Raw genomic sequence first — 72,089 nt, 5'->3', positions numbered from 1 at the left:
TTCGGCCCATCTCCTCTAGCCCAAGTTCACTTCAACAGTCTAGTTTTCATACATGAGATCATCTCATTTTTACCCATAACAAGTACCATTTTAGTACTTTATGAAAAGGAGAACATTTTCCTCAATTTCTTAAAAATGTTCTTTCCTAACTTTAGGTAGGGAAATGAAAAATACATGTTTTCCATGAAAATAAAAGAAAATAAAAACAATGTTTTTAAGAAATTTATAAAAACAAACAATGAAAATGTGAAAATGAAGTTACTTCAATTTAAGTTTCAATGACTCCAAATTCCCTCAATGAACATTAAAATGGAAACATTGAACAATCATCCACACTAAATATCCATTAATCATAGTCCATAACGGTTCGATCTATCTGATTTTGATGTTAGGAGCTATCTACAGCGGTTGCCTCCATTTGGACAGTTTTTTTTATCTGACTTGCATGTGCCCAATTCCAAGTGTGTAAATATGAACCATCGCACTCCCCTAGGGTACAACTTTTTTTTTTTTCTTTATTTTATATGAGAAGAAATACTATAAATTCTCCCATAAGAGGGCCTACTGTGTGAGTGTCACAGACCTCCATTGGCCTTTGACCGGTAGGTTTGTAAAGTCTCACAATTTCTTTAGTCATTCACTCTTGGCGGATGCATGAAGCCCACATACAGTATACACTTTCCACGCACCTCTCTGCCTTATCAATAATCAAACGGCTCTAATCAGTGGGCCACACTTAACAGTTATGTGGGGTGCCGAAGAAATTACTCAGGTGCAAATCAACTAAACCAAGCATACTTTCGATGAAAATCAATGAATAAAAAAATGGGTGCTAATGGAGCACCATTACAATATATCAGACTCATATATACAAATGAATCACTGTTACAAACCAACCTATTTCCTATGTAACTCAACCCATTTTTTCCAAAAGGAGACCGTTCGGACTGGCCCATGCTCCATGCAGCACGGTATTTCAAAATAGCTTGGGCGAAGGCAAGCCCATGTTGTTAGCCCAATCCGGTTTTGATATATATAACTATTCATCTGGTCGAGTCTCTGTGACTCGAGCAAGCCAAGATTCGACTCAAGGCCCGACAAGTCCTCAAGGCCCGACAAGTCTTTCAACCATGATCAAACACTTTCATTGTGCCAAGCTAAAACCAAATCTTGAATTCCAGCTTTCAAATCTTCCCAGTAAAACTCCTCAAAATCCGCTACATCATTACCTGATGCTTTGATTTCCACGAATAAAACTCCCGGCACCACCTCTGATAGGTTGACTGATAAAACTAATTGATTTTTTAACAGCACGACACACCCGACTTTTCTTCTTTCGACCTTATAACCTAATTTCCCTCCAATCTTCTCAAACTTTTCTAAAATATCTTTAGCATGCTTAGTAGACGTGAATCGCTTCTCCCTCTTCTTTCCCCTCTCAAAGAGCCCTGATAGATCTAAACCCGAAGACAATGATATCAAATCAAAAGCAGTCATGACAGGCGCGCCATCCTCAAGATTGAATTGGCCGTCCTTTTGCAGCATGCAGAAGTTAGGTCGATTATCGTGAAGTAACAAGTCAGGATTCATGTAATTCGCTTTGTAAGATTTCTTGAACCAGGCAACTCGCATCAAGGCGTCGATCGACATCCTAGTCTGCGGGTGTGGATCTAAGAGCCGTGAGATCACCCGTCGCACCGGTTTAGAAAACCATGTCGGGAATTTAAATTCCCTCCCATAGATCTTTTGGTACATTACTGCAATGTTAGAATCTTCAAAGGGGAGGTAGCCAGCAAGCAGTAGAAAGAGAATGATTCCACATGACCACGCATCTGCTTTGGTTCCATCATAGCCCTTCCTCCTAACAACCTCAGGCGCGGTGTAGGCCGGCGTGCCACACGCCGTGTGGAAGAGCCCGTCCTTCAATTGCTCAGGAAGTGCCGATAGGCCGAAATCAGTCACCTTCAAATTCCCATACTCATCTAGTAGTAGATTCTGGGGCTTAACATCTCGGTGGGCCACACCATTAGAGTGACAAAAATGAAGGGCTGAGACAAGCTGTTGGAAGTATCGTCGTGCGATCGGCTCTGATAGTGGGCCATGCTGCATGATCTGGGAGAATAAATCTCCCCCACTTGCATGCTCCATGACCAAGTATATCTTGGACTTGGTAGCCATGACTTCATGAAGCTTGATGATGTTGGGGTGGCTGAGACGGTGCATGGCAGACACTTCACGAACGATGCGTGGTTCCATGGTAGTGTTCTTGATCTTGCACTTGTCGATGACCTTTACAGCGACAGTCGCGCCATTGATGAGAGATCCGGCATGGTAGACCTTCGCGAACGTGCCACGGCCCAGAACATGGCCGAGCTCGTACTTGCCGAGCACAACCTTGGGTCCAGACTCCATGTGGGTGCGGTCTCGATCAGCTGCGCAACCTCAGATAGCCTATGCTCTTCTACTTCTTTCTTTTGCCTTTTGCTGTTAGCTCGTGTGGCCTTTTTATAGTATGATGTACGGTCAAAGAAACTGTTGTAAGCCGCCAAAGAGTCTTCAAAAGGGTTGGGATTTAAAATTTTCCCATGTGCTATACTGCACGTATATTCATATTATGGGTTGTATACAATGGTCTTTTTAGTGGACCATCTTTTTTTTATTATATATTCATCTTTGAGGTGGGGGCCACCTTATGGAGGGCTCAGATATCCCGATTTTCTAGGTTGGTACATGTACCACGTGTGAATACTATGTATACACAAGTGCAGTCACACTTGTTTAAAAATTGACTGGTTCAGGTTTACATCTATGCATCTGAGGTCAGGTGAATGTGATCATGTGGTGGGCCATGTATGCGCGCAGAATCTGAACCGTTGGTAGATTTTTATGAACTGGGGCATGATGCATGAGATGGAAAATGTACTGTCCGGAACAGGAAGTTGCTTTGGTTGTACTGTATATGGGCCCACAGATTCCCATGAAAAATCCAATCCGTCGTAAGTTTCTCAACCTTAAAATAGGAAATGAGTCCAAAAATCTAGCAGATACAAAACTCAGGTGGGCCACACTCATGAAACAGTCAAACAGAGACGTCCACCATTGAAATCTGCATGGAGCCAATCATGATGTTTGCATGCCATCCAAACTGTTCATAGGGTTATTATCACTCAGATAAATGGTAGGCACAAATATCATACAATAGAACACTTCTGTGGCCCCCAAAGATTTTTTAATGGTGTTCATTCAATCCCAGCTGTTTAATGTTTTGTGGTACAACCTAGTTTTCTATATATCTGATATTTTTATTACTGCCATATTTAAATTTTCAGAAATTTACGGACGGATTGGATCTGTCACGGGAATCTATGTGGGCTCCACATAGATTCGGACCACAGTAACTTCCTGTACCCGGCTGCACAGGAAATTCGCGTCCGGGTGAGTAGGAAAGAGCTATTCTACACATGTGGGTATTCACACGGGTGAAGCAGGCGGACTTTTAAAGATTGCAATTAGATATTCTCGTTGCACGTGGGCAAGCAAACCTTTTTATGACGTACGTACGGGGATAATTTGAGAATGGAGGTGACTCTTAAAACGGACACATGGCATGATGTAAGGCAATCCAGGCCGCCCAAATCTCCCGGCGTGTGGAGCATAACCTAATAAGTGAACTGAAAAGTAATATTAACCGTCTGATCCTTCCCTTCAAATTTGGACCACTCAATATTTTTTTTTAAACTATCCATTTTATAGTCATCAATTGGATTGTTAAGATTGCTTGATCAGTGTAATTTTAGAGTCATCCTTTCATCCACAGTGAGACCTACAATTTGGATGGTCTGGAATAGATGTACATCAGTGCCCCTTGTAATGAGCATAACTCCCAGCCATCTATATCAATGCATCATAGTCTTTACCATTCTTTATCTTTAGCTTGACACAAAAGGACAAAGACCAGGGACTCAAAATTCAAAATGACGACTACTGCGCTGGCCTATTGCTGATTTTTATTTATGTCCCCACCCGTATCAACCCTGCCATATATAAAGCTGGACACAGATCAAGCTGACAGGAAAGCTTGGCTCCAATTGGTTTCAAAAACTCAGCTTGGATTGGTTCGAATATAAGCCTTAGATTCAAGCTCGTTTAAAGAAATAAACTAAATTCAAACAAGGGCAGCATCGCCTCAACTCAGCTCGAAGCTCGGCTTGATTCAGCCCGATTTGATTCGGCTTGATTCGGCTTGTAGACTGCATACATATTATTTTCCGTGGTGTGATCCACTTGAGCTTTGGATATGATTTGATTTTGGGATAAGTCCTAAAATGATATGTAAAAACGAATGTACGGCGTGAATAATACATATACATGATGATGAGGATAATACATAATACATATACATGTATGTACACTATTTCTTGTGGTTTGGTCTGCTTGAGCTTTGGATATAATTCAATTTTGGATAATGTCCCGCAATGATATGTAAAAACATATAAACAACTTGGATGATACATATACATGATGGTGGGTTCACAAAATTTACTTAGTACGCTAAAGCAGGATTTAAATCGGCTGGTGACAGCACCTGCCACGTAACTAGTGTTAAAGGTTTATGAACCACACCATGATATATGTGTTTTTATCCAGTCATATATCAAAAATTTCAAATCATTTTATAGCATTAGACCAAAAATAAGGAAGATTCAAACCTCTATAGACCACAAGATAGGATCCAAACTTGTTGGAAGACAGAAGTTTCATATCAATACCGTTTTCTTATTGTGGGGCCCACCTATGTGATGCACATCAATGCCGCCCATCCATTTTCTAGCTCATTTTGTACCATAGGCCTAAAAATGAAGTAGATCCAAATACCATGTGGGTCATACCAAATGAAACATTTGATCATTAAATGACCACCATTGAAATCATTGTATTGTCAATATTAGCTTGATCCAAAACTTTTGTGGCCCACATAGTATTACATGGTCAATCACCTTTATCCACATCTGTATGTGTAAATTTATCAGCAGTTTAGATGGTGAATAAACATTATGGTAGACCCTAGGAAATTTATAATGGTGGTCGTTCAATTATCCCTATTCCTATTGTATGGCCCACCTGAGATTTGGAATTGCTTCATTTTTTTAGCCCATCTCCTAAAATGATTTGGAAAAACAGATGAGCGGTGTGGATATACAATACATATATTTAGGTGGGCCTCACAAAAAAAATCAAGATGAAACTATTCCTTCAAGCGAACTTGGGTTCAGTTTGATCAGTGTTGGAAAAGCTGTGTGGACCCCACCTTGATGTATATGTTTTATCCATTTCATCCATTCACGTTACTGCATCATCTTTTGGAATGATCCAAAAAATGAGATAGGTCCAAATCTACGCTGGACCATACTAGTGAACATAGTAGTGATTTAACAAAAAATAAAAATAAAAAGAGCTCACACCTATTCCAACTTAGCTTAGTTTGGCTCGACTCGGCTTGGATATTTAGACCAAACCAAACTAAGATCAAGCTTGTATAATTTTAACCAAACCAAACTCAGACATTAGCAAGAGGTTCAAAGCTCGGCTCTTCTAAAGCTCAAACCTGAATGTCACCTAAACAAGCTAAACCAAGCTTGGGTCAAACTCAGTTTGGCATAGCTGGCATGCAGCTTTAACCATTTATATTAGAATTTCAAAAGTCATTTTCATATGTATTGCCTGAATAATCAATGAAGAGCCGATCTAGATGTACCATAGAGTGAGAATACTTTGAATGGGGTCAGGCCTACGGTGCTTTTTAATGGCACAGAATCTATACAAATCTGAATCCTTTACTTACTATAAACAAATTTAAAATTAAAAAGAAAAAGAAAAAGAATTTTCATACCTTTTGATTCGTCCATGTCATCATTGATATTGTTAACATTGTTTTATTAAAAATTAGTGTAGGATGATATAACTCAATTCGATTGTAACAAAAAAGAATATTTTGTTGGTGGCAAGCTGATGATCTGGATTCAATATATAAACATTTCCATCCCATAAATCCATTTAAAATTTCTCTTAATTGAGCTGATGGATGCATGGGCCCACCCAAAAGTTCAGGTACCACCTAACAAGCCTTTAAAATAATAATAATAATTGCGGAAGTTGTTTACAAAGAAACGCGGATTGGAATAAACACGAGCGTTTTGATGGCCGATGGAATGGAAGAAGAATAGAAAATTGTATACGGTCCATGTTTGTCTTAATCCATGTACGCTTTCTTGTAACATGTTTTGAATTAGTAGTCACATAGGACCGTTCTGCCCTTTGATCATTTCAATGGTGATTTTATTTTATTTTTTCATCTACATCTCAAAACAAGGTTCTTTTCGTGGCACCTGTTAAAAGGCAGACTCACGTGACAATTCTTTCATGATCAAGGAGTTTTTAGTAATTACAGGTGCTGTTTTTTAGGTGAGTGAATGACTGTTTTAGATTTTGCTAAGCACACGGGTGTTTGCAATAATGCTAATGCACACGCCACCACATGTGCCAACTTGGCATATTAGTATGAGATCTAATCAATTCATTAGACGCGTACCACTATTTAGATGCTTCAGTGGTAGAATTAGGCTGGACCAATAGTTAGATGGGCCACAGTTTACAAAATAATATTGCCTGGCTGAATTTTTATCTGTTCAAAATTTTCTAACATTGTGGCCCACTTAGGGATTGGATCATGAATTTATTTTTGGGAGATAAGATAAAAATTTTCAGGACCATCAAATGGATGGTTTGGATATTGCACTTGTAAGCCAAGCTAGCACATGTGGTGGCGTATGCATTAGCATTGTTGCACCAGCGTGTGTGCTTAGGGAAGCTGTGTTTTGAATCTTTGACTAGGGACATTTGATTCCAGAAAATGGCGCTTTTGTTGTCGTTTCTGGTTTTGATAGCAACCCCACCGAAATGGTGGATGGACCTAAATGTGCTACCTGTTACATGTATGGAGTGGGCCATACAAAAGAGAGAGGAATATGGCTACTTCATTTATTCATGGTGATTCGATTATAACATGTAAAGCTGCCATGAAAATTACGGGTATAGTTGCCCTGTTTGGAGTGCAGGATTAAATAGCATAGAATTGGATTGGACTATATATGAGTATTTGTATGGAAATAAAGTTGGTATTCTGACCATCCAATCTTATCCAATCTTATGCTTGGGATCAAATTCTTCTGTTGAAAAAAACACTCATTAAGTAAAACTGTTTGGTGGACCATGGAATTGTATCAACATCCTAGATTATACAACTGATGTAAGTTACTCGTATGCATATGTATCTCGAATATCATAAGTAAATGGCATATATGGATGGGCGGTGTGGATAAAAACACATTAATCAATATGAGGGTCATGTATGTATTGGATTTCAAAATTTATTAGATATCTAACCATGTCTCCTACAGGGATGAGATGATATAACACATGGATTAATCTAATTCTTCCATCATTTTCATACACTGGATGAAATTTATATTGGATTAAATGCAATTGTATACCACCTAATCCCAGTTCTAAACAGGCTAGTATTCCCAAATGACTGCAAGGAGATGGGGACTCTGATTTGGTACTGATCCTCCAATACCAACTTGGGTGATGGAAGTGCTCTACGAGCCCACCATGATGTATGTGTTCTATCTACGTTGGCTATCCATTTTTCTAGATCATTTTAGGGCTCATTTTATAGCATGAACTTAAAAATGAATTAGATCCCAAGCTTAAGTAGACCACCAAGTGAGGGTTGAATGGCTAAGAAGTTTTGGACTAAGCTTATATTTTGTTTTCCTTTTGTTTAGGTTTATGGGACTTTATGAGCAATTAGGATGGCAAATAAACATTGCTTTCAATGATGGGTGTCATTATCTCACTGCTTTCTATCATGTGGTTCACTTGAATGTTGAATCGACCTCATTTTTTGGATCAAACTCTTAAGTGATTCAAAAAAATTAGATAAGCAATATGGATAAAACACATACATTATGTTAGGGCCCATGGAGTCTTTTTAAATCCGTTGTGGGTAATGGAAGGGTCACTAATGATTCTGAGTCTTAAGGAATTGCCTGCAACATAGCTATGAGATTATTTTTTAGTGGGATGAAGTGGCCCAAGCTTTGTGGGGGCTTACTATGGTATATAGGTATAAACATGATATTAGCATTAATAATAATAGTCTTATCATGTTTTTTCAACCTATGAGGTCTTAGGATATTTTATGAATTAAGGCTATAAAAAATGAATTAAAGTCGATGAGTAATGATTGAGTATGAAATCTTGTTGAATTATCCAAAAGTCAAGTTAAATGCGAATCCAAGGACAACGCTGGAAAATAGATAATTAAGAAAGGAAAACATAATCTTGACCGTCAATTTAGTGGCCAGAGACTAGAGAACTAAAAACAACAGAAATGGAATTTTCTTGTTTTGATTGGTTGCTGGGGCCCATTTATCAACGATTCATAACCCACACTAAGTAGCCACCACAATCTAAAAATTTCACTGTTTAGGCAAATCCCAACCGTGCCATCAATGGATCCCTGAAAGGATGAATCACTTCCTGCAAGTCGCAGTGATTGGACAGCTCTGAACATCTAATTGTGGCGAGTTTTTTTGGTTAAATGCGGGCCATTGGTCTGACAATTTCTTTTGGATGCAACTGATCCGACGGCTACCATTGCCCAATCATCTTGTCATCTGGGATATGGCCCATCCACGTGGTTGCTCAACCGCCCTGATTAACGTGATTGTAGTTGCTACGTGTACTCCGATGGGAAAATTGCATGGAACTTCACCATGCAGCGGACCTGGATATTAACTTCCCTCTCTGAAGAATCCTCGGCCATCTCTCTCACGTGGGCACGTGGCCGCATCCACCACACATTGAGGATGTTTGCTAGCAAGGCGCTAACCTAATCTGATGGACCATTCTACCGCACCATGTGATGATCTAGACCGCTGATACAAATATTCTCGCCATAGATGATTAATGTGGAAAGGATTCCGCTAACCAGAGATCTCATCATCCATTAAAATGGCTGAAAAGCAACGGTCATGATGAGCATTTTCTAACATACATGCCTTGGCATGAACGCTGATGTTCTCCGGTCGAAGAGATTTTTTTTTTTTTTTTTATTTATTAAATTTATTTATTTATGTTCACTATATAATGTAGAATATTCTAGATGAACGGTCTGGATCATGACTTGGTGGGGCAAATTTGGGCTAGACTGCAGAGAGAGTGCCATCCCTAGCAAAACGAACAACGGCATTGACTCATCGCTGACTCGAGTACCACTCATTACAGAGGGATCATATGATCCTCGACCAGAGGATATGAACCGTAACTCGGGTTTCTCTGTTCTAACAAGTGGTGCCCATCCATCTGCGGGGTCCACCGTAGATGGAGACATCGCTAGCCCTTCACTTTTTGTCCTTAAAAATGCAGCAATGGTCAGCATCCAACATAAAGAAAAAGACCTAAGATTGGCTTCTTATCCATAGATCTTTTTGGGCATGGTCTATCCAAGACGTACCCAAGCAAACCAATGGTCTGGATCACTGAACTAAAATTACCAAAAACTACTTTGCAATAGATTGTCACATTGAGACTAGTTTGTGAAAGATGAGAAGAAAACGTATCTTTGAAATTTCAAACCGTACAGAATGCGTTGTGAAGGTAGAATGTTGGTGGTCCTCTTTATTGACTGGACCAAAAATGCAAGGACCTTTAATGAACGGTTGTGAGACCCTCTAAAATATGACAAAAATCCAATTAAGATTACGGATGGAAATATGTGGTCAATCAAAGAAATGCTTTAAAATCTACAACTCCTAAATTTTAGTTAGGTTAAAGTGAAGTATATGAAATGCAATTTTGATGACAATAGAATTAGAAGGGAGAAATTAGTTAGAATTGCTTACCAAGAAATAACTAAATGACTATTTTTGATATCTTAATGGAGTGGAGGGATTGTTAAGGATCGATGTTACTAATAAAATTTATGTTGAGTGGAAAAGGCGGATATATAACTTGGGAGTTTTTGTTTTTTGTTTTTTCTTTTGATAGTTGGATACCCATCTTACTTGAGGTAAAGTTTATATTAAGAAATTTGACCAAAGTAACCTCTTGGTATGGGCAAACATAATAAAAATTGGGACTTAAAAAAAAACATGTTTTAGTTAGTCTCTGACATATTTTTTTTAAATTTTGGGATGAAATTGCCCCTTATTGGATCTTAGTGTCCGTACGGACTTTCTTCTTCTTTCTTTGTTGTTTTCCTATGGCTCTTCTTCTTCCTTTTCAAGTATGTCTTTTAGGGACCCACCACTACTCCCTCTGGCTGCATTTTCCAGCACACGGTCACCGCCATCAATAGCTCCAGAGTATGGGCACCACCGACAACTTCTACATCCTAAAAACGAGTGTTGGTTTTGTTGCGATGACCACATTACTTAAAGATGGAAGCCACTAATAAGTGGAAGACATTTTGAATGAATTTTATATTTTATATTTTTGCATAATGGCATTGTCTTAGAGATCGATGGAAGCTACTATTAGTTGTGGATATAGAGAGGGATGGCCATGATTGTTGTCGTGGGGAAAAGTGATTGTTGGAAGGGGTTTGAGGTGAATATGGATGGCTGTGATTATCATGTAGAAGACAATGAAGGATATAAAATTTGGATTTTATAATTATTACCTTGGAAGACAATGAACATATAATTTGTTAAGGGTCGATGTTGTTATGTGTTAAGGGTCTGGGTTGTGATTGTTATGTGTTAAGGGTAAAAGTTGTCATGTGTTAAAGGTCTATGTCGTGGTTATCATAGGTATTAAGGGTCGATGTTGTGAGGGTCTTGGTTGTGGTTATCATGTGTTAAGGGTTAAAGTTATCATATGTTAAGGGTCGAGGTTGTCATGTACTGAGGGTTGAGGTTGTCATGTGTTAAGGGTGTGGGTCGAGGTTGTCATGTACTAAGGGTTGAGGTTGTCATGTGTTAAGGGTTTGGGTCGTGGTTGTATGCAATTCATAATTGCAAATACAAACAAATATAATGGTTTAGTTTCTTTACTCTACTTCCAACAGACACACACTCCTTGAGTGTACCGGTATTCATTATCGAATGTTTACAACATGTTCACCTCTGGCCTTTAAAGCCCTACACAAGGACCTAGATCCTACACAAGCACTTAGCATATACCTCCATCGGAGGCTCCCGTAAGAGACTGTTTCGACAAGAAACAAATGGGTTTGATTTAGAAAACTATCTTATTCAATCATAACAGAGAAAAACTAGAAAGAGAACAATCATCATAACAGAGAAAAACTAGAAAGAGAACAATCAACATGTTTATTTATGGGTGCACTCATCATGTTTATTCATAGGTGCATGGGCAGGCTCTTTCTAGTTTTTCTCTGTTATGATTGAATAAGATAGTTTTCCAAATCAAACTCATTTGTTTCTTGTCGAAACAAAATGGTGACTTTGCTAGAGATTGAACCCAGAATCTCTGGTTTTGCAGACCAGTGCCTTATCCATTGGGCCTGCCCATGCAACACCCTCTTACTACTTATGCGGGTCCGCGCAACAGCACATTGTTGCATGGCCTGGCACAAAAGTAGCAAACCTGTTGGATTAAGCTATCAACACCTTCTGCACACAACCTAATAAGACCCTTTCTAGGGACCTGCGCAACCAATGCCCTTTGCGCGGGTCAACACAAAACCCATAAAATACATTTCTTTTGGGACTTCCTTCATATTTCTTCTTCTTATCTTTCCTTCCTGGTTGATTCTTCATCTCTAATTTTGTGCCTTAACAGACACTTTAGTTGGTTTTTTATCGGCTAACCAACAACCTTGGTCCTAGTTCAAGGACCTATGTTTACTCTCACCAGAGGCGCTCACGGAGACTAATAAGTACGCACTTGTGTCCGGTGAATTCGGTCCGACATAAGAGCCAAATTTCTACACAAGAACTTATTCGAGTTTGAGTCACAAACTCTTACCTTCAATCCTACACAAGGAAAGAGAATATAGACTCATTAATTAATAACTCGCTTATCGAATCGAGTCTCATTGATACATCGTTCTTGAGTTGCTTCTTCAAAGCTCTTCTGTACTTGAATATGCTACTCAATTTCTCCCTTGAAATTTGATACCGATGCTTCAGTTCATATGGTCGTTTGCCTTGCATATGATATGTCAATGAGGTGACAAAGGCAATGGTGGTTGGGTGAATCTCCTACAACACATGAGAATGTTGTAATTTTTAGGGGATTCATTTAGATGATTCTTCTAGAGAGTTTAAACAAGGATTTAACTATAGGCATAGTGTCTAATCTTTAGAAATGTGAGAGTTCATCTACATCTTTGAATAAAAGCATGAAATACTCATTACAATAAAGAATCACAAGAAGATTATCATGAAACTTTTTGAATCGAAGTCTAGAATGTGTGATATAAGTGAGAAAAAACCTAATCTCTATTTGCACTAAAAATCTATTAAAATACTTAAGGCTCATATACCCTTTATAAAGGAACTAAGTTTAAATGGTAAAAAATAGGCAAAAAATAGCTCTGTCAATGGTATTGAGAAATTCAAATTTCCAGTTGAAATGTTCCTAGACAGTTTACATACTTTTACCCAACGTCATCCGGTGGTCTTTTATATTATCGAGGGGACCCTTTAATGCCATCGAATGGATCATCGATGCCATAAAAAAATCAGATAAAAAAATTATAGCTTGCTGGATATATGTTAGATGACTACTCGATGTCATCGAGTGGTTTTTGATGCCATTAAAGACCCCTCGAGGACCACTCGATGTGATCGAAAATCACTTGAAAACTACTGTTTTGGATATTTAATTTTACAGCAGCTTCACACCTCTTATATCCTTACTAAACATGTTCAAATAAGGCTCCTAAGGGTAATGGATGATCAATTAAGGGTTTTCTTATTAAGGCATGATTATCTAGAGGTTTAGGTTATTTTGGATCAAGAGTTAGGTCACCAAGACACCTCATTTATTTATTCTTCACTACCATGATGCTCCATTCTTTATATGTCTTCGGTCTTCAGTTTCCAAGGGCTTAACCGACTCCATGACACACTGACGCACGTGATTGACAAACAATATGCAAAAATAAGTGCACCAACAAGGTTGTCATGTGTTAAGGGTCTAAGCTGTCATGTATTAAGGGTTGTGGGGCCCACCATGGGATATGAGCCAAATCCAGTACTCCGTCCATTGGATTTAGAATTTAATTTAATGTCATGGGCCAATGAATGAGTTACATTAAAAAATTATATGGCCCCTAAGAAGTTTTCAATGGTAGGTTTTCAATCTTACTACTTTTTATGGTGTGGTCCACTTGATCCTTTGATATGCCTCATTTTTGAGCTCATGCCCTAAAGTGATCTTTCAAAATGGATGGATGGCATGGATAAAATACATACATCATAGTGGGCCCCACAGGACCATCCATCTCAAGTTCTTGCTGCCGTATCCGCATCACATCCCATCACTTCTTTTCTAATTTAAAGGAGTGCACTCGCTTCCCATGTGGAATCAATGTACATGTAGTGTAAGATTTGAGCCACTCATTAGGTGATCCCTACTGGTTAGGTTCCATTTCCCAAGAATCAGACCTGATAAGATCATCAGGTAGGTTACATGTGCACAAAACAAATGAAGAGGTCAAGATAAGTTGACCAACTGTTTAAATTCCATGTACGCCTATAACCTATTTAATGATCGTATCTGCTTGATTTTCTAGACATCGCATCTACCCAATGGATATAGCCTAATGAATATTGGAAAATATGTAATATAGTACACAACAGACGATAGAAGAAAAAGATAATGAGACAATCAGATCTATCGAATTTAATCTCGATTTATATAGTCAATTTTTCAAGACGGATTTGCTGAATGAAAAAGATTTGTACAATTAATGACTTTATATAGAAAATGGAGATCATGGAGTTCAGGGTATCCAACATAAAAAACTATTGCCACATGTATCACAAAGCACCCAAGCAACCCTTAAAAGAGATCTGAACCTTATTTGGGAAAGCAAAAACTCATTCTCTTATTATTAATATTTGCTTTTTTATGAAAAGTTTTTTATAATTAATAGATTTATTTAATTATTAAAAATAAATATTTATTATTTTTTTATAAAAACATAATAATCAACTCCAATATTGCATAATTGTTCATTGTTTTCATGGCCGAAGTCAATACGCTTTGAATGCATGTACCACCATAATAATTGAATGGTCTAAACATCCACATGGAGTCACCTAAATACATGTACCGATTAGATGTCTAACACGTGCGCTGACAGGGAGGGTAGAGTTCCTGTGTAGTAACTCCGCCATGCACAGACAAGTGGCACCACTTAAGACATGTGGCATCGCCTAACTCATCAACTTCTTCACGAGTATCTTTGGATGAAAGCAGGATTTTCCTGCTTGTGGAAAGCAAAGGATCCGGATTCATCTCCAGATGAGTCTAGGTCCTCTGTTATTTGGTAAATAGGGATTCCCTGATTGCCTAATCCTCATTGGTCCATGTCACCACTCACTTAAAAAATAAAAATAATAAAAATAAAAGAAAAAATCGGACTCCAAACTATTATAAAAAAACCAAAGGAAAAAAAAAGAAAAAGAAAAAGAAAACGAGAAGAAAAAAGCCAACGATTCGGACTCTACTCGTTGCATCTGCGTCCCTCCTCTCCACACTTCTTCACATCTCTCTCTCTCCCTCCCAATCTCACTCATTGCTTCTTCCTCAATCCTCTCCACACTTCTTCACATCTCTCTCTCTCTCTCATTGCTTCTTCCTCAATTCTCTCCACACTTCTTCACATTTCTCTCTCTCTCTCTCTCTCTCTCTCTCTCTCTCTCACTGCATTTGGCTAAACAACGAAAGCTCTCTCTCTCTCTCTCAAAGGAATTAGGAAGGAAGTACTTTTGTAGTAAGTAAAATGCTCTTCTTCTTCTTATTTGCATGTATGCCAAAATCCAAGTATTAAACTGGTCCGATTATAAGCCCGTTTGTTTCTTCATTGTAAATGTAAATGGTAGTATAAAATTAATTTTCATCGGTGTTTGATAGAGAAGGAAATTACCATTTTAATTACCCCAAAATCGGATATAATGCTACTAATTGGACAAGAATTGTATTTTATTAAATATGTAGGGCCCACCATAATTTACGTGTTTGATCCATGATGTCCATTCGTTTTACTAATTTATTTTAAGGCATTAGACAAAAAATAAAGCATATCCAAAGTTCAAATGGACCACACCACAGAAACAAGTGAAGCAATGACGTCTACAATTGAAAGCTGAAACTTGGATTAGAGCTCACAAGGATGTGCATCTGTCATCCACCTGTTTATAAGGTCACACAAAGATGGATGAAGGGTAAACACATATATCAGTTTGATTTAAAACTTCTATGGCCCTAAGAAGGTTTCAACGGTCTATGTTTAATTCCCTTGTTTCACATGGTGTGGTCCATTTGTGAAATAAATGGTCAGCAGCATGGATAAGACACATACATAACGGTGTTCCTTGCAGATCTTGCTCCTCTTGCGCCGAAAAATATAGGTATGGATCTCAATTGTATAACATTGGTGGTACTAAACAATCATCATTAAAAGGTTCATATGGTCTAAATGGTTATTTGCCATCCAAACCATTGGGGGATCCCGTAGGAGGTGTGGATTGGGTACTATCCCCACCAAGACCTACCTAGAGATGGACAGCCATACCAGGAGCTTTGTCGGGCTCACTTTAATTGATCATTCTAGGGCATTCATTAGGCCAATCAAAACTCCAGTGGCCCACAGATTATATAGGATTTGGGGATGATTTCCGTCGATTGCTCTTAATGGTGAACCCGTAGATTTATTTAAAGAATTTTTAGATTTATTTGAAGTGTTTTATGTTAGATGATCGGTTATATATATATATATATATTATAACTTTTTTTTATTTTAAATATAGTCCTCATGTTAAATTTTTCTTGACATTATCGGTCAATGGAAAATAGAGCTCTTATGGCTTTTTGCACGCCATGCCTGGTGGATTATATACCTCATTTATGACATGATATAAACATCGACTCAGAAGTGAAAGTTGGTATGGATGATCCAGACATGGATGAGAAGGTACTGAACTCAAAAATTGATATGGAGTTTGAAACATAGAAAGATGCATATGATTTCTACAATAGTTTTGGAAGGAAAGTCGGTCTTAGTATTCGGAAGCATAGTATAAATAAAAACAAAAAGACAAGTGTATTGAAAATGAGAGATTTTTTTATTCCAAAGAAGGTAAACGTTCATTTGATAAACGTGATGTTAATGTGAAGCATCATCGGGATGAAACAAGAACAGGTTGTGAGGCACATATAAAAATTAGATTGAGAGTTGATGGTAAATATCGTGTTACTAATATTAAGATTGATCATAATCATATTCTTGTATCTCTTGAAGAAGCTCATTTATTGAGATCATAACGAAAATTTACTCAAGAAATAGTTGCCAATAACTGTGATAACGCAGGTATAAAGCTAAAAGTGACATATGATTTCATGACTAAACAAGTCGGTGGTCGATAGAATGTTGGATATAATTTGGTCGATTACAAGAATTATTTATGGACGAAAAGGTGAAAGCAATAAAGAAATTTGATGATGAAGGTCTTTTGATATTTTTCAAAAGAAAGCAAGCTGAATATCCAATGTTCTTTTATTATATTCAATTTGATACTTAAAATTGTATCACCAACATTTTTTGGGCAGATGGAAGAATAATTTTAGATTATGAACGTTTTGGAGTGTGATTTGTTTTGACACGACGTATAAAACAAACGAGTATGGATGACCATTTGCACCATTCATCGGTGTTAATTATCATAGACAGATAATTATCTTTAGAGATGCACTTCTCTACAATGAAACAATCAATTCTTTCAGATGGTTGTTTAGAACATTCTGTGATGCAATGTGTAGAAAAAAATCTTAAACCATTCTCACAGATCAGGATAAGGCTATGTCAAATGCCATCAAGACAAAGTTACCTGAAACGGTTCACCGTATTTGTGTGTGACATATATTTCAGAACGTTTGCAAACATTTAAGTCATCTATTTTGTTCTTTCAAGTCGTTTGATAATGATTTTAGTATATGTGTATATGATTTTGATGAGGAACATGAATTTCTTTAAGCCTAGGAAAGAATGATCATAAAATATAATCCTACAGATAATATATGGTTACAATAATTATTAAATGAAAAAGAGAAGTGAGCATTAATCTATGGAAAGAATAGTTTTTGTGCAGATATGAAGAGCACCCAGTGTTGTGAAAGTTTAAATAAGGATTTCAAGAAATACTTGTATCCTGACCAAAATATAATCAGATTTTTTGAACATTTCGAATGCTTGGTGGATGATAGACGAAATGCAGAATTAGAAGTCAATTTCAAAATGACCCAAAGTTCACCAAATGTGACTTTTCCTATTAGTATCCTGAAGCACACAACTAGTGTATATACACCAACCATTTTCAAATTATTTAAAGCAGAATTTGGTGATAGCCTTAATCAAATAGTGGAAAAAGTAGATGAGTCTGGTACAGTAAAAAAATATCAAGTTTTGAATAGAAGAAATCAGAGTCTTCACATTGTTACCATTAACTCAATGGACGAGTCCATTACTTGCAGCTATAGAAAGTTTGAATTCATGGATATTTTGTGTTCCCATGCATTAAAAGCTACGAATCATACTCTCACGAATATCCCGGCTAAGTACATCTTGAAAAGGTGGACTCGAGAAGCTGCTTCAATTTCATTTCCCTCATTAAGTAGTGGATGTGACTCCAATGACAAAAGCAAGAAATCACAATCCCGGCGTTACAACAGTTTACTTTGCAATTTTATGAAATTGGCAACAATGGGTTGTGAAAGTAAAGAAGCATTTGAATGTGTTTCCAAGCATTTAGAATAGATGTTTCAAGATTTGAAAAAGATTTTAAAAGAAAAAGAAAATGAAAAAGAACCCTCATCATATGTTGAAAGCCTGAGTACTGAAAAAGGCGTTCAAGTTTATCGGGTAAAATTTGAAGTTGATGATGTGCAGCAAAGAAATGAAATCATTAAAAAAAAAAAAAAAAAAAACTCATGAGAAAGCAATGGAAAGTTATTGTATTAAAAGAAAAGGCATTGAAATCATTGAAGTAAGAGAAAAGCTCATGAATTTAAAAGAAAAGAGAATTGCCGTGATAAACGTAGAATTAAAAAGCCCTTGAAATCATAAATGGGCCATCCGGCCTGACAAAATATGACACTAAAACAGGCCCAATTTTTAAATGGGCTCAAATTTTGGGCCCAGACCAACCGTGGGAATCAAGTTTAGGATTATATATTGATGTTTTCATATGAAGTTGACGGCTATAGCTGTATGGATTGCTCAACAATAAAATTGAGAAATTAAAACGCAAGAGTAAGATCCACAAGGAACACAGTTATGTATATGTTTAATCCATGCTGTCGGCCATTTATTTCACAAATGGACCACACCACGTGAAACAGGAAATTGAACAAAGACTGTTGAAACCTTCTTAGGGCTATAGAAGTTTTGGATCAAGCTGATATATGTGTTTACCCTTCATCCATCTTTGTGTGACCTTATGAACAGGTTGGATGACAGATGCACATTCTTGTGAGCTCTGATCAAAGTTTCAGCTTTCAATTGTAGACGTCATTGTTTCACTTGTTTCTGTAGTGTGGTCTATTTGAGCTTTGGATATGCTTCATTTTTGGTCTAATGCCTTAAAAGGAATTAGTAAAATGGATGGGCATCGTGGATCGGACACATAAATTATGGTGGCCCCTATATATTTAATGAAATACAAGTCTTGTTCGATTAGTAGCATTACATCCGATTTTGAGGTAATTAAAATGGTAATTTCCTTCTCTATCAAACACCAATGAAAACTAATTTTACACTACCATTTATATTTACAATGGAGAAACAAACGGGCCTTATAATCGGACCAGTTTAATACTTCGATTTTGGCATACGTGCAAATAAGAAGAAGAAGAGCATTTTACTTACCACAAAAGTACTTCCTAAATCCTTTGAGAGAGAGAGAGAGAGCTTTCGTTGTTTAGCCACATGCAGAGAGAGAGAGAGAGAGAGAGAGAGAGAGAGATGTGAAGAAGTGTAGAGAGGATTGAGGAAGAAGCAATGAGTGAGAGTGGGAAGGAGAGAGAGAGAGATGTGAAGAAGTATGGAGAGGAGGGACGCAGAAGCAATGAGTGGATCCCGGATCGTTGGCTTTTTTCCCGTCGTTTCTTTTATTATTATTTTTTTTCCTTTAATTTTTTTTATAGTAGTTTGGAGTCCAATTTTTATTTATTTATTTATTTATTATATTTTTTTTAAGTGAGTGGTGACGTGGACTAATGAAGATTAGGTAACCAAGGAGTCCCTGTTTACCAAATAACAGAGGATCCGGACTCCTCTGGATTCTCTCTACCAAAAAAATCAAATAAAAAAGACAGGTCTGTTGCTGTTGACTCACGTCAACTCCTACGGATACGAGGACAAGATTCATTGGTAGGTGGTAACCGTACCTTTTAACACGTGGCACACATGTACTGCTATCCAGACCATCCAAATTGCTTGCCATTTTGTGGATAGAAGATTATTCAAACGCCATATTGATCAAGCAATCCTAGCCTTCCAATCGGTGGCTATCAAATAGACAGTGAAAAGAAAAATAGTGAGTGATTCAAAAGCAACGACAGAAGAAAATAATAATAATAATAAGATTGTTATTATCATCTACTCAGCGGTTTGGCTGATCTGGATTAATTCCTCGAAGATAATGGGGGCCCTTTTTTCAGCAATCCAGACCATTGGCACGTTCATTATAACTGAGGATGCTCAAATTGGAAGATCCTAGCCTCTAACGTAGGGGCTCTTTCACTTGAATGTAGAAGCTGCTTTATTTCTCTTCCTAACCATTTATTTGGAGGCCACAAGGCCAATGGCCAGGATCATCCGATCGAGGAGACTGTTGGGCACCGTTCACTAGCAATGGGACGCACAAATCAATTGTCTGATTATTAAATCATTGGCCCTGTCATCTTGACTGAAAACTAATTTGCATGTGCACGATACTACTCAATTTGGCAGGCTTGACTTGTCCGACTCCTTCAGACGCAATTTGACTCGAGCTGAGTGGGTTAGTGGATTTGAACTGAGTAGACTTCATCCAATCCAAACTCAAACCGAGTCGAGTTCTGGTCACCGAATAATTTGACTTGTCTGGACCCAAAATCCAACTCGGTATTGACTCAATTCGATATGAAACCCGACTCTCTCTCTCTCTCTCTCTCTCTCTCTCTCTCATACACACAAACACACATAAACCCAGATTCGATGTTTCATATCCAAGAAGCCGTATAGCTGATGGAGAGGCTGCAATTCCAGCGGGTGCACCTAGGTTTTTATTTGTGATTTCAACCCGTGGATACCTGCTGCACCTGACCTAACTCGGTGTCGACTCAACCCAACTTGGTACCTCTGACTGGGTCAGACTTAGTCCAGATTAGTCCAGGCCAGACTCATACTCGAATAAGGTCAGGCAAGCTGAACTTGGTACTGAGTTGGGTTGAGTTCAGATCAGGTTTATTTCAAAAGCTCAGCATTAACTTGGTCTAGACTTGACCCATTGCACAACTCTATTTGTGTGTGAAGAATGCGAAGAGACTTAAATGTCCACCAAGGCATTGATGTCATTATGCCACAATTTTCTATGGTGGGGCCTATTTTAGCTTTGGATATGCTAGAATTTTGGGCTTGTGCCCTAAAATGAGCTGATAAATGAATGCATCGCATGGATAAAATGAATACAACAGGGTGGGCCTTTATAATAAAGGAAGCATATCCAAAGCTTAAGTGGACCACACCATACAATGCAGTATGGATTGAATGCCAACCGTTGAAAACTTCTCAAGGACTAAGTTTTTTTTTCCTAATATCAATCTGATATTTGTGTTTTCCCTTCATCCAGGTCTGTGTGTGACCTTATGAGCAGGTTGAATGGCAAATAAACATCAGGGTAGGTTGTTGGAAGTTTTCAATGGCAGATGTCATTATCTCCACTGTTTCCTATGGTGTGATCCACTTGTGCTTTGGATATGTTTTAATTTTGGGCTCATATTCTAAAATGAAATGGTAAAATGGATGGGCAGCATAGATAAAACATATACATCATGTTAGACCCAAGGAGTCCGATTACCAGAAATATCTATGACGTGGGTTCACCATGCACGCAATCTGCTTCCTCTTCCAAACATTAAATCATACAACTAAGGGTAAGCTTGGACACACCGTACTCGTTTCACATCCAAACAAGGATTTTTGGCCCGTTTGGAAACCAACCGGAAATCATCGTTTTCAAATCTACCGATGAAATAACGTCGCTTTTGCACGGAAAGGACTTTTGCTGTGGTTGATTCCAAACGGCGCTTTGGAATAACTTCTTTGACCGGTCCAAAAGTGCAATAACTTCAAATATCTTACACGCAGTATTCAAAATATTTTTTTGAACAATAATCCAAACCATCCAAGTCGCTGATCTACTTGTGGATGGACGATAGCCACTTATTTTAGCTTTGGTAGGCCCCACCTTGAGTTCTCCCTGCAGAGAGGGCACACACTAACTGACTCAACTGTGGAGGTGAATGAACACAATAAGAAGAATTACGCCAAAAAGATTATAGTAACTATTTGATTTTGCCCTTCCAACCATTCATTTAATAGTAACATTATGATTTCGGAGAATCTGGACATCCGAGATCTTGGCCTGAACTTGATTTTCCTGACTCCCTAGGGGAGATTATATTATTGATGAATATCTGTTGCCGTTGGAATTTGAACACAAGATCTTCCGCTCTAACACAGGAGTCGCCATTTTCAAAGCTTGAGCTGTTACTGGATGGCTTATCAATGCATACGAAGGGACTTTAACCCCTTATATGATCCATTGGCAATGTTTTGCATAATTAAAATCATACGAGTACCACATGCAAAGAAGATTAGTCACCACCATTTTCAAAATGGTGGTCAACAATGGTGGGAGGCTTAACCCCACCGTCCATCATTAAGACATTGGCATATTTAAGACACTAGCATGTCTGAAATGCTTGAAGATGGATGGCGGCACATATAATACATTTGGCATGTTAACATGTATAACACGGGGAGCCCCATAAGCACAATAGCACACATGGGGTGCTTGAAGATAAAAGTGGCATATGTTGCACATGGCACATTAGGACATGTGGCGCATTGGCACACTTGTATATGGATAGTTTTACATACAGTACATGGCACATTAATTAGCACATGTATTGTCCTTTAAGATGGATTGTTGCATATGTGGCACATTGGCATTTCAATGGACGCTTGCAAGTATAGGACACATGAAGGTGGTCCGTGATATATGTTACATATTCAGATATTAGCACATGTCATGCATGTGAAGTGCTTAAGGACGGACCGATAACCACGTGCCATGTGTGGTTCAATAGCATGTTTGGCACATATAAAGCTTCTAAAGATGAAGATTACAAATGTTGTAAAAAAACATTTTGATATATGTGGCACATTGAAAGATGTGTCACTAAAAGATGGGCCATGGAATATATTACACATGCAGTACAATGGCATGTGTATAGATTTAAGATGAATAGTGTTATATGCTCCATATGTATTACATTAGCACATGTGGGGCGCTTGAAAATAAATAGTTGCATTTAAAAGATAGTAACAACATATGTGAGTACCATTTTAGTGCTTATGAAAATGAGCTTATTTTCCTCAATTTCTTAGAAATGGCCTTTCCTAAGAAAATGCTTATTTTCCATGCAAAGAAAAGAAAATAAAAAAGTTGTTTTCAAGAAATTTATAAAAACAGAATGGAAATGTGAAAATGAAGTTACTTTAATTTAAATTTCAATGACTCTCCCTGAATGAACATTAAAATGGAAAATCGAGCAATCATCCACACTAAATATCCATTAATCAAAGTTCATAACGGTTCGATCAATCTGATCTTGATGTTATGAGCTATCTACAGTGGGTGCCTCCATTTGGACAGTTTTTTTATCTGAATTACATGCGCCCAATTCCAAATATGTAAATATGAATAATCGCACTCCCCTACGGTACTAGAAATTTTTTTTTTTTTTTTTTCTTTTTATTATTTTATATGAGAAGAAATTCTATAAATTCTACCATAAGAGGGCCTACTGTCACAGACCTCCATTGGCCTTTGACAGGTAGGTTTGTAATTAAAGTCCCACAATTTCTTTTGTCATTTACTCTAGGCGGATGCATGAAGTCCAACATTCAGGATACAGTTTCCACACCTTGCTTCCTTATCAATAATCAAATGGCTCTAATCAGTGGGCCACACTTGATAGTGATGTGGGGGCGGAGAAATTACTCAACCTGCAAAGCAACTAATTAACCAAGCATACTTTGGAAGAAAATCAATGAATAAAAAAATGGGTGCTAATGGAGCACCATTTTATATATATATATATATATATATATATATATATATATATATATATATATATATATATATATATATAGAGTCATGCTCCCCTGTGCACCTACGCACGTGCGCACCTTTGCACACGTGCCATGGGTGTCTAATCTGAACGGTCCATGTGATGCGGAATCCTATGAAATCCCATGTGACCAATTTTCACCCCGATATAAAATTCTGGTAGGCCATAGAAAAGAGAAATGCAAATCAAGGGAGTAAACTGTTTTAATTTTTCATGGCCCATCAAAGTGTTAGATCAAAGTAAAACTTGAGCTTGGAGGGTTTCACGAGGTGCTGCTTCACATGAACGGTTCAGATTTTGGATCCACATCACGGATGATGGGTTCTCAAAAAAGTTCGTACGTAGTACGTACGAACTGGTTCGCAGGTGAGCGTTTTCCTATATATATATATATATATATATATATCAGACTCATATCTACAAATGAATCACTGTTACAAAACCAACCTATTTCCTATGTAACTCGACCCATTTTCTCCAAAACGAGGCAGTCTGGACTGAGACCATGCTCCATGCAGCACAGTATTTCGAAATTATTTGGGCGAAGGCAAGGATTTCTTGTTAGCACAATAGTCTTGGACTCAGTCCGGTTTTGATATAACAATTCATCTGGTCGAGTCACTCTCACTCAAGGAAGCCAAGATTCGACTCAAGGCCCGAGAAGTCGTGAGTCACGGAGTCTTTTAACCATGTTCAGACACCCTCATTGTGCCAAGCTAAAACCAAATCTTGAATTCCAGCTTTCAAATCTTCCCAATAAAACTCTTCAAATCCGCTACATCATTACCTGATGTTTTAATTTCCACGAGTAAAACCGCCGGCACCACTTCTGATAGGTCGATTGATAAGACTGATTTTTTAACAGCCTCACACACCCAACTTTTCTTCTTTCAACCTTATAACCTAATTTCCCTCCAATCTCCTCAAACTTTTCTAAAATATCTTTGGCATGCTTAGTAGACGTGAATCGCTTCTCCTTCTTCTTTCCCCTCTCAAAGAGCCCAGATAGATGTAGGCCCGGAGACACTGATATCAAATCAAAAGCAGTCATGACAAGTGCGCCATCCACAAGATTGAATTGGCCGTCCTTTTGCAGCATGCAGAAGTTAGGTCGATTATCGTGAAGTAACAAGTCAGGATTCATGTAATTCGCTTTGTAAGATTTCTTGAACCAGGCAACTCGCATCAAGGCGTCGATCGATATCCTAGTCTGCGGGTGTAGATCTAAAAGCCGTGAAATCACCCGTCGCACTGGCTTATAAAACCATGTAATTCCCTCCTATAGATCTTTTGGTACATTACTGCAATGTTAGCATCTTCAAAGGGGAGGTATCCAGCCATAGTAGAAAGAGAATGATTCCACATGACCACACATCCGCTTTAGTTCCATCATAGCCCTTCCTCCTAACAACCTTGTTGAAAATCAATAGATTTTTCAAAAATTTAAAAAAAAAATGAAAAATTCAAAATTTTCAAAATTTCGGGATTTTCCAGCCAAAACGCTTTTTTAAATCTTTGAATTAAAAAAGTGCAGTGTGTGCTTTGTCCCACATCGGAAATGGTTGAAATCTTTTTGTGGTTTATATGAGATGTTGTAAAGAGTATTCTTACTTGGAGCTTTTGGAGGAGATGGTACACGGGTTGGGTGTTCCAGTACACGTACGCACGCGCGCATGCTCGAGCTCAGGCACAGGCACGGGCGTGGGTAGTGAGGCAGTGTGGCTGTAGTAGCGCTAGATGACGCACTTTGCACGTGCGCATCATGTCACAGAGTGGTTGCTCCCTCCCGACCTTACGCGAACCGGTGCGATGGGTCTGATCAGAGCCTTAGGGCAGTGTAGATCTGAAAATCTGAAATGTGCCTGGGTTTTATAGGTGACTGAGAACGGTCGGATATTAAATTCGAAACGTCCAACCGTTTTCTAAAATGGATAGCTACCTTGAAAGCCACAATGGTCTGAAAACGGACGAGCTAGGATGATCCAACGGTCAGATCTTCTGATCTTCTGATCAGAAACGTCTGAGATTAATGGACAATGACTAGAAATGTTTTTCAAATGTTCTGGACCATTGAATACCACACAACAACGGTGCTATACCTGATGCCTATATAAACTGGACCATTCCAGTCGGAATTTAATCATCTTAACAAACCATCTCCCATCAAATTAAGTAAAATCCTTATCTCAATCATAGAATACTGTGACCATCTCCTGTGATCATTTCTACCTCTAAGTCTGCTAGAAGAGATTTGCTGCATTAAAATTGTTCGATAGTGGACCTATCGTGATTGCTGCACGCTGGATCAGGATAAGGCTTGTCTTATCCTGGAAGCAATTCGCCTGTAACCCATCAGCGGTTGATAAGGAGGCGAATCATGCTTTAAGGACAACGTATTTTATACGTGATTCAGCCAATTGAAATATTTTATTTTCAATTGATTTTTTATATTTCGGTGTATCCAAACTCAGATTCTAACAAACCTCAGGTGTGGTGTATGCCGGCGTGCCACACGCCGTGTGGAAGAGCGCATCCTTCAATTGCTCAGGAAGCATCGATAGGCCGGAATCAGTCACCTTCAAATTTCCATACTCATCTAGTAGTAGATTCTGGGCTTAACATCTCGGTGGGCCACACCATTAGAGTGCCAAAAATGAAGGGCTGAGACAAACTTTTGGAAGTATCGACGTGAGATCGGCTCTGATAGTGGGCCATGCTGCATGATCTGGGAGAATAAATCTCCCCCCACTTGCATGTTCCATGACTAAGTATATCTTGGACTTGGTAGCCTTGACTTCATGAAGCTTGATGATGTTGGGGTGGCTAAGACGGCGCATGGCAGACACTTCACGAACGATGCACGGTTCCATGGTAGCGTTCTTGATTTTGCACTTGTCGATGACCTTCACAGCTACAGTCGTGTCATTGATGAGAGATCGGGCATGGTAGACCTTTGCGAACGTGCCACGGCCCAGGACATGGGTGAGCTCGTATTTGCCGAGCACAACCTTGGGTCTAGACTCCATGTGGGTGTGGTCTCGATCAGCTGCACAGCCTCAAAGAGCCTATGCTCTTCTTCTGCTTTCTTTTGCCTTTCGCTGTTAGCTCGTGTGTATGATGTACGGTCAAAGAAACGGTTGTAAGCCGCCAAAGAGTCTTCAAAAGGGTTGGGATTCAAAATTTTCCCATGTGCTCTACCGCACTAATATTTATATTATATATGGGTTGTATACAATGGTCTTTTTAGTGGATCATCTTTTTTTTTTTTTAAAGTATATATTCATCTTTAAGGTGGGGGCCACCTTATGGAGGGCTCAGATATCCCGGTTTTCTAGGTTGGTACATGTACCACGTGTGAATACTATGCATACACAAGTGCAGTCACACTCGTTTAAAAATGGACTGGTTCAGGTTTGCATCTATGCATCTGAGGTCAGGTGAATGTGATCATGTGGTGGGCCATGTATGCGCACAGAATCTGAACCGTTGGTAGATTTTTATGAACTGGGGCATGATGCATGAGATGGAAAATGTACTGTCCGGCATAGGAAGTTGCTTTGGTTGTATTGTATATGGGGCCCACAGATTCCTATGAAAAATCCAATCCGTCGTAAGTTTCTCAATCTTAAAATAGGAAATGAGTCCAAAAATCTAGCAGATGCCAAACTCAGGTGGGCCACACTCATGAAACAGTGAAACAGAGACGTCCACCATTGAAATCTGCATGGAGCCGATCATGATGTTCGCATGCCATCCAAACTGTTCACAGGGTTATTACCACTCAGATAAATGGTAGGTATAAATAGCATACGAATAAAACACTTCTGTGTCCCCTGGAGAGTTTTTAATGGTGTTCATTCAATCCCTGCTGTTTAATGTTTTGTGGTACAATCTAGTTTTCTATATATCTGATTTTTTTACTACTGCCATATTTTAATTTTCAGAAATTTGTCACGAGAATCTCTGTGGGCCCCATATAGATTCGGACCACAGTAACTTCCTGTACTCGGCTGCAGAGGAAATTCGCGTCCGGGTGAGTAGAAAAGAGCTATTCTAGTTTAACACATGTGGGTATTCACACGGGTGAAGCAGGTGGACTTTTAAATTGCTAACGTCGGATTGCAATTAGATATTCTCGTTGCACGTTGTACGTACGGGGATAATTTGAGAATGGAGGTGACTCTTAAAACGGACACATGGGATGATGTAAGGCAATCCAGGCCGCCCAAATCTCCCGGCGTGTGGAGCATAACCTAATAAGTGAACTTAAAAGTAATATTAACCGTCTGAACCTTCCCTTCAAATTTGGACCACTCAATATTTTTTAAACCATTCATTATATAGTCATCAATTGGATTGTTAAGATTGCTTGATCAGTGTAATTTTAGAGTCATCCTTTCATCCACAGTGGGACCCACAATTTGAATGGTCTGGAATAGATGTACATCAGTGCCCCATGTAATGAGCATAACTCGCCGCCATCTATATCCATTCATCATAGTCTTTACCATTCTTTAGCTTTAGCTTGACACCAAATGACAAAGACTAGGAAGTCAACATTCAAAATGACGACTACTGCACTGTCTATTTCTGATTTTAATTTCTGTCCCCAGCCGTATCAACCCTGCCATGTGTAAAGCTGGACACAAATCAAGCTGACTGGAAAGCTTGGCTCGAATTGGTTTCAAAAAGGTCGACTTGCATTGGTTCGAATATAGGTTCAAACCAAACCAAGCAGTCGAGCTCGTTTTAAAAAATTAAACCAAGTTCCAACAAGGGCAGTATCGCCTCAACCTGGCTCGAAGCTCGGCTTGATTCGGCTTGTAGATTGCATACACATTATTTTCTATGGTGTGATCCACTTGAGCTTTGGATATGATTTAATTTTTGAATAAGTCCTAAAATAATTTGTAAAAATGAATGTAGAGAGTGGATAATATATAGACATGATGATGTGGATGATACATAATACATATACATGTAGACTATTTCTTGTGGTTTGGTCCACTTGAGCTTTGGATATGATTCAATTTTGGATAATGTCCTATAATGATATGTAAAAATAAATGAATAACTTGGATGATATATATACATGATGGTGGGTTCACAAAGTTTACTTAGTACGTTAAAGTAGAATTCAAATTGGCTGGTGACAACACCTGCCATGGAGCTAGTGTTGAAGGTCTATGGGCCCACCATGATTTTTTTCTTTTTTCTTTTTAATCTAGTCATCCATTAAAATTTTCAACTCATTTTATGATATTAGACTAAAAATAAGGAATATTTAAACTTCTAGTAGACCATAATACAGGATCCAAACTTGTTGGAGGACAGAAGTTTCAGATTAATATCGTTTTCTTGTTGTGGGGCCCACCTCAATGTATGTGATGCATATCAATGCCGCCCATCCATTTTCCCGCTCATTTTGTAGCATAGGCCAAAAAATGAAGTAGATCCAAATACCATGTGGTCATACCAAATGAAACATTGATCATTAAATAACTGCCATTGAAATCAGTGTACTGTCAATATTAGCGATCCAAAACTTCTGTGACACACATAGTATTTCATGGTCAATCACCTTTATCCGTGTCTGTGTAACATTACCAACAGTTTGGATGGTGAATAAACATTATGGTAAATTAACGCAGGGGAGAGGACGTGAGGTCGAGCACTGTCTTCCTCAAGAGGATAACTATTCCGAAACCACGGAACTTGTCTAGACTTCTTACAGATACTTCTCGAATCCATGAGGAAAGAAAGCAAGAAATAGAAATAAATTCTAATAAATTCAAAATTTATTAATGAATGAATAAAAATGAGTTCACAACCCTTTAAATAGGGGTACCAAGCAATGGGAAAGAAATCAGAATCAAACTATAACTAAAACTCCTAGAATTCGCAACTTACTATAAATAGTAAACTTACTATTTTTAGACGGTCGTGATGTCTACTAGTGCGCAAGGTTTTCGGCTAAAAATAGTAAGTATCCTATTTGGCTTCACCAAACCGTTCTCCTAATTTTTCTAAGCTCTTTTCACGTTGGACGCAACTTGTAAAGCCCAACGGATGAAGAGTTATAATTAAACTAAAACTTGCTATTTATAGTAAAAACAAAATTAAAATAGGGAAATGACTATCGATCTGGCGGTATTTCGCAAATCTGGCTTGGGCAACCCGACGTAGTGGGTTGGTTGGTTAAAGTAGCTCGTTCTACCCCAAAATTATATATTTTACGTTAGATAACTCATTCTGGATTGTGAGATACGCTCGATTTAGGGTCCGATGGTCCAGATCACTTCTGTCGTCGACCGAGCCTTTTTTGATCCATCTTGGCCATGTAACTGTCCGCTCTACATCATAAACCCTATGAAATGTGTAATGGTAGTCGTTTAATTATCAATATTTCCTATTGTATGGCCCACCTGAGATTTGGATTTGCTTCATTTTTTTAGCTCATGGCCTAAAATGATATGGAAACGCAGATGAGTGGTGTGGATATACAACACATATATTCAGGTGGGCCTCACAAAAAAAATCAAGATGAAACTATTCCTTCAAGTGAACTTGGGTTTAGTTGGTTGGCGTTGGAAAAGCTGTGTGGGCCCCACCTTGATGTATATGTTTTATCCACTTCATCCATTCACTTTACAGCATCAATTTTTTGAATGATCCAAAAAATGAGATAGGTCTATATCTGCGCTGGGCCACACCAGTGAACATAGTAGTGATTTAACAAAAAATAAAAACAAACCCCTATTCGAACTTAGCTCAGTTTGGCTCGACTCAAACGGTAGGGATAGGCTCGTAGCTCGGCTGGTGTAAAGCTCGAACCGAAATGTCACCTAAACAAGCCAAATCAAGCTTGCGTCAGACTCAATTTTGCACAGCTGGCACAGCTTTAACCATTTATTCTAAAATTCCATAAGTCATTTTCATATGTATTGCCTGAATAATCAATGAAGTGCCTATTTGGATGTACCATAGAATATTATTGTGAATACTTTGAATGGGGTCAGGCCTACTGTGCTTTTCAATGTTTGTAAAGGTATCGGTCACATCCCAATGTAAGAAAGATGGCACAGAATGTATAAAAATCTGAATCCTCGGCGTGCTATAGACAAAAAAGAAAAAGAATTTTCATGCATCCTGATTGGTTCATGTCATCAAAGCATTGCAGGATGATGTAACTCAATCGGATTGCAACAAATAAGATTTTTTTGTTGGTGACAAGCAGATGATCCGGATTCAATATATAAACTTTCCCATCTCATAAATCCATTTAAAATTTCTCCTGATCAAGCCGATGGATGCATGGGCCCACCCACAAGTACAGGTACCACCAAACAAGCCTTTAAAATAATAATTGCAGAAATTGTTTACGAATAAACACGGATTGGTATAAACACGAGCGGTTTGAAGGCGATGGAATGGAAGAAGATTAGAAAATTCTATACCGTCCTTTTTGGTCTTAATCTATGTACATTTTCTTGTAACATGTTTTGAATTAGTACTCACATATGACCGTTCTACTGTTTGAACATTTCAATGGTGATTTTATTTTATTTTTCTTACCCACGTTTCAAAACAAGGCTCTTTTCCTAGCACCTGATAAAAGGTGGACTCATGTGACATTTTTCCCATGATAAGGAGTTTTTAGTAATTACAGGTGCTGTTCTGGAGGTGGGTGAATGGTTGTTTGAGCTTTTGCTAAGCCCACAGGTGTGTGCAATAATGCTAATGCACACGTCACCAAATGTGCCAACCTGACATATTGGTATGAGATCTAATCTATTCATTAGAAGCGTACTACTATTTAGATCCTTTAATGGAAGAATTAGGCTGGACCAATAGTCAGATAGGCCATAGTTTACAAAATAATATTGCTTGGCTGAATTTTTAACTGTTCAAAATTTTATGACATTGTGGCCTACTTGGTGATTGGACTAAATTTATTTTTCGGTTACAAGATAAAAAATTTTAGGACCACCATATGGATGGTTTGGATATTGCACTTGTGAGCCAAGCTAGCACATGTGGTGGCGTGTGCATTAGCATTGTTGCACCCGCGTGTGTGATTAGGAAAGCTGTGTTTTGAATCTTTGACTAGCGACATTTGAGTCAAGAAAATGGTGCTTTTGTTGTCGTTTCTGGTTGTGATAGCAACCCCACTGAAATGGTGGATGGACCTAAATGTGGTATCTGTTCCATGTACGGAGTGGACCACACAAAAGAGAGAGGAATATGGCTACTTCACTTATTCATGGTGCCTCAATTACAACATGTAAAGCTGCCACGAAAATTATCAGAACAGTTGTTCAAGGCCTGTTTGGAGTGCAGGATTAAATGGCATAGAATTGGATTGGACCATGATTATTTGTGTGTAAATAAAATAGTATTTTGACCATTCAATCTTATGCTTGTGATCAAAATTTTCCTTTGGAAAAAAACACACTGCATTAATTGAAACTGTTTGGTTGACCACGGAATTGTATCAACATACAAGATTTCACAACTGACATTAGTCACTTGGATGCATATGTAGCTCGATTATCATAAGTAAAGGGCATATATGGATGGACAACGTGGACAAAAACACATTCATCAATGTGAGGGGCTCATGTGTGTATTGGATTTCAAAATTCATAGGATATCTAACCATATCTCTTATTGGGATGGGATGATATAACACTTGGATTAATCTAAATCTTACCGTCATTTTCATGCACTGGATGGAATTTATATTGGACTGGGCCTGTTTGGATTTGCATATTAGGGTGTAAGGTATTGTATCCGATTATTGTTCATGTATACGTTCGATGATTTTCAGAATACATCCAACTCAACATGTCATTAACCAATGTTTGGATAAGATGTATTGTTCGAGCAAGTATACAGATTCTTGTACAGATCAATGTTTGGAAATGACGTATAAGGAACACATGTTAGAAATACAAGTTGTCACCAGACATTGCCATTGATCTCTTCTTGGATTTGCCATTGGGGCCATCATCTCTACGACCCAGCATCTTCTTGATCTGCATCACCATCCATTTCTATAGCCATGGCTCCCAAAGTCCATCATCCAAGATCTATTCTCGCCAGCACCAGATTCCTCCATCCACAACTGAAAACCGTCACACCAAGCCACGTCTTCTCCTAAATTAGCAACCATAGAAACCTTTAGTCTCACAACCACCATTCCCGTTGCATCATCTCTTGTCAGCCCAAACATAGCACCACTGCCAAAAAAACCCATCTCATCCTGGCACAAAACCATTGGCTACCACTGCAAACCATCCATCTCCAATGTGATCGACGCCCTCCCAATGGCCCCATCTCCACTACCATCAAATCATCTACTAGATCAGTCATCCATTGTTGCTTGTTTCCTTGCCTTCGTCCCTCCATGCATCTTGTAGGAACCAGCAATCTCATTGTTAGTATCACCCTTGCAATCCAAACCCATCACCACTAGAACTACAAATTTGCCACTGTAGCATTTGAAGTTGCCACCACTCTTTTGTTTATTGCACCTCTGTTTCTAGCCAGTTTATAGCCACGGCCAACTCTGTCTCCCCTGAATCCTCTTCCCACTCGTTAGACTTTCTGCAACGTTTTGAAATTTGCTTGCTTGCGAATACTATGCATTGAATAGGCTGTACAGATGTCATTCAAGACGTCTGACAATACATTACAATCATTGCGATTTTTTGGCTCCACGCTGTATTCGCGCGCAGGGAATTCCACCATTTTCAACTCCGAACCAAACACCCTACATTTCACATCAAGCCCCTTAATACCATACAATACACCCTAAAACGCGAATCCAAACAGGCCCTAAATGCAATTGTATACCACTTAACCCTAGGTTCCAAACAGGCCAGTATTCCCACATGACTGTAAGGGGATTGAGACTCTGATTTGGTAGTGACCCTCCAATACCAACTTGCAGTGATGGAAGTGCTCTGTGGGCCCACCATATGTGTTCTATCTTCGTTGGCCATCCATTTTTCTAGATCATTTTAGGGCTCATTTTATAGCATGAGCTTAAAAATGAATTAGATCAAAGCTTAAGTGGACCACAAAGTGAGCGTTGAATGGCTAAGAAGTTTTGGACTAAGCTTATATTTTGTTTTCCTTTTGTTTAGGTCCACGGGACTTTATGAGCAAGTGGGATGGCAAATAAACACTGCAATAGGCTATAGAAAGGTTTCAATGATGGGTGTCATTATCCTATTGCTTTCTGTCATGTGGTTCACTTTAGTGTTGAATCAACCTTATTGTTTGGATCAAACTCTTAAATGATTTAAAAAATTAGATAGACAACGTGGATAAAACACATACACTATGTTAGGGCCCACGGAGCTTTTTAAAATCTGTTGTGGGTAATTTATAAGGAAGGGTCGCTAATGATTCTGAGTCTTAAGGAATTGCCCGCAACATTAGCGATGAGATTATCTTTTTGGTGGGATGAAGTGGCCCAAGCTTTGTGGGGGCTTCCTATGGTATATAGGTATAAACATGATATTAGCATTAATAATAATAGTCTGATATTATGTTTTTTCAACCTATGAAGTCTTAGGATATTTTATGAATTAAGGCTATAAAAGATGAATTAAAGTCTATGAGTAACGATAGAGTCTTAAATCTTGTTGAATTATATAAAAGTCACTTAATCATTAGTTATAAAGGAGTCTTTAAGACCAAATGCGAATCCAAGGACAACGCTGGAGAATAGATAATTAAAAAAGAAAAACATAATCTTGACCGTCAATTTAGTGGCCAGAGAATAGAGAACTAAAAACAACAGAAATGGATTTTTCTTGTTTTGATTGGTTGCTGGGGCCCAATGATCAACGATTCATAACACGCACTAAGTAGCCACCACAACGGATGATCCACAATCTAAAAATTTCACTGTTTAGGCAAATCCCAACCGTGCCATCAATGGATCCCTGAAAGGATGAATCACTTCCTGCAAGTCGCAGTGATTGGACAGCTCTGAACATCTAATTGTGGCGAGTTTTTTTGGTTAAATGCGGGCCATTGGTCTGACAATTTCTTTTGGATGCCACTGATCCGACGGCTACCATTGCCCAATCATCTTGTCATCTGGGATATGGCCCATCCACGTGGTTGCTCAACCGCCCTGATTACCCTGATTGTAGTTGCTACGCGTACTCCGATGAGAAAATTGCATGGAACTTCACCACGCAGCGGACCTGGATGTTAGCTTCCCTCTCTGAAGAATCCTCGGCCATCTCTCTCACGGGGGCACGTGGCCATATCTAATCCATCAACTTTGTTAGGTGGGGACCGTGCCGCATCCACCACACATGGAGGATGTTTGCTAGCAAGGCGGTAACCTAATGTGGAAAGACTTCCGCTAACCAGAGATCTCATCATCCATTAAAATGGCCGAAAAGCAACGGTCATGATGAGCATTTTCTAACATACATGCCTTGGCATGAACGCTGATGTTCTCCGGTCGAAGAGATTATTTATTTATTTATTTATAATTTATGTTTACTATATAACGTAGAATATTCTAGATGAACGGTCTGGATCATGACTTGGTGGGGCAAATTAGGCTAGACTGGAGACAGAGTGCCATCCTAGCAAACCTTAGAACAACAGCATTGACTCGTCGCTGACTCGAGTACCATTCATTCAGAGGGATCATGTGATCCTCGACCGGAGGATATGAACCGTAACTCGGGTTTCTCTGTTCTAACAAGTGGTACCCATCCATCTGCGGGGTCCACCGTGGATGGAGACATCGCTAGCCCTTCACTTTTATCCTTAAAATAGACGGTTATGGAGAGAAATGCAGCAATGGTCAGCATCCAACAGAAAGAGAAAGACCCAAGATTGGCTTCTAGTATTTTTCTTATTCATAGATCTTTTTGGGCATGGTCTATCCAAGATGGACCCAAGCAAACCAATGGTTTGGATCACTGAACTAAAATTATCAAAAACCACTTTGCGATAGATTGTCACATTAAGACCAGTTTGCGAAAGATTTGAAGAAAACGTATCTTTGAAATTTCAAACCGTACAGAATGCGGTGTGAAGATAGAATGTTGGAGGTCCTCTCTTTTGACTGGACCAAAAATGCAAGGACCTTTAATGAACGGTTGTGAGACCCTGTAAAATATCACAAAAATCCAATTATGATTGCTAATGGAAATATGTGGTCAATCAAAGAAATGCTTTAAAAATCTAAAAGTCTTAAAATTTAGTTAGGTTAAAGTAAAGCATTTCCATTTTGATGACAATAGAATTAGAAAGGAGGAATTAGTTAGAATTGCTTACCAAGAAATACCTGAATGACCATTTTTGATATCTTAATGGAGTGGAGGGATTGTTAAGGATGTTACTGATAAAATTCAAGTTGAGTGGAAAAGGCCGGTATGTAGCTTTGGAGGTTTTTCTTTTGTTTTTTTTTTTTTTTTTGATAATTGAATACCCATCTTACTCAAGGGAAAATTTATAGTAGGGATTTTGACCAAAGTAGCCTTGTGGTATGGGCAAACGTCTTAAAAATTGGGAATTAAAAATATATATATTTTTAGTAAGTCCCTGACATCTTTTTGGGATGAAATTGCTCCTGTTTGGACCCTAGTGTCCGTACGGACTTTTTTTTTTTTTTTTTTTTCTTCTTTCTTTGTTGATTTCCTAGAACTTATTTTCTTCCTTTTCAAGCATGTCTTTCAGAGACCCACCACCACTCTCTCTAGCTGCATTTTCCAGCACACGGTCACCGCCATCAACATCTCCAGAGTATAGGCACTACCAACAACTTCTACGGCCCTAAAAACGAATATTGTTTTTGTTGCGATGACCACATTACTTAAAGATGGAAGCTACTAATAAGTGGAAGACATTTTGAATGAATTTTATATTTTATATTTTTGCATAATAATATTTTGTTAGAGATCAATGGAAGCCACTTTTAGTTGTGAATATAGAGAGGGATGGCTATGGTTGTTGTCATGGGAAGAAGTGATTGTTGGAAGGGATTTGAAGTGGATATGGATGGTTGTGGTTATCATGTAGAAGACAATGAAGGATATAGAATTTAGATTTTATAATGTATTGTCTTGGAAGACAATGAACATATATCATTTGTTAAAGGTCGATGTTGTTATGTTTTAATTAAGGGTCAATGTTGTTGTGTTAAGGGTCTGGGTTGTGGTTATCATATGCTAAAGGTCGAGGTTGTCATGTGTTAAAGGTCTGGGTCATGGTTATCATATGTATTAAGGGTCGAGGTTGTCAGGGTCTTAGTCGTAGTTGTCATGTGTTAAGGGTCAAGGTTGTTATATAATAAGAGTTGAGGTTGTAAGGTGTTAAGGGTCTAGGTTGTCATCTAGGGTTGAGGTTGTCATGTATTAAGGGTCGAGGTTGTCGTGTAGGGTTGAAGTTGTCATGTGTTAAGGGTGTGGGTCGTAGTTGTATGCAATTCATAATTGTAAATACGAGCATATATAGTAGTTTGATTTCTTTACTTCAATTTCAATGGACACACACTCCTTGAGTGTACCGGTATTCATTATTGAATGTTTACAACAAGTTCACCTCTGACCTTTAAAGTCTTACACAAGCACTTAACATATACCTCCTTCAGATGCTCCCGCAAGAGACTTTAGTTGGTTTTCTATCTACTAATCAACAACCTTGGTCCTAGTCCAAGGTTCTTAGAGTAAAGAATCACAAGAAGATTGACATGAAACTCTTTGAATTGAGATATAGAATGTGTGATATGAGTGAGAAAAAATATAATTTCTATTTGCACTAAAAATCCATTAAAATACTTAAGGCTCGTATACCCTTTATAAAGGAACCAAGTTTAAATGGTAAGAAATAGGCAAAAAACGGCTCTTTCGGTGGCATCGAGCTGATTTTTTATGGTATCGAGAAATTCATGTTCCTAAAAAGTTTACACACTTCTACCCGATGTCATTAAGTGATCTTTTATATTATCAAGGGAACCCTTTAATGTCATTGAATGAGTCCTCGATGACATAAAAAACTCAAGAGTTTCAACACCCGGTCAAAGGTTAGGGTTGAGTTGTTTTGGGTCAAGGGTTAGGGTCACCAAGACACATCATTTATCTATTCTTCACTTTCGTGATGATTCGGTCTTCATATGTATTCAGTTTTTAGATTTCAAGGGCTCAACTGACTTCATGACACACTGACGCACGTGATTGATAAACAATGTGCACAAATAAGTACACTAACAAGGTTGTCATGTGTTAAGAGTCTAGGCTGTCATGTATTAAGGGTTGTGGGGCCCACCATAGGATATGTACCAAATCCAGTACTCCGTCCATTGGATTTAGAATTTAATTTAATGTCATGGGCCAAAGAATGAGTTACATTAGATGACCCTCGAGAAGTTTTCAGTGGTAAATTTTCAATCTTACTACTTCCTGTGGTGTGGTCCACTTAAGCCTTTGATATGCCTCATTTTTTAACTCATGCCCTAAAATGATCTTTCAAAATGGATGGATGGCGTGGATAAAATACATACATCATAGTGGGCCCCACGGGACCATTCATCTCCAGTTCTTGCTTTCCAATCTGCGTCACATCCCATCACTTCTTTTCTATTTAAAAGGAGTTCACTCACCTCACATGTGAAATCAATGTACATGCATGAGATTTGAGCCACTCATCAGGTGATCCCTACTGGTTAAGCTCCATTTCCCAAGAATCAGACATGATAAGATCATCAGGTGGGTTGCATGTGCACGAAACAAATGAAGTGGTCAAGATAAATTGATCACCGTTTCAAATTCCATATGCATATGTAAGCTATTTAATGATCGTGTCTGCTTGATTTTCTAGACATCGCATCCACCCAATCGATGTAGCCTGATGAGTATTGAAAAATATGTAATATAGTACATAATAGATGATAGAAGAAAAAGATAATGAGATAACCAGATCTATCAAATTTAAGTCTCAACTTGTGTAATTAATTTTTCAAGACAAATTTGCTCGATGAAGAAAATTTGTATAATGAATGACTTTACATAGGATAAGGAAATAATGGGGATCAAGGTATCCAATACACAGGTGGTGAAAGTCCACTAGCGTGAGGGTGTGGGGGTGGCGTGTGTTAAAAAGAAAAACTGAAGGTATCCAATACATAAAACCGTTGCAGCATGTATCACAGAGCACCCAAAGAACCCTTAAGGTATATTTGAATCTTACTTGGGAAAGCAAAAACTGGTTCTCTTACCTACTTGCTATTGCTATTTTTATGAAAAGTTTTTATAATTAATATATTTATTTAATTATTAAAAATAAAATTTTATTTTTTATTATAAAAACATGATAAGCAACTCCATAATTTCCACGGCGGAAGTCAATACACTTTGAATGCGTGTACCACCATGATAATTGAGTAGTCTAAACATCCACATGGAGTCACCTAAATACATGTACCGATCAGATGTCTAACACGTGCGCTGACGTACAACGAGGGTAGAGTTCCTGTGTAGTAACTCCTCCCATATCCAGACAAGTGGCACCACCTAAGACACGTGGCATCGCCTAACTCATCAGCTTCTTCACGAGTATCTCTCGATGAAAGCCGGATTTTCCTTCTTGTGGAAAGCAAAGGATCCGGATTCATCTCCAGATTCTCTCTACCAAAAAAGTCAAATAAAAAAGACAAGTCCGTCGCTGTTGACTCACGTACGAGGAGAAGATTCATTGGTAGGTTACCACCGTACTTTGAACACGTGGCACATATATACTGCTATCCAGACCATCCAAATTGCTTGCGACATTGTGGATTGAAGATTACTTAAACGCCACATTAATCAAGCAATCCTAACCATCCAATCGGTGGCTATCAGATAGATAGTGAAAAGAAAAATAGTGAGTGGTTCAAAAGCAACGACAGGAAAAAAAGTAAGATTGTTATTATCGTCTACTCAGCGGTTTGACTGATCTGGATTTCCTCATAGATAATGGAGGCCTTTCAACAATCCAGAACATTGCCTAGCAGTTCCATGCTGGTGAACGGTGCCCAGTAGGGGCTCTTTCACTTGAATGCAGAAGCTGCTTTATTTCTCTTCCTAACCATTTATGTGGAGGCCACAAGGCCACTGGCCATATTCATCCGATCTAGGAGACTGCTGGGCACCGTTCACCAGCAATGGGACGCCCAAATCAATTGTCTGTGGATTACTAAATCATTGGCCCCGACATCACAACTCAAAACTAATTCGTGTGTACAGCCGGACACGGGACGACTTGACTTGTCCGGCTCGTTCAGACCTAATTTGACCCCAGCTGAGGGGGTGAAACCCAACTCACACAATATATATATATATAACACCCAAATTCGATGTTTCATATCTGAGATGCCGTATAGCGGATGGAGAGGCTGCAATTCCACCAAGTGCAGCTAGGTTTTGAGTCATGATTTCAATCCGTGGATACTTGCGGCACTTGAGCTGACTAGGTGCCAACTCAATACCTCCAATTAGTTCAAACTAGACTCGGACTTGAATCAGGTTAGGCATGCTGGACTTAGTACCAAGTTGGGTCAAGTTCGGATTAGGTCCATTTCAAAACCGAATCGAGTCAGGTCAATCCTAACTCGATTCGACTCGACTTGATGCCTGGCTCTATTTGTGTGTTAAGAATGCAAAGAAGTTTGATTGTCCACCAAGGTATTGATGTCATTATCCCACAATTTTCTGTGGTGGGGTCTATTTTAGCTTTGGATATGCTCGAATTTTAGGCTTGTGCCCTAAAATGAGCTGATAAAATGAATGTACCGCATGGATAAAATGAATTAAACAAGGTGGGCCCTCATAAATGAAGCATATCCAGAGTTCAAGTGGACCACACCACACAAAACAGTTGGGATTGAATGCCAACTGCTGAAAACTTCTTTGGGGCATACAAGTTTTTTTTATCAAGCTTATATTGTGTTTTCCCTTCATCCAGGTCTGTGTGTGACTTTATAAGCTAGTTGGAGCAAATAAAAATCAGGTAGGTTGTCGGAAGGTTTTAATGGTATAAGTCATTATCTCTACTATTTCCTACGGTGTAGTCCACTTGTGCGTTGGATATGTTTTAATTTTGGGCTCGTACCCTAAAACGAGATGGTAAATTGGATGGATAGCATGAATAAAACACATACATCATGTTGGGCCCCACATAGTCCAATTATTAGAAATATCTGTGATGTAGGGTTACCATGCAATCCGCTTCCTCTTCCAAACATCAAATCATACAGCTTAGTCGTTTCCCGTTCAAACAAGGATTTTTGGCCAGATTGGAAACCAACCGGAAATCATCGTTTTCAAATCTACGGATGCCGCTTTTGCACGGAAAGGCCTTTTGCGGTAGTTGATTCCAAACGGCACTTTGGTGTAACTTCTTTGACCGGACCAAAAGTGCAATAACTTCAAATATCTTACACGCAGTATTCAAAATATTTTTTTGAACAATAATCCAGACCATCCAAGTCGCTGATCTACTTCTGGATGGAAGATATTCACTTCTTTTAGCTTTGGTAGGCCCCACCTTGAGTTCTCCCTGTTGAGAGGGCACACACTAACTGACTCAACTGTGGAGCTGAATACACACCACCATTTGATTTTGCCCTGCCAACCATTCATTTGATAGCAACATTATGATTTTGAAGAATTTGGACATCTCTTGGGTTGAACTTGATTTTCCTGACTCCCTAGGGGAGAATATATTACTGAGGAATATTTCCTGCCCTCGGAATTTGAACTCAAGATCATCCGCTCTAATACAATGTCAAACCACTACTTTCAAAGCTTTAGCCCTTAGAGGATGGCATATCAATGCATACAAAGGGACTTAATTAACAAAACCCTTATATGATCCGTTGGCAATGTTTCGCATAATTAAAATCATACGCATAGATGCACCTAAGTACCACATGCAAAGAAGATGAGTCACCACCATTTTCAAAATGGTGGCCGTCAACAATGGTGGGAGGCTTAACCCTACTGTCCATCGTTAACAATATTAGGATAATAGAATTTTAATAAAATTACATAGGGAGAAATCTGATGTTAATACATTTTAATCATAGTTTAGAAACACAAAAGCTCAACTAGCCAGACTCGAAACCTAGCTAGTTGAGTTGAGTTGACTCAAAGCACTACAAGTTTCTCAAAAACTCGTACAAAATTTTCTGATTTATTTTAGTATTTATTAAACATTTACTAGTATAAATAATATATAACTAATATTGAGAAGTGCCAAGTGCTTTGAATCTTGTCATTTTTTCCTAGTGTTATTGAGTTTTGCTAAGTTTTTTTTTTTTTTAGATGAGTCTCGATTTTCTTGAGTTTTAATCGAGTCATAACCCGTTCGTTTTTGCTAGAGTCTTGGTGAAATCTAGTCGAGTCGAGTTGACTCGGGCAAGTCAAGTAGGTTTTTTTTTTCCCCTTGAGTGTTGATGATCAAATCTAGTTGATTCAACTTGACTTGGGCAAGTCAAGTCTTTCCATCAGGTCTAGCAGCATGGACCCGTTTTTAGGATCTGTCCATTTGGATCCTGACCCAGCATCTGATTGCAAATTAGGTCACCATGACTAACTTGGGTTCAAGTCGAGTTAGATGGGTAAATCATCTCTGGTTTGAATCAAGGGGTGACTCGCAGGCCAACCTGCACCAGTGCTGACCAAGCCCGAGTTGACTCAGACGAGTCCACGGTTCACGCCTTGAAGGGTTACAGCACTAGTCAATGGCTTCTTTACTAACACATGGTGCACATTCAAAGCAATTACAGCCAGTTTCCTGGTGAAGGGGCTATCATTTATATCAATGGACTATTTCATTCCAAGGTTACCTAAATGATACGTCGCTTTGATAGGTTGTACGGGATAGGGACAAGGTATGCTATTTTCTCTAAGAGTCCGGATCCTCTGTTTCCAGGAGGCAGAGACCCACTGCCTCCCGCAACCTCATTGGTCCATCTCACCACGCCTGCCACGTAGGAGTAGCGAATCCTTTTCCGTTTCCTATTAAAAATAATAATAATAATAATAAAAGAAGAAAATCTCTCTACCATCTTCCCTAACGGCAACGGCACCACAAACAGAACTTTCCATTTCCATTTCTGGAGATTTTTCAGAGATTTCTTCTCCCATCGATTCTAATTTCAAATTCTTTCCTTTTACAGATGGATTTCATCAAAGCTCTCGCCGGAAGAAATGATGGGTTTTTTCTTTTGACGATGGGAGGCCCCTCTTTTCCCAATCTCTCACAATCCCTCTCGCCCATTTTCCACGGGGCAGCCGATAGCCGATTTCTGCTATTTCGTCTATTCATCCATCGAAGATCCACCCCACCTCATAGGTATTTTAATTTTTTTATATAATTTTTTATAGATTATTTATTTTATATATTTTATCCTCCATTCAAAATCCTTTTCTTTTCAAGGCTATAGACATTGAAGTATTAATTGTCTACATCTAAATTTCTTGATCAATATCAATAGTAGTAGCTGTAAATGACTGATGTATACTTTCGTGAAAACCCAAATGCTGTAGTTAAACCCAAATCTATACTTTTGTTTTTTATTATGGGTGTTTGACTGTAATTTTCCTTTAAAAAAAGAACCAAAAATCCACGGTTGTACAGATGATCCTGACCCTATCATGGATAGAGCATGACAAAAAATTATAGTGAATAGATGATCCCATAAATCTGATCTGGGGCTATCAAATGTACGGTTGTATAGAGAAGAAAATATCAACCATTCAAAATTCAACGGGCAAAATCACATCATTAAGATCTAATCGGTTCCAATTACTACTGCCTCGTGTAGATGGGTTTTGAATAAGATCAGGTTGACCACTTCCAACCTCGTGTTTAAACTCCTGAGTCTCTACCATCGAAGCAAGGATAATTACCTTGATGAGAACAACCTATTCACATTATTTCATTTATAATAATATGAATTATCTCTCATCCATGGTCTAAACATACATTAACCATGTTCCAGTAGATGTGTGAGTTGGATTCCATAAACATACAACCCAACTATCTCTGAAAATTGGCATTACTCTACTCATTAGATGGTCCAAACTCTGTGAAATCGACGAAGGTTTCTAATAATAAAAAAAAAACTTAAATTCCCCTATACAAAATGTGCTTGATCATATATGCATGTGGCTCACCATTATGTATAATCACAATGGTTATAGCAATGCATAAGGAATTAAACCTTTTTTTTATTTTACACACGCACACACACCCCTACACAGTCATGCCATAGTGGGCTTTCACCACCTATGGATACTCGAACCCTTGACCGGGTGTTGAAACTCTCGAGAGTCTACCACCAGCGCAAGAGCAAGGATTAAACCTAGTATGCAATGGACAATACATGTTTATGGTCAAGCACAATGCCAAATCCCCATGTAATAAACATCCCTAACTACATATCTCCCTCAGCTAAAAGTACAAATCTAGAAGTTCTTAGGCGGAGCCTATGGATTTTGAATTCTTCCAGCGGGCCTATTCAAAAATTTGATTTTGCCTAGCTTAAACCTAGCCCATTGATATCCCTATGAGTAACAAACTTGTATGGTTATGTATCTATTTAGAAATTGGAAAATATTTTAGATCTTGAATTAAATCAAAGAGAAACATTAATACTTTATATGAGTGATATAAAAGTAATTGACATTAAACTGAGTTATGAGTCCTTGATGGACAAATATTTACGATTGTTTGATTATATGAATATGGGGACATTAATCAGCCTGTTAGGAATTAAAAATAATAATAATTTACTTTGATTGGTGGGCCCATTTATTCACATGTCATGTGTTCTCTTATGAAGACATGACTATTTGCTAATGTGGGTTGAGACCCACCCGGCCCATTGGGTGCATGCTACCAGTGTGTTTGGACTAAGCCTTAAAAACGATGTTGACTCAAAAACTCAAAAATCAAGTGGGCTAAGGAAAACCAAAATTGTTGGAAACTTTGTGTCGGCGACCATACCACAGTTTATGGGACGAGGATTTCATGCCTTTAACTAGAAGTTACTTAGGTAGGTAGGTGGGGCCAACTAGGAAGTTTACAAAAAAATTTATAATCCTTCCATTTTTTTAAAGCTCATTTTAGGACACTAGACAGAAGAAAAAAGAAGAAATGAGGGGCATCCAAAACTTAAGTTGGCCAAACCAAAACTTAAGTGGGCCAAACCAGAGAATACAGTGGGGATTGAACGATCACCGTTGATTGAATGACTACTGTTGAACCTTATATTAGATCTTTTTTTTAAAAAAAATAAGCAATGAAATCTGACCAAAATAATGCACCTTTGTAATTTTTTACATTGGATATACGTAGCTAGATATTAATCCTACTCAAAGTTATGTTGATGTTCCAGATTACTTAGGGCAACTGGTTGGTGATGCAGTTTATGTAGGAATTTAACTAACTTCTTAATTGATTTTGATCTTCGAACACAGAAGCACCATAGGATATGACCCCAATAATTCCATCTGCCTAAATATTAGCATTGGCGGTAATTTTCCAATAAGATCTAAATTCTTAGCTTTAGCTACAAGATATTGACATTTCCACCACTGTTAGTTTTGATGTTATTTTGCTACTATACAATAATTTGCAGTTAGAACTAAAAATTAATTTGCCATGTGTATGCATAAATTGATTAAATTATTGTTGTAAAGTGGGTCATTTATTTTCAAACACTATTTTTACCTTTCAGGTCAATGGAAAGTACAAATTTCTTCAAATCATGCACACCACGTGAGGTGGAGGACACGTCTCAATCACAACCTCATATAGACATTGAATTAGAAAATGATATAAATGAATTAAGAAGCTCTAATGTATATACGGGTGATTCAGGCATAGATGAAAATGCATCTAATTTGAAAATTGGTAAGGAATTTGAAACAGAGAAAGATGCATACAAGTTTTACAATAGTTATGGATGGAAAGTCAGTTTTAGTGTTCGGATTGATACTAGAACTATAGACCGTAAGACGAGAGTAGTGAAAATGAGAAAATTCGTCTGCTCTAGAGAAGATAAATGACCATCTGATAAACGTATGTAAATGTGAAGCAACACCGCGATGAAACAAGAATAGGTTGTAAGGCATACATGACAATTAGGTTAGGAGTTAACGGTAAATATCAAATTACCAATTTTAATAGTGATCATAATCATATACTTGCATCTCCATAAGAATCACATTTACTAAGATCACAACGAAAACTTTCTGTAGCTCAAGTAATGGTAGCTGATTACTGCGACAGATCTAGTATAAAGCCAAAAACAACATTTGATTTAATTAGCAGACAAGCTGGTGGTCGACAATATGTTGGACATAATATGATAGATTTCAAGAATTACTTACGGACGAAAATGATGAATGCAATGAAACAATTCGATGCTGAGGGTCTACTGCAATTTTTCAAAACAAAGAAAGTTGAAGATCCAAAGTTCTTTTACTCTATTCAAATTGATTCTGAAGATCGTATTACCAATATTTTTTTGGGCAGATGGAATAATGATTTTAGATTACGATCGTTTTAGAGATGTGATTTGTTTTGACACGATATATAAAACAAATGAGTATGGACGACCATTTGCACCATTTCTTGGTGTTAATCATCATAGACAAACAATTTTTTTTGGGGCTGCACTTTTATATGATGAAACCATTGATTCTTCAGATGATTGTTTAAAAAATTTTGTGACGCAATGTCTGAAAAAATGCCTCAAACCATTCTCACAGATCAGGATAAGGCGATATCTAAAAGTGCCCTGGTTTGTCAATTACAGTGAGTGTTGAGTCAGTCAGACTGCAAAGCCTCATAGGAAGATCAATTCAAGCGTCTGCCTTAATCGGGATATGTGCAAGCTCGCCTCAGGTAAATCTAAGCCTCACATCTCATGTCCCAAAACACCAAGTATATAAACCCTTAAAACAAACTAAAACATCATAGGGTTTTAAAGTTGAGAAAACTTTTTTCAAAATAAAAAAATTCTCTAAGTTTTCTTTATTTGTCGATTTTATCGATACACTGTTTGATAAAATCGACATGTGTTGTCGATGTCCTCGATGCTTAAACAATATCATCGAAATGAGGACAAAATATATCCACTAACCACATACTCATCTGGACTGATTTATCGATGTATCGATATACCTATCGATATCATCGATATTTGAATCTCGAGTCCATCGAAGGTGACTCGATAATATCGACAGACAGATCTCCGGTGCCCCTGTTTTTACTTAATAAAATCACGTGTGCATCGATATATCGAAGTCGTTCTTGATACCATCGAAGTTCAAATCTTGATGATATCGGAAGACTCTCGATGTTATCGGTCATGGGCGCCTAAGCTCTCCAGCAATTATTTCAGGATTGTTTATTTGTGATCGAGGGGTACTCGATAGAATCGATATTCAAATATCGATGATATCGGTACGGTTTCGATGGCATTGAACAGGGACAGAAACTGTCCAGCAAGCTTAAACGAAAATCCTTTGGATTTATCGATGCATTGACACTCTATCGATATCATCGACATTCAAATTCTGATGATCTCGAAGGTCCCTCGATCATTCTTGTAAACCTGAAATATTTCATAGCAAGTCTCTCTCATTTTCAGGTGTTGAGGAATCGATCCTAATATCGATAATATCGGAGTTCGAAATCTAATGACATCGACGCTTGTATTGATTCCCTCAACCAGCTGACAAAAGGTTTCAAAAGCGTATGACATTTGACTTTGGTTCATCGAGCAGCCAGTCGATGCTATCGAGAGTATACGTTCGATGATATTGACCCTGCTCGATAATATCGAACTCTGTCACAAATGTGACCGTTTTATATCCGTTGGAACCTTTTGCCTATATAAAGAGAGCTTATCTATTATTGCTGGTAGAGAAAGAAGAGAGTGTTTTTGAGTGTTTTACCTTAGACCGTATACCCAAAGCCCTTTCTCTCAGGGAAGTTCATCCTCCAATCCACCCTCATCATTGACATTCAATAGAGTGGATTGGGGAATGAACTTTCGCACTTAAGGATCCTCCAACTACTACCTTAATGGCAAATCATTAAGCTGGGATGCCTTGAATGCATAACTGGAATCACTCTATCTTCCGTATAGGCAAACATTTTATAGAGTAGGATTCTATCTTAACCTTGACCTAACCTGAAGCCTCATATTGGTACATCATTTGTATTGCGGATCAAGGAAGTCAAAGATTCTTCATCAACAAAGAGGAGATCTTTGTCAATGCGCTAAATGGGACTCATCCACTTATCTGTAAGTAACTAGAGTCTAGAGGACCCTTTGATCATTCCTCTGTAGGATTGGGTCTAAGGCGTTTTTCACCCTTGCAAGCCCTCGTAGGAGGCTTCCGGCGGGAGTGTACGTAGTGGGTGCATTGTGTGGACACTTGCTCTGTGGAGAGCATAAACATCCGGTTAAAGGTGAACCTATCTAAAAACCTTAGTTTAGAGGTGAACCGTGTGAAACCTCAGTTAGGGTCTTATGGAAGATCCTTGGCTTAGTGTGCCTAAAAGTGGGTGCGTCGTGTTGACCCTTGCTCGTGAGAGCATAAACAGTCAGCCTCAGTGTAGGTTGCAAAGGTTGAAGGTGAACCTGATTTAAAACCTTAGGTTTGAGGTGAACCGTTGTGAAACCTCCTTAATGAAATCCGGGACACTCAAGGGTTGAGTGCAGTTACTGGGAGTGGAATAGACAAGTAATCGAACCACTATAAAAATGACTGTGTTTGAGATTACTATTCTTTTGTTTGTGTGATTTGTTTTAATATTTTCATATTTGAATATCTGATATCACACCTCACACACATACACAGTCATATCCATCATAAACTAGTTTGCGTATTGTTCACTTATTAAATAGTTTGTGATTGGATCCTTTACCAGGCTTGGAAGCTAGTGGAGTTACTTTTGAAGTAATCTTAATATGAGCTTGTTGTTAGGATTAGTGCAATAGGATTTTAAATAAACCATAGAAACTTTAAAAGTCCTATTCACCCCCCCCCCCCAAGGACATATTGACATATTCCTACTTCAACTAAAGTGGTCTTTACTGCAATTTCAATTGGTATCAGAGTGGGTCTCTCTTTAAGGGCTTCACTGCCTAGAGAGTGATCTTGACTGAAGTTACGAATATGACCAAAGGAGAGGGCTCATCGGTCATTAGGCCTCCAGTATTTGATGGATCAAATTATGCATACTGGAAGAGGATGCACTATTTTATGAGATCTTTGGATCATGATGTTTGAGATATAGTTGAAAGTGGATATGTGCCACCATCTGAACAAATTGTACTTGACAGTGGCACAACCATCACAAAACCCAAACCCAAAGAGAAGTGGATGACGTTCGATAAAGAAAAACAAACTGCTGAAGCTAAAGCTATGAATGTCATCTACTGTGTCGTTTCCCAGGATATATTCAATCAAATAAGTATGTGTGGGACATCCAAAGAACCATGGGATCTATTGGAAACAACCCATGAAGGCACAAGTACTGTGAAGAGATCTAAACTTCAACTCCTGACTTCACAGTTTGAAAGTCTCAAAATGGAAGAGCATGAGACCTTTATGGAGTTTTTCACAAAGTTTAATATCATTTGTAACTTCATGGGTGGATTGGGAGAAAAGGTTCTGGTGCCTAAAATCTGTAGGAAAATATTGAGAACACTGCCGGAACGATTTAATCCCAAAGTAACAACTATTGAAGAGTGTAGGAATATTGATGAAATAAAGGTAGAAGAAATGGTAGGTTCCCTACAAACTTTTGAACTACAATTCAAATAAATCCAAAAATCCAAAAATACTATCCTAAAAACTTCAAAGAAAACAACAAATGAGGATAGTGGAAGTGAAAAAGAAGATGAAGATGAGGAAGTGGCTCTGCTGGCACAAAGATTCAGGAAATTCTTTTAGAAGAATCATGGCCGTCTATCTAGAGGAAAGCGGGTAGACAACAAACCTTTTATAGGAAAATCTGGTAAAAAGACCAAAGAACCACAATGGTATGCCTGTTAGAAGTATGGACATCTGTCTACCGAATGCCCAAACAGAAAAACTAAGGGCAAAGCAATGGCTGCCACATGAGATATTACAGAAGAGTCAAACTCAGAATCTAGTGACTCAGAGAGCGATGGAGACCAAAAATCCTTGAAAATTCTTATGGTCTCCACTACTCCAATTATCCCCATTGAATCTGAGAACGAGATAGAAGAGCAAGCCACTGAATCATCTCCATCAGATTATGAGGAAACTGAAAAGGAAGAACAAAATAAGCTACAAGATGCCTACAATCAACTTTATATCCATGGCATCAAAGTGGTTAAAAGACTTAGAATTTCTGAGGACAAAAAGGAATTGCTATAAAAAGATTTGGATAAAACTCTAGAAATTAATACACATCTAATAAATGATTTACAACAATATCACTCAGATAATGATAGACTTGAAAGAATTAAATCTTTCCTTAAATCCGAGTCCGAAAAACTAAACAAATAGATTGAGCAATTAAAAGACAAAATATGCTCCTTCAAAATGAAAATCAGACACTCCTGTTTAATCTAGGAGAGTCCAGAAAAATTGACAAACTAAACCGTAAGTTTTCCCAGAGTGGTGAGAAGCTAGAAAAACTTTTAGGTATGGAAAAATCTGGAAATAATAAAAATGGCTTAGGGTATGAGAAAGTTAGAGCAAAAACTGGGTATGGAACACAAATACTTGAAAAATCTGATGCCTCCATTAGCAACACAGAAACTAATCAAGTAGTTGAATCAAATAAGAAAACTAAATATGTTATAAGTAAGAATCCTGTCACAAAGTGGGTTATTAAAGAAAACAAAATTTTTCTTGCCACTCACTCAAATCACTTAACAGGCAATAACACTAAGTGGTAGTTAGACAGTGGTTGCTCAAGACATGTCCCAGGAGACAAGTCCCTTCTTTCAAACTATAAGAATCTTTAAAATGGGATAGTCACCTACGGAGATGGAACCACTGCTAAAGTAATTAGACAAGGAATCATAAAAGGGATTAATTTGCTCAAAAATGAGAATGTTTTCTGCATAAAAGATTTGACACATAATCTCCTAAGCATATCTCAAATTTGTGATAATGGGCATGTGGTCAAATTCAATAAACAAGAATGTGAAATCCTAAACCAATCAGGAAATTCTATAATGAAGGGTCATCGCACAAATAACCACTGCTACATTTTCGGAGGTAAAGAAAGGACTGATGCCTAAAAGTACCGAGCATAGAAAAACAAGTCCAAATCATGCATCTAGATCTGGATATTTACTGAAATGATGCAATTTTTGTTGAGCTCTAAATGATATATCTGAGGTTCCCCACCTCAATCTTTTGTATATAAACATTCAAATGTTTATAATTTTGATATGAGCATTGAATGTACAAAATTTTGCTGTGTATACTGTTGATACATAGATATACTTATAGTATGCATGGAAGATTATCTAAATGTTGAAAACTGAAAACATTCACTTTTAAGACACCCGTTGATAATTCGAGTAAACAGATCGATTGCATCGACCTACAATCAATGTCATTGACAATCGCTCGAGAAGCTGAATCGTTGGGACGGTTGAACTTCCTTCTGATCTTCATTGAAAATATCAATAAGGAACCCCGATGTCATCAACATGATGATCGATGATATCGACGGTTACTGGAAAATTAAAGACAAAAGAACGGAAAAAGAGACTCACTACTTGATCTTGGAATAGGATCATAATTCTCAGAACAGGCTTCCCTTCAAACAAAAATGTCTAAAATTTTGGTTCTTCCACAACAACCCTCAATGAAGAGAAAGAAAGGAAAGAATAAAGCAACTGGCTCATCTCCACTTTTCAACTTGAACCTTGTGGCGAAAAGGTCAGTTCAGAGGAAGAGCATTACACCTTTTGGAATCATCAACCTCTTAGAATTTTGGTGGAGGATTTTAGCATAATCTGGTGCATCAGTTTTTGAGTCTAATATACAATGTTGAAATTAATCCTCCAAATGTTTTAGTAGCTGTCACAAATCAGACCAAGCACATCACTCCTAGACTGATAAGCCGATTGATTGGGGTATAGATCACTAGAATACCTGTATCAGAATGAAATATGAATGGTCTTGGTGTATGGGGTGAAGTTACTTGAGCACTGTGTGATGGTGCTGCTATACCGAGAAATGCAAAGAATATCCTTCATGTTAAATATCTCAATCCTGCATACAAAATTCTTCACAGCATTTTCAGTACAATTGTCTATCCCTGTGAAGTCTCTGGCAACAAGCTTTCTCCATACATGCTAAATGTCTTGTATGATGTTCATCTCGGTATTCACATCTGCCTTCCCACTCTTATTTTACAACAATTAATTCGGGTGTCCTCAGATGAATCCATTACTGTACTTCCATTCCCATATCTTATATCCAAGCTATCTCGACAATTTGGGTTGTCTCCTACTAATAATCTCCTACACCCATGTGCCTGGTTTAATCATGAAGACATCTGCAATATCATTACCAAAGTGCCTCATAAGGGAAAAATCGATTCAAGCTTAGACAAAGGTTATCCTGTGTATAGCCCTGTCTCTGTTGAGAACATTCAGGCTATTCCCAAATAAGATACTATCCAAGATCTACTTGAGAGACAATCCTACATCATGAAGCGGCTAGATGACTGTGAAGCCTGTCTATTGGAGATCAAAACCATGCTGGTAACTCAGCAACATGCTACTCAACAAATTCTCGATGCCTTACCAGCACAGTAAAGGTTTTTGATTGTCTAACTTATAACCAATGCATCACACACCTGGAGTCTCCCTAAAATGTGAAGGGCATAAAATGTCTTTTTGAATGCTCTTCGCTCATATATATGTGTGTTATGCATTACTAATCCACCAAGTGTGAATAGTTTTTGTTGATATCCTCGAAGTAAAGAATATACTTCGGTGTTGGGGGCCCGTGAAGTTTACTGCTGTCTGGGGCAGTATATCTATATGCTTTTAGATATTTATGTTTTTAGCTGGTTTGGATATGGCTGAATATAATTCTAGTTTTACTGCCATGACTATGAGTTTAGATCCCCTGGTTCATCTAGGCTATGACATGGAATGCAAGTGATTTTAATGATTATTCTATCTGCGTCTATCACTGCTCTATGTGATCTGCTATGCATATATAATTACTACAGATGATGTCCGATTAATCAACTGTTTGACCATTATACATCTATCTGATATATGCATATTCCATGAATATTGGTTCTCCCACATGTCTTTAAACTTCAGTCAATATCAACTGCTACACCTTTACCAATGACTGACAAAAAGGGGGAGAACAGTTAAACGCCCCGAACGGGAAATTGTATATCTACTTGAATGGTATTGCAGGTGTTAGGGGGAGCAACTACACCACGATAGGGGGAGTTTGTAGTGGGTTATGTACATTGTTTCACTAGAAATTGTAAAATTGTGTAAAATGCATGTACACACAATTTAGGATGTAGGTGTCTAGATATTGTTTTAGGGTGTTTTGGTATTTTGTCATGTAATTGACAAAGGGGGAGATTGAAAGTGCCCTGGTTTGTCAATTAGCATGAGTGTTGAGTCCGTCAGACTGCAGAGCCTAATAGGAAGATTAATTCAAGCGTCTGCCTCAACCGGGATGTGTGCAAGCTCGCCTCAGGTAAATCTAAGCCTCATATCCCATGTCCCAAAACACCAGGTATATAAACCCTTAAAACAAACTAGAACATCATAGGGTTTTAAAGTTGAGAAAACTTTTTTCAAAATCAGAAAATTCTCTAAGTTTTCTTGCTTTGTCGATTTTATCGATACACTGTTCGATAGAATCGACCTGTGCTGTCGATGTCCTCGATGCTTAAACAATATCATCGAAATAAGGACAAAATATGTCCAGCAACCACATACTCATCTGGACTGATTTATCGATGTATCGATATACCTATCGATATCATCGATATTTGAATCTCGAGTCCATCGAAGGTGACTCGATAATATCGACAGACAGATCTCCGGTGCCCCTGTTTTTACTTAATAAAATCACGTGTGCATCGATATATCGAAGTCGTTCTTAATACCATCGAAGTTCAAATCTTGATGATATCGGAAGACTCTCGATGTTATCGGTCATGGGCGCCTAAGTTCGCCAGCAATTATTTCAGGATTATTTATTTGCGATCGAGGGGAACTCGATAGAATCGATATTCAAATATCGATGATATCGCTACAATTTCGATGGCATCGAATAGGGACAAAAACTGTCCAACAAGCTTAAACGAAAATTCTTTGGATTTATCGATGCATCGACACTCTATTGATATCATCGACATTCAAATTACGATGATCTCGAAGGTCCCTCAATCATTCTTGTAAACATGAAATATTTCATAGCAAGTCTCTCTCATTTTCATGTGTCGAGGAATCGATCCTAGTATCGAAAATATCGAAGTTCGATATTCGATGACATCGACGCTTATATTGATTCCCTCGACTAGCTGGCAAAAGGTTTCAAAAGGGTATGACATTTGAGTTTGGTTCATCGAGCGGCCAGTCGATGCTATCGAAAGTATACACTCGATGATATCAATCCTACTCGATGATATCAAACTCTGCCATAAATATGACCATTTTATATTCGTTGGAACCTTTTGCCTACATAAAGAGAGCTTGTCTATTGTTGCTGGTAGAGAAAGAAGAGAGTACTTTTGAGTGTTTTACCTTAGATCATATACCCAAAGCCCTTTCTCTCAGGCAAGTTCATCTTCTAATCCACCCTCATCATTGACATTCAATAGAGTGGATTGGGGAATGAGCTTCCGCATTCAAGGATCCTCCAGTTACTACCTTAATGGTAAATCATTAAGCTGAGATGCCTTAATGCATAACCAGAATCAGTCTATCTTCCGTATAGGAAAATATTTTATAGAGTACGATTCCGTCTTAACCTTGACCCAATCCGAAGCCTCATATTGGTACATCATTTGTGTTGTGGATCAAGGAAGTCGAAGATTCTTCATCAACAAAGAGGAGATTTTCGTTAATGCGCTGAATGAGACTCATCCACTTATCTGTAAGTAACTAGAGTACAAAGGACCCCTTGATCATTCCTTTGTAAGATTGGGTCTAAGGTGTTTCTCACCCTTGCAGGCCCTCGTAAGAGGCCTTCGGTGGGAGTGTACGTAGTGGGTGCATTGTGTGGACCCTTTCTCTGTGGAGAGCATAAACATATGGTTGAAGGTGAACCTGTCTAAAACCTTAGGTTAGAGGTGAACTGTGTGAAACCTCAGTTAGGGTCTTATGGAAGATCCTTGGCTAGTGTGCCTAAAAGCGGGTGCGTCGTGTTGACCTTTGCTCGTGAGAGCATAAACAGTCAGCTTTAGTGTAGATTGTAAAGGTTGAAGGTGAACCTGATTTAAAACCTTAGGTTTGAGGTGAACCACTGTGAAACCTCCTTAGTGAAATCCGGTACACTCAAGGGTTGAGTGCGGTTACCGGGAGTGGAATAGACAAATAGTCGAACCACTATAACAATGACTGTGTTTGATATTGCTATTCTTTTGTTTGTGTGATTTGCTTTAGTATTTTCATATCTAAATATCTGAGATCACACTTCACACACATACACAGTCATATCCATCATAAACTAGTTTGCGTATTGTTCACTTATTAAATGGTTTGTGATTGGATCCTCTACCGAGCTTGGAAGCTAGTAGAGTTACTTTTGAAGTAATCCTAATATGAGCTTGTTGTTAGGATTAGTGCAATAGGATTTTAAATAAACCATAAAAACTTTAAAAGTCCTATTAACCCCCCCCCCCCCCCCCCCCCCCAAGGACATATTGACATATTCCTACTTCAACTAACGCGATCTTTACCGCAATGTCAATGTCAAGTGTGATTAAAACGGAATTAACAAGAACAGTTCACTGTATTTGTGTTTGACATATGTTTCAAAATGCTTGCAAATACCTAAGTCATTTATTTAACGTTTCCGAATCTTTTGGTAATGATTTTAGTAGATGTGTCTATGATTTTGATGATGATGGTGAATTCCACCATGCATGGGAAACAATGATTCAGAAATATGATCTTACAAATAATACATGGTTGCAACAATTATTCAATGAAAGAGAAAAGTGGGCATTAGTGTATGGTAAAAAAATTATTTTGTGCTGATATGAAAAGCACACAACATTACGAAAGTTTGAACAAGGAGTTAAAGAGATACTTACATCCAGGGCAAAATATTCTCAGATTTTTTGAACACTTCGAATGATTGGTAGATGATAGAAGGAACGCCAAATTAGAAGCAAATTTCAAAATGACTCAAAGTTCACCAACTGTGTTGTTTCCTATTAATATCATGGAGCATGCAGCTAGTGTCTACACGACAACCATTTTTAAATTATTCTAGTCTAAGTATACCAACAGTCTTGGTCAAACTGTTGAAAAATTAGAAGAGTCTGGGATGGTGATTAAATACCAAGTACGTGAAAGTAAAAAACATAGACTCCACATCGTTACCGTGAACTCAATGGATGAGTTTTTTGAATGCATTTGCAGAAAGTTTGAATTTATAGGTATTTTATGTTCCCATATATTAAAAGCAACAAATCATACCCTCATAAGACTGCCACTGAAATACATCTTAAAGAGGTGGACCATAGAAGCTGCTTCATATTCCTTTCCTTCGGTCATTAGAGGATGTGGCTTGGATGGAGACTCTAAGAAACTACGTTCCCATCGTTATAATAGCTTAATTTCCAACTTTGTTAAGTTGTCATCAATGGGTTGTGAAAGTTAAGAGTCATTTCAATGTGCTACTAAATATTTTGAGTTGATGCATCAAGAATTGCAAAAAATATTTAAAGAAAAAGAAAAATTAAAAGGAATATAATCCACTGAAGATTGTTGCAATAATAACGAGAGTTATAGACAGGATGATTGTGTAATTTTAAATGTTGACAATGCACAGTTGAAAGACAAAATTGTTGAAATAGAAAAAGAAGCTCATGAAACAAGAATGGGGAATCTTAATGACTTTAATAAAGAAGATCGTGGAATTAAAAGAAAAGGAGCTGAAATTGATGAAGGTAAAGAAGAAGCTTATAAAATCAAGAGAAAAGAGCAATGTCGTGGTAGACGTAGATTTAAGAATTGTTTGGAAAAGGAAAAAACAAAGAAATGCCAAAAGAAAGTGCAGAAAAGTGAACCAATGCTATACCCTACTAATGAAGATCTCAGAGATGCGTCAAATCCAATCCAGCATCGTACATGTCTCATAAAGGTACGTTGTAACTATCTTGATTTAATATGTAGAAATTTAAATATTTTAAAATCAATGAAAAAAATTAAATGATAAATTTATATTTATTTGTGAACTTGATTTTCATGTTGTTACTTGTATCAAAGATACAACGGTGTTTGTTTGGATCCTGTGACTACGTACTTTCAATCAGGGTTATCTCATTCCGTCATTCAACCACATCAATCCGTGCAGGACCATCTCCAACCCTCGATTCACTTTCCTAGTAATTTAAGTTTCACTCAATTACTTAAGGTAAGGAATTGCATTTATGAAAATTTTAAATAATATATATTAATTCTCTTATATTTTTATGATACTAATTTGGATTCATGGAATGATTAATATGCAGAATACTACAAATTACGTAGCATTCCAACATCTTGTGGCAGGTTGTAGTAGTAGTTCAATAATTGGAAAAGAAGGACAACAACCCTCGTGACTTATGAATGTTCTAAGACAAATTTATTATCTAAATGTCATTGATTTTCTACTCCTACTATCACAAATGTTTGCTTGTACAGACAGTAGATTACAAATTTTGGGCACATTTGTTCTTCTCGTTATTTGTTTTAGGTTGCTGTTACTTTTTCCTTAAATTTGTAGTTTTTGTGGATGGTATGTATTTTTTCCAAAAATAACTAGTTCAAAAATTAGATGATTAAACTATGGGTGCTTTGCTCTTTTTGTTATTTATTGTAAACTAATTCATGAAATTTGTGCTTAGAATGGAAGTACATGGTGGAATATCAGAATATTCTGGTATTTTTATTCTTCATTGGTTAATTCATCTAAGTGAATTGTAGCTAGGAAAACAATAATCTTGCTTCAGGAATGAGCGATTGAATATTATTTGTTTTGTTGTTATTATTATTATTATTATTATTATTATTATTATTTGTTAAATTTGAGATGGGTTGATTCCCACCTTTGAAACATCTTTTGTGCGTATCTGGGAAAGGGCCTTATATGGGATTTCTTGGTGAAGCAAGATTCATGAACCTGATCCCAAAAATCTGGGACAAGGCTAGATTTAGACTATTGTTCATTAATCTACCATTTCCTGAGCCATACATCAGGAACATTCTAGTATATATCAGATATGAAAATGTGTGGAGAGAATGGTTGGTGAAACAGGATTTACAAATTTGACTGCAAATAAATGGACAACTCTCTGATGCTGATGAAGTTATAGACTTATCTTTAGGCCTTAGTTGGTGAATTTAGCATGTCATGATCCATCAATCAAACACATGCTAAGTTATCAGATACTGGAATGTGTGGAAAGACAATCACCAACTGCATTCTTTAAGAGGTGAACCAAAACAATCCATTAAAAATCTCATAGATGATGTGGTAATCTCATAGATGAGCACGATTGCTTGATTGGAAGAATTTATGTTTCATGGAACTGTGTTTCCTCACTTTATCTTTCAGCAAATCCAGAGGTTGAAGAAGCTAGAATGCTTTTTTTTTTCATGTGGTGATCGGGGTCTTTAATCTTGAAAATCTACTTGTAGATGGGCTGTGTGGCAAGAATCTCACTGATCAGAGATCCTCAACACCCATTGCACAGATTTCAACATCTAGATGGAAGAGTACTGACAGCCGCTTGTGGATTTTGTAGGTACATTCACTTAAAGCATTTTGATACGACAATTTGATAAGTTTTTGCATTTTGCTGATTAAAGACTTTTAGGGCGTGTTTGGATGTACTATTGATTTGAATTGCAGCATCTAATATAATAAAGTGAAAATAACCAACTTGTAATATGCTTTCCTGTGCATTCACATTGATGGAGTGTGCAGGCTGAGTGGCTGCTACCTCTAAGGATGCCCCACCACAGATCTAATGTGAAATGGCAATGAATGAACAGGTGATCTACAGATTCCTCCTCCCTCAAGCACAGGAGACGCATTGGGAAGGATCATCCCTCTTTTCTTCAAGTTATCAATAGTTAGGATTCGATTCTGACCAACTATTACTATTCGCAATTATTATATTAGAGCTGCCGCGGCTTGTCTGTGCATTCAAGTGAAGGGGGCCATTCCAAGCATGCCTGACAAGAAAGCAGTTTTGAAGAGAAATTGTACATGGGTTTTCTTCATTTCTTTTTCTTTTGTTGTGTTGTTACAGGTTAGATGTTGTTGGTCACATTGTAGTCTGGATTTTCAAAATGATCAAATAATCTCTACCATATCTACCATCTATGTATGATGCATGCTTTACAGTTCATGTGCAATATTCACTTACAATGGGATTGTGAGTGTGTGAAATATGTATAGAAATTGGATCTCCTTAAACTCAAATTCAATCTCAAATTTACCACATGATGACATTGGAAAGCGAACCAAAATCACATGTATTGCCACAACAAGGACTAATCAGCTACGGATCTAATCTGTAGCCAATGATATATTACTATGGCTTTCATTCGTAGCCTTATATCCTCTTTCGGGTAGTGTTTATTTTTAATTTCTTCACATTTACTATATCAAATTTCAACTAAAGAGGCCTCATCTCTAAGATTGCTCCGATTAACACCTAACTGATTGGATGTTATTTTTAAGATTTCTCTGTTTGCTCCGGTGAACCCCATCAATTTGTACTGCAACCTCGTCAATTAATTTAGTAGAGCCAGGTCACTTTGTTCATCAATTCGTTTTTTGGAACTAGGGATGTTGTGAGTGAAGGCCAATTCAATCAAATTTTGCTTTATGAGATGGATGCAAATAGGAAGGTTGCATGCAGAGACAGATGATTACTGGATGGAGGGATTTATTTAATTTATTTTTTTAAAGCATTTTTGTGTAATTTTTTTGTAAGCATGCAAAGACAAATGTAATTTTTTTATGCTTTAATATATGGCTGAATGATAAAATTTAATTGATCCAGTTCTAACTAGCTAGCATTGTTGTGTTTATTTCACCCATATCCAAATAATAACTACGTAGCATACAAAGGCATGAAATTTTGGGGTTCACTTTGTCCAACAACCCCTTCACACTGTCTAGTAAAATTTCGTTGAATAGTAAGATACAACATAATCTCTTTTTCTAGTAGAATGTCATCACTTTATCCAATAACCCAATTAAATGATGTCACTTTGCACTGCAACCTCGTCACTTTGTCTAGTGAATCCCGTCACTTTGTACTACAGCCTCGTCAATTCATCTAGTGGAACCAGGTCACTTTGTTCAGCCACCCGTCACTTTCTTCAACAATCTAATGGTTGGGTTGGATTGCAACCTCGTCACTTTGTATAATGAACCTCGTTACTTTGCACTGCAACCTCGTCACTAAGTCTAGTGAACCCCGTCACTTTGTACTATAACCTTATCACTTTGTCTAGTGAACCCCGTTACTTTGTACTCTAGCCTCATCAATTCATCTAGTGGAACTAGGTCACTTTGTCCGGTAAACCGTTACTTTATTCAACAATCTAATTGGTTGGGTTGGATTGCAACCTCGTCACTTTATATAATGAACCCCGTCACTTTGCATTGTAACCTTGTCACTTTGTTTAGTGAACCCCGTCACTTTGCACTGCAACCTCGTCACTTTGTCTAGTGAACCCCGTCACTTTGTACCGCAACCTCGTCAATTCATCTAGTGGAACTAGGTCACTTTGTCTGGCAAACCATCACTTTTTTCAACAATCTAATGGTTGGGTTGGATTGCAACCTCGTCACTTTGTATAATAAACATCGTCACTTTGCACTGCAACCTCGTCACTTTGTATAATAAACATCGTCACTTTGCACTGCAACCTCGTCACTTTGTCTAGTGAACCTCGAACCTCGTCACTTTGTCTAGTGAACCCCATCACTTTGTACTGCAGCCTTGTCAATTCATCTAGTGGAACTAGGTCACTTTGTCCAGCAAACCGTCACTTTTTTCAACAATCTAATGGTTGGGTTGGATTGCAACCTCGTCACTTTGTATAATGAACCCCGTCACTTTGCACTATAACCTCGTCACTTTATCTAGTGAACCCCTTCACTTTGTACTACAACCTCGTCAATTCATCTACTAAAGCTAGGTCACTTTGTCCGGCCACTTGTCACTTTTTTCAACAATTTAATGGTTGGGTTGGATTGCAACCTCATCACTTTGTATAATGAACCCCGTCACTTTGCACTGCAACCTCGTCACTTTGTCTAGTGAACCCCGTTACTTTGCACTGTAACCTCGTCACTTTGTCTAGTGAACCCCATCACTTTGTACTGCTGCCTCGTCAATTCATCTAGTGGAACCAGGTCACTTTGTCCGGCTACCCGTCACTTTCTTCAACAATCTAATGGTTGGGTTGGATTGCAACCTCGTCACTTTGTATAATGAACCCCGTCACTTTGCACTGCAACCTCGACACTGTGTCTAGTGAACCCCGTCACTTTTTACTATAACCTCATCACTTTGTCTAGTGAACCCCGTCACTTTGTACTGCAACCTCGTCAATTCATCTAGTGGAACTAGGTCACTTTATCCGGCAAACCGTCACTTTTTTCAACAATCTAATGGTTGGGTTGGATTGCAAACCTCATCACTTTGTATAATGAACCCTGTCACTTTGCACTGCAACCTTGTCACTTTGTCTAGTGAACCCCGTCACTTTGCATTGCAACCTCGTCACTTTGTCTAGTGAACTCCGTCACTTTCTACTACAGCCTCGTCAATTCATCTAGTGAAACTAAGACACTTTGTTCGGCCACCCGTCACTTTCTTCAACAATCTAATGGTTGGGTTGGATTGCAACCTCGTCACTTTGTCTAGTGAACCCCGTCACTTTACACTGCAACCTCGTCACTTTGTCTAGTGAACCCGTCACTTTGTATAGTGAACCCCGTCACTTTGTACTGTAGCCTCTTTAATTCATCTAGTGGAACCAGGTCACTTTGTCCAGCCACCCGTCACTTTCTTCAACAATCTAATGGTTGGGTTAGATTGCAACCTTGATCGTCACTGTGTCTAGTGAACCCCATCACTTTGCACTACAACCTCGTCACTGTGTCTAGTGAACCCCGTCACTTTGCGCTGCAACCTCTTCACTTTGTATTGCAGCCTCGTCAATTCATCTAGTGGAACCAGGTCACTTTGTCCGACCACCTGTTACTTTCTTCAACAATCTAATGGTTGGGTTAGATTGCAACCTCGTCACTTTGTATAATGAACCCCGTCACTTTGCACTACAACCTTGTAACTTTGTCTAGTGAACCTCGTCACTTTGCATGCAACCTCGTCACTTTGTCTAGTGAACCCCATCACTTTATACTACAGCCTCGTCAATTCATCTAGTGGAACCAGGTCACTTTGTCCGGCAAACCATCACTTTTTTCAACAATCTAATGGTTGGGTTGGATTCCAACCTCGTCACTTTGTATAATGAACCCCGTCACTTTGCACTGCAACTTCGTCACTTTGTCTAGTGAACCCCGTCACTTTGCACTGCAACCTCGTCACTTTGTCTAGTGAACCCTGTCACTTTGTACTGCGGCCTCATCAATTCATCTAGTGAAACCAAGTCACTTTGTCCGGCCACCCGTCACTTTCTTCAACAATCTAATGGTTGGGTTGGTTGCAACCTCGTCACTTTGCACTGCAACCTCATCACTTTGTTTAGTGAACTCCGTCACTTTGTACTGAAGCCTCGTCAATTCATCTAGTGGAACCAGGTTACTTTGTCCGGCCATCCGTCACTTTCTTCAACAATCTAATGGTTGGGTTGGATTGCAACCTCGTCACTTTGTCTAGTGAACCCGTCACTTTGCACTGCAACCTCGTCACTGTCTAGTGAACCCAGTCACTTTGTACTACAGACTCATCATTTCATCTAGTGGAACCTAGTCACTTTGTCTGGCAAACCATCACTTTTTTCAACAAACTAATGGTTGGATTGGATTGCAACCATGTCACTGTGTCTAGTGAACCCCGTCACTTTGCACTGCAACCTCGTCACTTTGTCTAGTGAACCCTGTCACTTTACATTGCAACTTCGTCACTTTGTCTAGTGAACCCTGTCACTTTATATTGTAGCCTCATCAATTCATCTAGTGGAACCAGGTCACTTTGCCCAGCAACCCGTCACTTTTTTCAACAATCTAATGGTTGGGTTGGATTGCAACCTCGTCATTGTGTCTGGCAAACCCTCACTTTGACCAGCAAACTGTCAATTTGTGTAACAACGGGCTCTGGTAAGGTTTTAATGGTGGGTGTTCAATCACCACTATGTCTTGTGGTGTGTGGTCCACCTGATATTTTGAATTGCTAAATTTTTTACACACTGTCCTAAAATGGGATGGAAAAATGGATAGACATCGGTGGATATACAACACATCATCAAGGTGGGCCCAATGGTAAGGGTAACACCCACATTATAATTTTCCATGTGAAAAAGCACTCTCTAAGAATTTAGGTTCCTAAAAATTGCCCACAACTCATTTTACATACAAGTCGAGAGAAATGTAATTCATCCTCTATATAGTGGTGAATGTCCAATCAGAGTTCCTTTCCATTCAGACTTGAATATTTGAAGCTCGGATGTAGTGATGTGTATTCATGTTGTTTTCTTTTCAAGTCTCGAATGTTGGTTGTCAAGAACACCTGTTGCTGCACCTATCTTGGCAAACAAATCATCCCCCTTCATACAATGTTTTTTGTTGATGTGTTTTAATTCAATCAAAAGCTCACAATAACAGACTTGGATGATGCCAATGTTTTGTCTATCACAGTTTTTATGCTGTTTGGCAGAGCATAATGATAGCAAAAGTGGGCAGCTGATAGCAGGAGTACGAAACTGAGGTCACTGGTGATGCACCTCTTGTATATTCAATTTTAAAAAGAATATAGCTAGCTAAAACGACTGCAATATTTTTTTAACTTTTATTGTACTTTTCACTACACACACAGTTACCAAAAGCTGCAATACATAAATAGCTGAAAGTAAAACCAACTCCACTTTCTTTGCTCTTTTTTCTCAACTAAACCGTAACTGAAAGACTCTTTCAGCAATGGTACAAATTCAAACTCAGTCGGCAACCACTTGCTTATTATTAGGACTAACTTGTTCCAACAAGTTTACCATTTCAACATTCGCCCTTAAACTTGTCTCTTCATGCTTCATTATCCCGAGCATTGCCTTCAATCTTGTAAACACATTGTGTTTGAGCGGTTTTGTAAAAATATCAGCAATCTGGTCATGCATCCTGCAAGAAATTAATTCAACTTCTTTATTTTTCACATGCTCTCTGATGGAATGATATCGAGTATCAATATGCTTGCTGCGTTCATGAAACACTGGATTCTTTGCTAGTGCAATTGCTGAACAATTATCGATATAGATCTCTGTAGGATGATTCTGTGAAAATCCCAAATACTTCATAACATTCCTTAGCCATATACCATGGCAGACAGCTGAGCTAGCAGCAACATACTCAGCTTCACATGATGACAATGTTACAATCGATTGCTTCTTTGATGTCCATGTGAATGCTGTATCTCCCATATAGAACACAAATCCTGTTGTGCTCTTTCTTTCATCCAAATCTCTTCCCCAATCACTATCAGAATAACCAACCAGTTTGCAAGCTTCACTGGAAGTATAGAACATACCATCATTGATGGTACCCTTAATGTAACGAAGTATCCTTTTCGCTGCATTCAACTATGATTGGTCAGGAGTCTCCATGTACCTACTGACTAACCCGACTCCATAAAGTATATCTGGTCTAGTACATGTCAGGTATCTTAAACTTCCAACCAGACTATTGAAATAAGTTGAATCAACATCTCCTTGCTCATTTTTTCTCAACTTTAATCCCGTTTCTACTGGAGTAGTGACAGGATTACAGTTCTCCATTCCAAACTTCTTCAGAATTCCCTTTGCATAATTGCTTTGGGAGATGAAGATTCCTTTCTCGCTTTGCACAACCTCGATCCCGAGAAAATGTGCCATTAGGCCAATGTCAGTCATTTCAAACTCTTTGACCATGTTCCTTTTGAAAATTTCAAACATACCTGAATTGTTGCCGGTGAAGATCAGATCATCAACATATAGACATGCGTATAACAAGCTTCCATCTGACTCCTTCATATATAGTTCATGCTCATAGGGACACTTCTCAAATCCATTCCTTTAAAATTAATCATCAATCCTTGTATTCCATGCACGAGGCGCTTGCTTTAAACCATACAATGCCTTCTTCAGCTTGTATACCTTATCCTCTTGGCCTTTAATCATATATCCAGGTGGTTGATCCACATAGATTTCTTCTTCGAGATATCTATTCAGAAATGCTGATTTTACGTCTAGCTGATGAATCTTCCATTTGTTTTGAGCGGCTAATGTAATTAGCAGCCTGATGGTCTCAAGTCTGGCAACAGGAGCAAAAACCTCTCCATAATCAATTCCTTCTTTCTGCTTGTATCCTTTTGTTACAAGCCTTGTTTTGTATCTATGGACTTCTCCTTGAGCATTTCTCTTTGTCTTGTAGACCTATTTCACTCCAATGGTCTTGCGGTCTTTTGGTAGAGTAGTCAGCTCCCATGTTTTGTTCTTTTCAATGGATCTAATTTCTTCATCCATTGCTCTCTTCCATCTATCTTCTTTGTTAGCTTCTTCAAAGCTAATTGGGTCACTGCTCATCAGAAGACAATACAGAGTGATGTCCTCATCCATTGTTTCTGTATACAGATCATTCAAGCTTCGATAACCATGAGGTCTCATATCTGAAAATTCTCGTTCCTCTGATGATGGAGCTTCATTCCTTAGTGCTGAAGGGGAACCGCGTGGAGGTGTTTGTTGTGGTTCTCTAACCACTTCTCTCGACTGATCATGCTCTTCTTCTTCTTCAAGAATTACCTCTGCATTTTTGGAGGATTCAATTCGATCCCAGTTCCAGGATTCATTTTCTTCAAAAATGACATCCTTGCTGAAAAATACTTTCTTGGTGATGGGATTATATAGCTTGTATCCCATAATTCTGTCACCGTATCCAACCAGGATACACTTTACTCCTTTACCTTTGGTTTGTGAGTACTCCATGCTTCTTGTGGAGTCTTTGTTTGCAAGCTTCGCGTAGGACACCTGTTTAGCAGATATACCGCACATGAGACAGCTTCGGCCCAGAAACTCTTCGGCATATTTTTATCTTTTAACATGCTTCTTGCCATGTTAAGAATAGTGCGGTTCTTTCTTTCGGCTACACCATTTAATTGAGGAGTATAAGCTGGTGTGAATTGATATCTGATTCCTTGTTGCTTAAGGAATTCTTGAAAAACGTCTGCAGTATATTCTCCGCCCTGATTTGATTGCAATGTCCTGATGAGAAAACCACTTTGTTTCTCCACAAGAGATTTAAATTCTTTGAAAAAACCAAATACTTCTGACTTTCTTTTAAGAAAATATACCCACGTTCTTCTGCTGAAGTCATCGATAAAGGTGAGGAAGTATTGATTATGTCCGTTTGATATTGGATATAACGGACCACATACATCTGTGTGAACTAGTTCGAGAGGCTTGGTTGCTCTCCAATCATTTTGTTTGCCAAAGCTGTTTCTATGTTGTTTTCCCAGAACACAGCTTTCACATATTTCATTTGGATGATGGATGTTGGGTAAGCCATTCACCATATTTTTCCTTCCCAATTGTTTCAGACTTTCAAATTTTAGATGTCCATACTTGCGATGCCAGATCCAGTCTTTGTCATTGATGATAGCATTTAGACACTTTGGAGTGTCATGATGAATAGACAGAGGGAACATCCTGTTCTTTGCCATCTTGACTCGAGTCACCAGCCTTCCTTGAGTGTCAGCAATAGTCAGCTGCATATCTTTAAGGCTAATATTATAGCCTTTCTCTACGAGCTGTCCAAGACTCAATATGTTGGTCTTCATGTCTGGGACAAAATAAACATTGGAGATACAAGCATGATCTCCATTCTTCTGCTTGATCAATATATCGCATTTCCCTTGAACAGGGACCTTTGAGAGATCGCCAAATGAAATCTCTCCTTGAATCTTCTCATCGAGTTTGATAAATAAATTCCTTCTGCTAGTCATGTGATTGCTGGCTCCAGAATCAAGGTACCAAATATTTTGATCTGGATCGATTGTATTGTGTGCCATAAGACTCAGCGAATCATCTTTAACTTGATCATTTTCTGCATAGTTAGCAAAATCAGTAGCTTTATTTGATGAAAACTTACCTCTGCATTCATTGTTGTAATGGCCATACTTGTAGCAGTTATAACATTGAACACTTCTTTTGTCAGTGTTTTGACGATTGTTGTAACCGCCTCTTCTTCCTCGTCCTCTTCCTCGTGGAACATAGTTTTGTTGTCCACCCCCTTCTTTGTTAAAGCCTCTTCTACCATAGCCACCATTTTCGGGTTCAAAATTTTCAGAGCCTCTTCCACGAGATCCTCGACCTCGTCCTCGTTGTGATGTCTCCCCCCGATCATGTCTTTCTTCAGTGATTAATAGCTTTGATTGCAAAGCTTGCTCTAATGCTTTATCATCACTCCTTTTATGCACCTTCTATTCATGGACTTGCAACGAGCCCACAAGTTCTTCCACGGACATAGTCTCTAAATCTTTTGTCTCTTCTATGGCCACGACAATATAGTCAAATTTTAGATCTAAAGATCGTAAAATTTTCTCTGAGATTCTCGTGTCAGTGAGAGTCTCGCCATTCCTTCTAAGCTGGTTTGCAATTATCATGACTCGTGTATAATAATCAGCAATAGTTTCTGGGAGATTCATTTTCAAAGATTCGAATTCACCTCGAAGAGATTGGAGACGAATCTTCTTTACTTTATCAGCGCCTTTGTGTGTTTTGTAGAGAGTCTCCCAGACTTCTTTGGACGTCTTGACAGATGCTATGATCTCAAACGTGGATTCATCAAGTCCTTGGTATATGATGGACTTTGCTTTGCAATCTTTTTTTCGATCGGATCTGAGGAGTACCTTTTGTGCTTCTTCCAAAGCAACTTCTGCTTCTTTGGAGACTGGTTCGGAATAGCCATCCTCGGCGATGTCCATAACATCCTGAGCACCTAATAGTGCTCTCATTTGAATACACCAGTTGTCGTAGTTGCTTTTAGTGAGCTTCAGAATAATAACCTGAGCATTGCCGTTTGCCATTTATAAAGAGCTGCGGATACCTTCAAATTGGCTCTGATACCACTGATAGCAAAAGTGGGCAGCTGATAACAGGAGTACGAAACTAAGGTCACTGGTGGTGCACCTCTTGTATATTCAATTTTAAAAAGAATATAGCTAGCTGAAACGACTGCAATATTTTTTTAACTTTTATTGTACTTTTCACTACACACACAGTTACCAAAAGCTGCAATACATAAATAGCTGAAAGTAAAACCAACTCCACTTTCTTTGCTCTTTTTTCTCAACTAAACCATAACTGAAAGACTCTTTCAGCAACGGTACAAATTCAAACTCAGTCAGCAACCACTTGCTTATTATTAGGGCTGACTTGTTCCAACAAGTTTACCATTTCAACACATAAGGCCTCTTTTGGAACCTATGGTTGCCCCAGACATAATAGAACACCAGCCAATGCGGGACCTTGAAGAACTCCGTGTGAGAAAAAAAAAAATCCGTTAAATGAATGAAACAATTCCTTGTTCATTTGAACATGGTACATTTAATCAGTACTATTGAGAATAATTGCATTGGGAGATTAGATACCTTCCAGTTATAGTAATGTCAAGCTCTTCTTTTTCTAACATGTGTGGTTATTTTAGCCTCATCATGATGGCTGCAGCTAGGATAACCATTGCCATCGCTGATGTATGAATCCTGTGCACAGTTCTGCAGTTATAATATGAGCCTGAATTATCCAAAGTTGACATTTCAAGCCTGCCTAGTAGATAACTAGTTAATATAAGTGGGTCTGTCCTTACAAACCAAATTTGTTGATTTTAATCCCATAGGGCATCTTGCTTTACAGCAAGAATGAAACTTGATAGTTCAATTCAGACAATTCAATTCATAACTTGCAGAATCTAATTGAACAATCTGAATTGTCCATTAAATCCAAAACACATTTAACAGGCCACCACATAAAAAAGAAAAAAGAAAAAAAAAACAGAAGCCTTTATCAATCCTTGATTGGCCCTATTGCACCTGTTGGATGATTTGGTTTTATTGTATTGATAGGATGATCCAATCCATAACTTGGATACTCCAATTGAACAATCTAAACTGTCATTTTTAACAGGCTACCATGCAAAAATTGCATTAATTGGACCTTTAAAAAAAAAGATCCAATCCATCCTTATTTTGTCTCAAAATAAGGATGGGATGGTTGGAATTGCTAACAAAAGCAATCCTCTGGATTTATAAGCAATCTATTAGGGTCCTTTTAACAAAGATGGATAAAATCCAATGCAGTTGATCCTATCATATCCATAGTACTGGAGCTTGCTTGTTGTGTGGCTTGGGAATCTTACACGTTCGGAAGTGTAATTCAGTTTGGCAATAGTTACTTAATTGGCCCTGCTAATCCACAAGTGTGTATATAGTCCAAATGAATTAAAATGCAACACAAACGAGATCCCACCACTTCATTAGGTAGGCAACCAAACTGAATGTGAATGGTCAAAATATCATTTATACACAAAAAAGAGATCCATTCAAGGATATAGATTGGATTGTCTGATGATCAGTTCTCTATTTTTGCATCTTATCCCAAGAAATATTTTATTGATCTAAATGGACAGTTTAGATCCAATAATTGGATTGATGCAACATGGAGAGATTCGGGTTTGGGTCAGGTACATATGAGAAGATCATCCCTGACCACATATGAGCAGAAAGAGCTCCATATAGCCGTTATACTCCTTGCGAATTGTCATCAACCGACAAGCCTGTCAAAAGAAAAAAAAAATGAAAGAACTTAGAAACCTCCTTTACAATTTGAGCAAACAACGGTACACATCAAGATCAGAGCAAAAGAAAAAGAAAAGATAATGATATTCTTAGAAGCCTCCCAATTTGAACAAAAAACTTTACATCAAGAACAGAGCTAATTTAGTTTGGTTTGGAACAGAAATATTTTTTGCTATTTTCTATTGTTTTCTCTGGATGAAGAGACGAAATAGCAGAAATCGGCTATCGGCTGCCCGGTGGAAAGTGGGCGAGAGGGATTGTGAGAGATTGGGGAAAGAGGGCCTCCCATTGTCAAAAGAAAAAACCCATCATTTCTTCAGGGGAGAGCTTTGATGAAATCCATCTGTAAAAGGAAAGAATTTGAAATCAGAATCGAGGGGAGAAGAAATCTCTGAAAAATCTCTGGAAACGGAAATGGAAAGTTCCGTTTGTGGTGTCGTTGACATTAGGGAAGACGGTAGAGGGATTTTCTTTTCTTTTTTTTAAAAAATAGGAAACGGAAACGGATTGGCTACTCCTACATGGTAGGTGTGGTGAGATGGACCAATGAGGTTGTGGGAGGCAGAGGGTCTCTGCCTTCCGGAAACAGAGGATCCGGACTCTTTCTCTAATCGTGTGTGGTATATATATGTAAGGTGTAGGTGTTGTGTTTGTAGTGGTTTCAAAACAAACATAGCTTACATGAGGATTGATTTGACCATTGTTCCTCAGAGAGGCAGAAGTACTAGTTCAAAAAATAGCGACCTGATCATGTTCGATCCCTTTGAGTGTTGCTATTGTTGTTTAAACAAAGCACTTCTGTGACAACAAAGTTAAGAGGTTTGTCAATTCATCAATTACACACAATAACCTCTATCTATATCTGATGTAGAAGTAAGATCTTTATGATTCTTGGCCTCTTTGAATTAATAGCTGGATGACATGGGCCATTTCAATAAAACACTACTAGAATGTATATGTGTAGTTCTACGAATTGATTTGTAATTTAAATATTAAATGATTGAGATTACTAGTATAGGTCTTGCATATATAATATCATACATGTTGCATAAATCAAAGTATAAATTTCCATGGTTTACATGCAGTGGAGGACGTGAGGTCGAGCACCGTCTTCCTCAAGAGGATAACTATTCCGAATCCACGGAACTTCTCTGGACTCCTCACAGAGACTTCTCGAATCCACGAGGAAAGAAAGCAGAAAATAGAAATAAATTCTAATAAATTCGAAATTGATTGATGAATAATTGATGATTTCCTAATGTGTCTCCTTACACCATTAATATAGGAAAAAAATAAACTAAAATTCGTAATTACCAAAAATAGTAAAATTCTAACTCTAATAAAAATCCTAATTCTAATAAAACTCTTCTAAGGCCTAATTTCTAAAAATAAAAATTGTAAATAAACTTTCTCTAGAAGAGTCCTAGTATAACTAAAATTTATTTCTAAAAGGAAAGAAAATCTAAAACTCTAAAAAATATTAAAAAAATCGGAATTACTAAAAATAGTAAAATTTTCCTAAAAATTCGTTTTTGAGCTGAAAGTGACGAAACGGACAGATGCGACCCACAAAGTGGGTCGGTTCACCTCGGATGGCCCATTTCAATAAAGATTGATAGGTTGTGCGTCCCGTAACGATACCCGGATCAAAAGTTATAGTCAATTCACGGTCCATCTTCTTTTGGCTCAACCATGCTAGGAACGTGTCTGTGACAGGTTCTACATCAGACCCCTCCACTTGAAAAAAACTCGTCCTCGAGTTACGCAAGAGACTTGGCACATGAGTCTGAGATAACTTCTGACGCCGATGTTCATTAAACTTTTTTTTGTACTTGACATTAAGCTTTTGAGCCGATACGATACATATACTCATGCTTTCCTTGACTTGACTAATATCGATTAATTCCTTCACATCTGTCTTCAAGATTTCATATTTTTTCTGATAATGTGAGCAATTAGGCGGACTTATCCCTGCGATAGGATCAACGTGATTTTGCATATCTCGTATGAGAGGTAATTTATTAGGGAGTTCATCGAGTACAACC

The 72,089-nt window shown here is 38.2% G+C and overlaps 3 protein-coding genes, 2 long non-coding RNA genes and 1 pseudogene across 5 annotated transcripts; 2 read left to right on the top strand and 4 right to left on the bottom strand.

Annotated features, from left to right (window-relative positions):
* Positions 1-798: 798 nt before the first annotated feature.
* LOC131232872 (CBL-interacting serine/threonine-protein kinase 4-like) lies at positions 799-2,456 on the bottom strand. Its single transcript, XM_058229378.1, has one exon. It carries the CDS (start codon positions 2,410-2,412, stop codon positions 1,135-1,137), a length of 1,278 nt encoding a protein of 425 aa, XP_058085361.1. The 5' UTR covers positions 2,413-2,456; the 3' UTR covers positions 799-1,134.
* A 21,853-nt stretch (positions 2,457-24,309) lies between these two features.
* LOC131232353 (CBL-interacting serine/threonine-protein kinase 7-like) lies at positions 24,310-26,747 on the bottom strand (annotated as a pseudogene).
* A 16,051-nt stretch (positions 26,748-42,798) lies between these two features.
* On the top strand, positions 42,799-46,399 carry LOC131233797 (uncharacterized). The gene is made up of 2 exons (XM_058230594.1): positions 42,799-43,095; positions 45,485-46,399. The coding sequence occupies exons 1-2, from the start codon at positions 42,920-42,922 to the stop codon at positions 45,813-45,815; spliced, it is 507 nt and encodes a 168-aa protein (XP_058086577.1). The 5' UTR covers positions 42,799-42,919; the 3' UTR covers positions 45,816-46,399.
* Positions 46,400-55,845: 9,446 nt separating this feature from the next.
* LOC131233778 (uncharacterized) lies at positions 55,846-57,802 on the top strand. Its single transcript, XR_009165348.1, has 2 exons — positions 55,846-57,392; positions 57,490-57,802. It is a non-coding gene; the product is annotated as an uncharacterized LOC131233778 (long non-coding RNA).
* Positions 57,803-67,671: 9,869 nt separating this feature from the next.
* LOC131232352 (uncharacterized) lies at positions 67,672-68,277 on the bottom strand. The gene has a single exon (XM_058228584.1). It carries the CDS (start codon positions 68,275-68,277, stop codon positions 67,672-67,674), a length of 606 nt encoding a protein of 201 aa, XP_058084567.1.
* Positions 68,278-69,136: 859 nt separating this feature from the next.
* LOC131232968 (uncharacterized) lies at positions 69,137-70,233 on the bottom strand. Its single transcript, XR_009165006.1, has 2 exons — positions 69,959-70,233; positions 69,137-69,403 (listed from the first exon to the last, which is right to left on the bottom strand). It is a non-coding gene; the product is annotated as an uncharacterized LOC131232968 (long non-coding RNA).
* Positions 70,234-72,089: the final 1,856 nt, after the last annotated feature.

The sequence above is a fragment of the Magnolia sinica genome, chromosome 18 (genome assembly GCF_029962835.1).
Source record: "Magnolia sinica isolate HGM2019 chromosome 18, MsV1, whole genome shotgun sequence".
In the NCBI taxonomy this organism is placed as follows: domain Eukaryota; kingdom Viridiplantae; phylum Streptophyta; class Magnoliopsida; order Magnoliales; family Magnoliaceae; genus Magnolia; species Magnolia sinica.
Note: the sequence above shows the minus strand (reverse complement) of the source record. Positions and strands in the feature narration are given on the sequence as shown.

Excerpts from the sequence above, each read along its gene's own strand:
- LOC131232872 (XM_058229378.1), bottom strand. The coding sequence starts at position 2,412 with ATGGAGTCTGGACCCAAGGTTGTGCTCGGCAAGTACGAGCTCGGCCAT.
- LOC131233797 (XM_058230594.1), top strand. The coding sequence starts at position 42,920 with ATGGATTTCATCAAAGCTCTCGCCGGAAGAAATGATGGGTTTTTTCTT. Across the intron at positions 43,096-45,484 it reads AGATCCACCCCACCTCATAG|GTCAATGGAAAGTACAAATT; the intron begins GTATTTTAATTT and ends TTTACCTTTCAG.
- LOC131232352 (XM_058228584.1), bottom strand. The coding sequence starts at position 68,277 with ATGGCAAACGGCAATGCTCAGGTTATTATTCTGAAGCTCACTAAAAGC.